The sequence below is a fragment of the Amborella trichopoda genome, chromosome 1 (assembly GCF_054954075.1).
Source record: "Amborella trichopoda isolate Santa Cruz 75 chromosome 1, AtrichopodaSantaCruz75HAP2 v2.0, whole genome shotgun sequence".
Lineage (NCBI taxonomy): Eukaryota > Viridiplantae > Streptophyta > Magnoliopsida > Amborellales > Amborellaceae > Amborella > Amborella trichopoda.
This window is the reverse complement of record NC_142336.1, coordinates 37684605-37747804: the sequence shown is the minus strand read 5'-3', so window position 1 is coordinate 37747804 and position 63200 is coordinate 37684605. Positions and strand designations below refer to the sequence as shown.

Here is a 63200-nt window from a genome sequence, read left to right as displayed (position 1 = left end):
CCTCACAGGCCCTTCAAGCTAATATGTGAACATCCTTCATGTTTAGCTTTGGTGAATTATCGAACCTATGGAATTTGGATGGACATATATCAATGATGTTATGGCATGGAACACTTTTTCACAGATATGCAGTGTTTGCTAATTATGTCTTTAATTTGGTTGTGAAACTTTGTTTCCAAAACATATATTTTATAGCTTTCTAATGGTAATTGTGTAATTCTGATATTAATGCCTTTAGCAAGATAAAATGTCTTGAAATGGAATTTTATCAAACAGTGACTATCCCTGAAGAAGTGTTTTAAAAACTTGCCTATTCCGACTTGGACTTGGCATCCTGTTGATTATGGAAGGCCCCCAACTCGTTGGTGCCAATACTTTAGCAGTACTCGCTAGAGTCATTCCATTAACTGGGGCCAGTCTGAAAAACTTTGCAAAAGTCTGATCCTTTTTTGATGTAATAGAAGAAAAAAGATAATTTTTTTTTTGGGTGGGGGGGTGGGGTGTTTCTTCTATTTGCTTCATTATTCGATCTCGGATCTCTCACTCAAAACTCACTCCTAGGTGTGTTTTCCATCCAAGCATTAAATTGAACAAAAATATCAAAAACCTTGGATTTGCCCTTTTTTTTTTCTAAAATGGGGCTTGATGAAGTTGTTTTCTTGCTCGGTTTTTGCAACCCTAGCTCGATCCTTCCTGAAAGTTTGTCCCTAAGCCTACTTTCAAAATAGCCAACCCCAAGTAGTTGGGATAAGGCTCGAATGCTGATGCTGATGAAAGAAACGCTCAAAACCTCAGATTTGTGAGATTTTGGATATTGAAATGGTGTTTGGCTGAAATCTTCAAGAGCTTGGATCAAGTAGATCCAAACTCAAATCCTAAATCTAGGGGTTTTGATTTTCATCTTGTATATGGCTTTTCTTATTTTTATCATTTTCCTAATTTTTTATTTCCTTTTTTTTTAATATACTTTTCCTTAAATCTCCCAATTTTTGGGATTTTTTAGTCCTGTAGAACTTGGGTAGGACTTGTTGAGTCCACTTGAGACATGCCAAGTGGACTTGCTCTTGGCACTCCCTCAGTCCCTGAATGGATCCTGGTTTTGGAATACTGGTCAAAGAATTTATCATGGATATTATCAGATGATTTTAGCTTTTACATTAAATTAGAAATATTTCCTGGCAACGCACAAAAAAACATTCATAGATCTTGTAATATCCTTGCGAGCATGGCATATTCGTTCTGTGGATGTCTTTGCTAGCTAAGGTCTTGACATACAGAAAAATTTTAGTAGGCAGAGCATTTAAATCTTAGTAGGAGAAACTTTGAAGTAGGCTTCAAGCCATTTTGGATTCCCTCGACGTCATTTATTTGGGGAGTGAAAGACGCGAAAACTGAGGTGTCGAGGGATAGAAGACATTCTTCAAGTTCAGCATTCTTACTTAGCCAAGGCGGTGGTTGGTGGCCGAAGAAAGTGACTTTAGGGGGTTGGATGGGGTGTGTAGAGTAAGGTGCCAACCTTTGGCAAATTCCTGGATGGTTATGTTTTAAAGTGATGGCCAGTGGAGAGAGGTGTATTTGGTAGCAACCTCTGGGCTACCGCAGAGGCATAGGATGTTTTGAGGCGTAGGGCTTCGTTTTTGGAGGATGCAGTAAGTGGGTGTAATTATTGTATACAGGCGGTGGTTGGTGACCTTGGGATACTTGTGCAGGCATTGTGGACAACTTTAGGGAAGGGTAGTAAGAAGATGGCTAGGGTAAATGGGATGAAAGACCTTCCTCTCTATTGGGAGGGGAAGGAGCGGAAGAAGGGGGGCGGTTGCAGACAACAAGGACACGAGAAAGTATGGGTTAGAGGCATGATGAGGACTAGCAAGGCCGCTGGACTGAGCTAGAGGGCAGCTGTTGAGAGACGGTATAATTGTGTGCATGCAACACATTGTTAGTGTAGCTCTTAACATGATATAGTCAATACCAAATTCTCTCATCATTGTTTCTAGTTGCTTCTAATCTAATATGAAGTTCTATTGTACCCCAACTATCAGTTTGTTTTAAGAGTGTCCTGCTCTATATTCATTCTGAGACCCAAATGAAAGTGCTGGCAGAGGAAATTGTCCTGCTGAAGAACTAAAGAGAAAAGGTCCAAATGATTGAATGAATGTACACAACAATGAATTATCCTAAACCAAACTGTCTATAGGGGTAAATTGGACGAATGAACACAACATTGAGTTCTCTGATCTTTTGGGAGATGAATGTGCAAAGTAAGTGAATTTAGGGAGTTCCCTCTCTTATAAGAAAATGTTGCTTATGAGGAGGAAGGATATTGCAGTTTCAGAGTAAAAACTTGCATCGACCTTTGTATGTTGACTTTCTTAAGGGCCTATTTACATATCAGAGAAATTGATCAATTTTTAAAAACAGTGGATGACTTTATCAAAGAGGCCATTTTCTGTAGATGTGCTCCTTTTCTGCTAACATGACCATGACACCTACCGCCCCTTTGGAAGTTGCTGGAATGTCGATACTCTCTATTTACTTTTCTCTCTAGTCTTATCTTAAGGTTTGACCATATCTCCTGATGTTTTTCTGTCAAATTATTTTAAATGAAGGTTAAAAGATTATGGTTGCCACAAGATTTATGACAGTCAATTCAGCTTGGGCATTCCCTAACTCCTTAAACACTAAATCTTGGAAACAGTAGCACAGGTTTCAGTAAGAAGTTTTCTTTTTTTCATTGATCAATAGTAAATGGACAAGGTTATTTAGATCATAATGTTATGACTTGGGACCCTTTTCTCCTTAGTTGAACCAAGGTTTAAAGGTTGTTTCTGAATTGCTAGGGATTTGCTCTGGTGCTTGGCTTAGGTACTTCCGAATTAGCTAAATTGTAAGTATAGGTCAGACTCAGTGTCTAACTAGCTATATCCTAACTTATTTAGCTAGCTGTGTCTTTGAAACAATGGGATGAATGCTGAGTGTTTTTAGTATCTATTGATTGCTGAAAGTCATTTTTCTGATTTTGGCAATCTCTAATGATATCTGAGTTACTGGGGTTCCTAGAGCATTCTCAAAACGCCGCCCCTAAACTTGGGAACATTTCTCATTGGTAGCTGAATACCTAGTTGCCTAATTTGGGTACATGTGACCTACATCTTGAGTAAGAGATGACATATAATAGCTCACTAGACTAGCGATGTTTGTCTTTAATGAAGATCCTTTAATGAAGATCCATACGATCAATGAATAACCCTAAATATTAATCATCAGATAAATATAACACTAAATATTCGTTTTAATTTTTAAGGTGGGTGAATAGCTCAGTTTTTGTTAGATCATTTAGTAATTTGGTTGGTGTGGAGAAGAAGTTCTTATCAAGGTCTTTATCATTTAACCATGAATAAATGTGTTTTTCATTTCATCTTTTTTTCTTAATGTTTTGATTTTGTATTTGGAAAGTGCCTTGTTTCTGTTTTGAATTTTTGAAGTGAAAAAACGAGTATTAACGTCAGCTTGTGGAATCTTTCGATTATTTTGAGGACTAGAATAATCTTAGTGGACTTCTATCTCTCACTAAGTGACCTTCGTGTGGCCAACATTTCTGTTTCTAGTTTGAGGTCATTGTCTTTCGCTTTATTATAAGAAATTCATGGTTGGGAGAGCACAACTCCCTTCGTATAAACATTAAGAGGTAGCCCCTTAACATTAAATGCCTAAGACTTTCTTGTTTTGTTTTGCCAATGCTAGTGTTATTTAAATAGCATATTTTATACTCTTCATTCTTATGTATAGGCATAGCAGAGCAGTTTTTGGTGCACGTTTGACTTTGAAGGCTGTTGCAGTTTACTAGTCTTGTAGTTTCAAAATCTCATCTTATTCGACATTGTTGTTCCTCTTGACACAGGCACTTGACACCTTCAACACTGCCATCGTCTCTCCAATCTACTATGTCATGTTTACCTCTCTTACAATCCTTGCAAGTGTCATCATGTTCAAGGTGTGGAAGGACTTCCTTTTTTGATTGCTGAAAGAACACATAAAAACTCAGGGGAAGTATAACCATAAAGAAAAACCTACAGAAAGTGTATCCTCATCCAATGGACTACAGAGATCTTCACCATCCAATGAAATGGAAAGAGTGGGGATCTACAATAGGGGTTCATGCCTTGTTCTGTTTGGTCCTACTCTCTCCATCACCTTCCATTCATTTAATTGGAGGTGATGACCTCAATGGGATCTTATTTACTGGTGTCCATTGCATTATGATATACCTTCTATAAATATAAGCAATAATGGATAAATGGCTAGCTTTTTAAAAGCAGCTCAATTAAACTTGTGATGTAGGAGAACTTTGAAGAAACATAAAAATTAGAAAGGAACAAGCCAAACACAAGCAATTTTGAAGAAACCCTATGGCTTTCTCCTACCTATGGTTCAAGCCTTAGGCTTTGTTTACAAGACAAAGTCTTTCTTTTCTTAAAGAGGAATGTGTTAATGACTCTCCAGCCCGTCCATGCCCTTATTTATGTTGAAAAATTATTGTTTTAAAAAATATTTATCCATACAATTAACTTTTGACCAAAAGGTCCTAACATAAGTATAATTTAAAACTGCACTCCCTAACTTTAATTAAAATATCTAAAAAGTTCTTAACTGGTCCAACAATAAAATAAACAAATAAAACATCTGAAATAGCCTAAAAAACTTAAAAAACACCCAAACTATTTTTTGCTCTTCTTGTTTTTCTTGGAAGCCCTCCTAGGGTTTTCATCCTCCAAATATGAGCGAAAATTAGGAGGAATCCATCGCTCCCAAAAAAGATACTTGTTGTACAAATGAAAGGATTGCATGAACAAGTATGTGCTAGTTTAAAAGCCAATACAGCCAAATACAAGGAAGTAGTGGACAAGCATTGCCATTTCAAGGAGTTTAATGTGGGAGACTGGGTAATGGTGTATCTCAGGAAGGAACGACATCCAATGGGAAAATACAACAAGCTGAATGATTGCAAGGCTGGACCATTCAAAAGTTTGAAGAAGATGGGCAGCAATGCTTACGAGGTTGCTTTGCCTTTACACATGGAGACTTCATACATCTTTAATATTGCTGATCTGTTAAAGTACCGTGGTATGGAGGTGCATGAAGATGAAGATGTGAACTCGAGGGCAAGTTCTCCTCAACGTGGGGAGAATAATGTGAGATCAGAGCACAACAAGTAGTCATGAGTATCTTCTTTTGGAGAGACATATTCCTTCTAATTTTCGCTCATATTTAGAGGATGAAAACCCTATGAGGGCTTCTAAGAAGAACAAAAAGAGAAAAAAATAGTTTGGGTGTTTTTTTAGTTTTTTTTAGGCTATTTCAGATGCTTTTATTTATTTATTTTCTTGTTGGACCAGTTAGAGACTTTTTAGATTTTTTAATTAAGGAAAAAGTTTATATAAGGTTACAACCTTAAAATGTAGAATTAAAGATGCACCTCAAAAATCCGTTGGGAAAGTTTATTTTAATAATGGTCATTCTTGGAGTTTAAAATTTTATAATTAGATATGAAAAAAGATTTTCAGATAATCCTAAGAACTTTTTACACCAAAATTACAATGTTATGATAAAATTTGGAGGTGCGACTTTAATTGGATTGTTTAAGGTTGCAACCTTATAGAAGTCTCACCCTTTAATTAAAGTTAGGGAGTTTAATTTTAAGTTATACTTAAGTTAGAACCTTTTGGTTAAAAGTTAATTTTATGAACAAATATTGTCCAAAACAATAATTTTTCAATATAAATAATGACACGGATGGGCCGGAGAGTCATTCACGTATTCCTCTTTAAGAAAAGAAATACTTATTTATAAAAGTTAAGGCTTGAGCCATAGGTGGGAGAAAGCATTAGGGTTTCTCTAAAATTGCCTATGTTTGGCTTGTTCCTTGCTAATTCTTATGTTTTTTTAAAGTTCTCCTACATCAACTTGTCTGATTTATATGTGATGAACCAAGATCATAATATTCCTGGTCTTAGCCAAGTTGATATAAACTTAAAAAATATGGATGTTAATCTTGTGCCCAGCGTAAAATCCACCCAAAATGTTTGATTAATGAACCATGTTAAAATTGTATTTTGTATATCAGAAGCTACCAAGGGATTGATAGTAATTTTTGCACATCGTATATTGTCAATAATGTCTCAATATGTTTTGATGTTAAAACTTGTCCGATTTATATCTGATGAACCAAGATCATAATTTACCTGGGCTTATCCAAGTTGTACCCGGGCTTATCCAAGTTGGCATAACCTTTCACAAAGATGAATGATCTTGTGCCACACAAGCTTACAATCAAACCAAACTGTTTAATTAATGTACCACCTCAAATTGTATTTTGTATATCAAAGTTATCAAGGGTTGCCGGTAATTTTAGCACACCTTATATCGTCAGGAATTTCTTGTGTGCACAGATGTGTGCTCTCCATGTTTATGATACTATGTGCAGCGAATATGTCTTCTTGTGTGCATCTTTGCTTTTCAGCCTTACTGAGTTGTCCAAAATGATATATTTCAGGGAGGGTGGGATTTGCTTTTTGGCCTTCTTTGAGTTGCCAGAGTCAAGTTAGCCTAGGGATTCTGTTTTTGCATGCATGTGTCCAGTGGATGTACTTTTGTGAGAGATGTTACTTTTGGGGGCCAACCTGAGTTTAGTAGTAATGCTAAGTCAGGATTTCTACCATCAGAACTGCTCATTTCTGAGTGATACACACATTGCACATATTTGAAATTTTGACCTAAATACTTTTGTTATGACCTGCTCCATATTAATTTGTAGCATAATGATTTTGTAATGTATTTAACTCTGCTGAAGTCACTGCGCCAAACTTTGGCATAACCAACAATGAATAAGGTCTTCTTAATCGCTGTTTTTGGTTTCTTGTATCAGGATTGGGATGGACAGGGTGAAGGGAGCATCATTTCTGAGATCTGTGGCTTTGTTGTTGTCCTCTCGGGTACAATCTTATTGCATGTGACTAAGGACTTCGATAGAAATCTGCCAAGGAGTAGGTCCTGACTTTGATGCGTGATTCACGATTACTAGCCCTGAGAGCATGTTTTATCTCACTATGTCATTGCTGTCATATTATCTACACCTTCCTCAATATTCTAGATATGTCTATGAGTGGACTTATTTTCTTTTATGATGCTAGTGATCCTACAGCTGAAGTCCTAATATCTTGTTTCTTTATCTCCTTTCTTTCTAGATATGTATCCACCATTGTCCCCATCTTTATCGGCCCGACTCTCCCATGGAAATGGAGAGTTACTGAAGCATGCAGAGGAAGACGTGATATCTCCCGAAGAGATCGGCTTGAGAAGACAGGAGCTATATTGAAGACTCTACATCCCCCGTTAAACTTTTCTTCTTGAAGAGTTCTTATCAGAAAATGCTTATTGAGAAGCACGGGTATGTGATACGATGTGGGTGCCTCACTAGTTGTTGCTATTTGCAAGGTGGGTTGCGGCACTAATCGAAAGTTCAGGGGATTTGGCAATTCGATTAATAATTCAGTTCATTTTATACAACTTGGGGCCGCATTGTGGTTTGAAACTGTTTGGGAGTGGATGATGGGCATGGAGATAGTAGTTTGCAAGAAGTAACATTAGGCGTATAGTGTAAATTATTCCGGCTTTATATTTGTCAATTGGTTATTTGAGTGGATGCTGATAATGGAGATAAAGGTAGGTGATGAATTCTGTCACGGTGAATGATGACGACTTGGATCTAGTTTGTTGCCAAGAATCTGAAGGAATTGTTGGATATAGGAAATAGAATTCTTAATGGATGGCGACAATTTCACCACACAAAATATTTTAAAATATATCAAGGTCAATTGCATAGTTCATTTTCTTAGCTTTGACCTGGAGCTTTTCTTGTAAACTTTGTTTTCCTTTCTTCCTAGTGGATAATTTTTTTCGAAATGGTTCTTTGCTGTATGTATTAATTGTATCAATAAGATTGTAGCTAATGACTGGCGTTTAAAAGTTGTATTATGAATGTAATTTATGGATTATTGAAACACTCACTGGGGTTGATATGAAATTCTGATTCAACTCTTGTGCAATGCTATAAGTGAGTGACTTTGCCATAGTTTGATGAAAAACCTAGATATTTCTCTTCTTTAAACTTGTTATGGTTCATTTTCTTTTGCATGGCTTGCCTTTACATTTTACTATAATCGCTTGAGAGAGCCGTAACATAAGAGGTTAAAAAAAATTTAAAAAGAAAGAGCCATAACATGAAAGGCCACATAAGAGATTGAGAAAAAGGCTACATATCATTTAATATCATTGTGCTGATCCCATTTTATTAAATGACACAAGCCATGTCTTTCCATAAAAGTAAGAGAAAGTATAAGATGGAGACTTCTTACTTTTGACGTAAATATATCACACTTATTCTTAGCTATCAAATATGAAATCAAATTTATTCCTAACCATGAAATATGAAATCAAATGGCTAATAAAATGCTCAATGAATTTTTTCTTAAAGTCTCTGATAGTTTTTTTTTTTTTGGACAATGTTAAAAACTTTATTGAATAGCATATTAGGAACTGTTTTTTTTTTTTGGACAATGTTAAAAACTTTATTGAATAGCATATGAGGAACTAAAGGATTCAAAAGAAGCAAAGATGGTAAAGAAATGCCAGATTTTAAATCAAGCTTTGTGCATTGTTCTTAGCCTCTAAATTTTAAATCAAATGGTTAGAGATGATTGTGACCTTTTTGTATCAAAAAATTAATGGTCTCATAATATACATTTTTTAAAAATAAACCAGTAAAAATTCCTACACAAGCAGTGTTGGGCAGGGTCGTACGAGGTAAAGATTGTTGGTTGTTTAAACATAATAGGCCGTTATCTATTATATGGCTACTGTATCCGGTGCAAAATGAGCAATTCAATGGTCGTTATAATGCTTTTTTTTTTATTCCAATATTTAATTTAATTGCTAGTTATATGTGTAATTTTTATTGCTCAATTATCTATTCTACTTAAACTACAGTTAAGGGTAAGTTCACATGGCATTCAATGGAAGCAGAACCTATGGAGAGTGAACTTCAGGTCAGGGTATTAAGGGAGACTACTAAGCAAATTAAGTTTATCTCCTATATTTTTATATCCTCCTCGCATATACTTATATATACTCATCTTTATTCAAACCCAAAAATATATTTTATTGTAAGAGAGGTTCACCTTCGATAATAATTAAAAAATTGTAAACTCAATCCCTAATTCCTAAGTTTTAATAATTTTTCTCTTAGAGAAAAAAATATTCAACTTTTATTCATTTTGGATGGTAATCACAATAATTAAAAGAGCAAATTATGTACGAATACTTTTGGTAAGGGTCAATTAGTAAATAAGGAGTTATTTTCTCGAAACTACAAGCACCGCTCTCATTTTTGGGCATTTTTTTTTCCCTAAGTTGTCATTCTGGTATGCAATGCAAATACTGAATGGGAGGAAGGCTAATTCTTTTTCAAAGTAAAAGAGCTTTTTAGTGTTTGAATTACATTACAGTTCTCTTACTTTTGGTATTTTTAATTGTTTGTTATATGGTCTTCGAAATATAAGACAACTATTTGAATCTTCAAAACTAAGACAACTATTTGAATCTTCAAAACCAACTTTAGATTGCTAGGGTTTTTAAAAGAGAGAGGGTTTATAAAAGAGAGAGAGAATAGAACATTGCACGTTTTCTTTGCCTCGAGAGCTAAGACCGACTTCCACAAATCTCAATATCGTTGGAATGGACAGATGGAGTTACATGGTTTACCTGCAAGATTTTAATGGGCGGCCGACAACAGTTGCCGGAATGGAGCCGGATTTGGATATGATGATAAGCAGAAGTGGCTCGGCACATTTTAATGGGACATGAGTAGGAATCCCCTGTGCTTGAAAATGTTTAATTGTCATCTATGGATTTTTGATAGCCTTCTTTTTCTTTAATTCTAAATAATGGGAAATTAGTTTTCTGGGTCGCCATAATACTTTATGGTATTAGTTATAACTTATAAGTGTTTGGATGTCTAAACAGCTTTCTGGTTAGCATTTACCTTTGGATTCATCCGTCGTGATTTTTATTTTCTAATTTTTTTGCGGTGTTTTATTTTTAGTTTCTCCTCGGTGTTTTTATTTGTTAGAGAAATCCCATGCAAAACTTTATTACTCATCCCTCTTATTTCCACTAAAATTACCTTTTGCTAGGTTTAGGAAAGTTCAGGCTTCGAAGGCAAGAATGGTGCAACTGAATCACACACTCTCTCACTAATTTCCCCCTGCAAGCTGGGGTTTAGCGGCTATTGCCAAGGAAAGTTGAACCTTTTCTAGACGATAGATGTTAAATCTCTTATCCTCCGGCTTTTTGTCCCCCAAGCTAGGGTTAAGCGGCTCTTGCTCTTAGTTCTCGAGGCAAAGAAAACACAAAATTCTCTCTCTCTATTTTAAAAACCCTATCTATCTAAAGTTGGTTTTGGGGGATTCGAAAACCTTTCCAGTATTCTGAACACTAGACAACAAACGATTAAAAAGATGTTAAACGTTGAGAGATGTTCGGTAATTCAAACACTGGACAACTCTTTTACTTTAAAAAATTTAACCTTCCTATTGTTTGGTATTTGCATTGCTGGACATGAAGGCAACTTAAAAAAAAAAAAAAATCTGCAAAAGTGGGGGTGGTGCTCGTAATTTTAAATAAATTACTCCCCATTTGATAATTGCCCCTCCCAAAAGTATTTGTATGTAATTTGCTCTAATTAAAAAGAGCATCCACGTGCCTCTTACCCGTCATTTAACTATGTATTATTAAGCATGTCTATCCATTTAATTAGGGACACATGTTCTACGAGTCCATATAAAAAAATCAATTACCTTTTAAAAAGTTATTTTTGAGATGGAGTTTTTTACTTAATTTTTAAAGACATGTAATTTTTAACATGGAGAACATGAATTTGAATAAATAAATAGATTTTAAAAATGAGAAATAATAACTCTATTAAAAAAACATTTGGACCGTTGGTTTCAATTGTTTTTAGAAGGACCACCTATTTGCATCAACCTTTAAGATGGATGCTTTATACTTTGGGCCTGCACATTGTAAAAATGTGATCCGGCTTCCATGGAATAATTTTCCTTTAGTTAAAGAGCTTTTTATGTATGGACATTTTTTTAACCTATATTATCATATAAATATATTTTTATAAAAATTACGACGACCGCCCTTTTAGTGGGGTTTTTTTCTTCTCATGTAATTGCCGATCCTTTCCGGCAATGACAGGAAGGGGGAAGAAGGCAAGTTCACGCCCTTTTGTAAAAAGATTATATGGTCTAAGGGAGTATATTATATGTTTACTCCATTTGGTAAAAAAAGCCCCCTATTTAGAATTATCTTTTGGACCCAACAATCAGTTATATGACGTACCAAACTAGTTATTAACCTTTAAAAAAGAGAAAAATTATATGTGCTTGAAAACATTGCGTCTTAAAATTGAATATAAATCAACTAATTTTTTATATTTTTATATTCTATTTTAAATATTTAAATTTCTACTTTACTTTTTATCTTTTTTTGGTAAATATTTTCCTAATGTATTTTAGATTTCTCTTCTACTATTATATCATTATATATATATATAGTTTTAATTAAAATCTAAATAAATATTTGTATCTATGAAATACTTCAAAACATAAAATATTATATTATACTAAATTTTATTTCAATTGTACTTTTGAATCAAATATAAATTTGGAGGGAAGTACCGATGTATCTATTTCTGTCCAGTGTTTCTATTTTATTTTTCTGATCTATTTTTACTCAAGGCATGTTCGGTATTTAACACCGGTTGTTCAGTGTTTCTGCTATTGGATAGCTTAACTTGTCCTACATTAGAAATACCGGAGTCATTATAAGTAATTATTATCATTTAAATTTTTATTATTTGATTATTATAACATAATTTATATAATATAATTAGTTTTATTTATTTCTTATTTTATTTATTATTTATATGAAATATTTAATAAACACAATAATTTAATATTATTTTTAATTAAAACTATGATGGAATAGTATAATAGACATCTAAAAGGGAAGTTTATATAAGGTTGCAACCTTAAAATGTAAAATTAAAGTGCAACTCAAAAATCCCTCAAGAAATGTTGTTTTGATGTTGAAAACCCTCTAATTGATCATTTCAACATCAAGGTATATAAATATAAAAAAAACAAAGAGATTTCAAATCCAAAAAATAGTGCATCTTGCAGCACATCATCTGGACTTTCCATTTTCAAGATTTTCATATATTTATAGAACTACTTGATTTGAACCATTGTTTTTGGAGGTTAAAATTTTATAATTAGCGATGAAAATAGATTCTCAGGCCATCTTAAAAAAAATTTATACTAAAATTACATCTTATGATAAATTTTGGAGATGCACCTTAATTTGATTCTTTAAAGTTCAAACCCTATGCAAACCACACCCTATCTAAAATGGATAAGAAAAATAAATAGAAATAAAATAAATTTTTTGAAATAGAATATAAAATATAAAAAATTGGCCGGTCTATATTCATTTTAAAGACGCAATGTTTTTAGGCACATCTATACGTGATATTTTGAGTCCGAAAAATACTTCTAGATAGGGTTTTTAACGAAAGGGATTAAACATACAATATGCTCCTTCGGGGTATAATTCCTTTAAAAAGCCAGCGGGGGATGGTCATCGTAATTTTTACAAAGATTATAGTCATGTGATTTTTTAACCTTGTCATGACATTGTCTTCATCTTTGCAAGTTCAACACGTGCGCCCATGTATACGCCGAGCTAAAAAACGATTTTCTGATTCCTTTGACTCGGTTTACCGAGTAGAAGATGGTTTTCCTTGTGTTTTAAAATCCGGAATATAGTTCTGGATCGCCCACCTGTCGTGCCGATCTATTGGTGTTTTGGATATGTCAAATGGCGGAAAATTTAGGTGAAAATAATAAAATCAAGAGGATTTTAGGGGGTTGAGACTTAGATTCTCTACCCACCTAATTAAGATTAGCAATTCTCAATCCGAATTGCCGAGTTTCAAGTAAAATTTGATAAATTTATTTAAAAATTGGTGCAGTTTTTATAAAGTTGCAACCTTAAACAATCCAATTAAGCCTCTTAATTTTACAATAATATATAATTTTGGTATAATTTCGGTGTAAAAACTTATCAAGATTATCTCAAGGAAAAAGTTTGTATAAGGTTGCAACCTTAAAATATAGAATTACATATGCGCCTAAAAAATCTATCAAAAAATATTGTTTTAATGTTGAAAAACCCTCTAATTGATCATCTCGATATCAAGATGTATGAATATATAAATATAAAAGATTTTGAACTCAAAAAATAGTGCATCTTGCAACACATTATCTAAACCGTCTATTTTCAATATGTTCATATGTTTATAGATCTACTTCATTTGAACCATTTTTGAAGTTTAAAATTTTATAATTAGATATGAAAATAGATTTTAAGATACACCAACATTACATATTATGATAAAATTTGAAGATGCACTTTTATTGGATTGTTTAAGGTTGCAATCATATAAAACCACACCCTTGTCTCAAAATCTATTTTTATATCTAATTATACAATTTGAAACTCTAAAATGGTTAAAATCAAGGAGAACTATAAGTATATGAAAATCCTAAAAATCGACCGTCTAGATAATATGTTACAAAATGCACTATTTTTGTATTCAAAATCTATTCTTTCTTTTTATATTCTTACATCCCGATGTCAAGATCTTAGAGTGTTTTTTAACCTTAAAACTACCTTTTTTTCATGGATGTTTGAGGTGCATTTCTAATCCTACATTATGAGGTTGTAACCTTACATAAACTAATTTTCTTAAAGAGAGGGAGGAAGCTTTTGCATTTTTTTTAGAGAGAGAGAAGAGGGAGGGAAGAGTCCTTTGTCTTTTTTTTAGAGAGAGAGACAGAATAGGCTTTTGAAATTTCTTTTGTGGAGAGAGGCGTTTCATTCCGTTCAAAATTTTTTTTTCGAAAGAAGAGGAGATTCTGTCTCTTAAAGAGTTGTAGTAGTTGGAGTTGAAGAGGGTGAGCTGGGGAGATGGCGGTTCCTATAACAGAGGCGTACACATTAGGGTTTATAGGTGCCGGGAAAATGGCGGAAGCCATTGCCAGGGGCGTGGACAAATCCGGCATTCTTCCTGCCTCCAGAATGCGCACTGCCCATCGCACCCTAGCTCGCCGTCAGGCCTTCTCTTCCTTTGGCGTCCATGTCTACGAATCCAACATCAAGGTCCTATCACTTCTCTCTTTCTGATTCTATGAATCTCTCTCGCCCACTCTGTATGCATCTGTTACAGCTTAGGACGATGTGCATTTCTCAAAGTGCCATTGCATTTTAAATCACTTGTGAACGGTTAGGCTAAGAGATTGCACACCCACATATGGAGATGTCTTTCCAAATCCTCTATGAGAGAGACGACTTGCGAATGTGAAGGATCAAAACTCAGCCTCACAAAGTCACTCATCAATAAATAATGCAGATTTCATGGACACTTCTGATCCATGATTAATTTTTTTAATCAGGGCACTTCTGATCCATGATCAATACTTGCTAGTTGTAATCTATATGCATATGAAGCATATGATTTGTGTAATCTATATGCATATGACAAGGTTAAAAAATCACATTCACTTCGAGCACCACTCTCCCTTCATGTAATTTTTTAACCTTGCCATGACTTCGTCTTCATCTTTGCAAGTTCAACACGTGTGCCCATGTATACGCCGAGCTAAAAAACGCTTTTCTGACTCCCTTGACTCGGTTTACTGAGTAGAAGATGGTTTTTCTTGTGTTTTAAAATCCGGAATATAGTTCTGGATCGCCCACCTGTCGTGCCGATCTACTGGTGTTTTGCTATTGCGAAGAAGTTGTTCTTTGCTCCATAATGTAATTGAGGCTCCTATGTTCTGTACAATGCCGACCAAGGAGGTAGGGATGCTCTCTTGAAACAACGTGAATTATTGCATGCATCTCCTTATCATAAGTGAAGAGAGTGTGTTCCTTCCTATCAATGCTTTGCTTGTGAAGGCCAAGGGATGACCATCTTGCAATACCACCCCTCCCATTCTCGTGTCTGAAGCATCACATTCTGCAATAAATAAGCAAAACTAGGCAACCTAAGGACATGCATGGTGGTCATTGCATTTTTGAGAACCTTGAATGCCCTCTCTGCCTCTTCATCCCATCTAAAGGCATCCTACGAAAATGGAACACCGATCTGAGATTCTGAATGTAATCCTTGACGGATTTTCGGTGGTAGCCCGTCAACCCCAAGGAGCCCCTCATAGGCTTTAGCCAATCTACCTTGCATGAAATCTTTTAAGATTAGCTGTCACTCCCTCCTTTGATATCACACAGCCTAAATACTCAACTTGTTTGCAACCAAAGTAACACTTGGTACCTTTGACATGCAACATCCTTTTTTAAATGTTCCATTACTATAGCTATGTGGCTCAAATGATCAGTCCAAATCTTACTATAGATGAAATTATTGTCAAAGAATAATTAAAGCAAACTTAATTACATCATTCATAAGACTTTGGAAGGTTGAAGGAGCATTTATCATACCAAATGGCATTACTATAAATTCATAGTTGCCATTATGAGTTCGAAAAGTTGTTTTTGGAATGTCTCACTTGTGCACTCGAATTTGATGATATACTGATCGTAGATCAAGCTTTGAGAAGTAAGTTGCACCCGAGAGCTAACACTAGGTCGAGTGATTCCGGCTTCCAATATTTCTTAAGCAACACATTCAATTTCAAGTGATTCCGGCTTCCAATATTTCTTAAGCAACACATTCAATTTCTTTCTTCTGTATCTGTGGGTAGCGATATAGCCTCACATTCATCGGCTTACTACTTGGCATGAGTGGAATTCAGTGGTCATGTGTTTGATACTGTGGCAGACTCTTTGGTTCAATGAAAATGTCTGCAAATCAGGTCAAGAGTTTCTCCTTGTCAGGTGTTTCTATTTTTGCTTTGACCTCTCTTCTTGCACACACAATTGAATGCTTCCATTTTTGGCTCTGTCCTCCCTTCGTGCAGACCTAATTGAACAAAAACCCCAAATCGCTCTTGATGTAGCAACCTCTCAGCAAGTTTTCTCCAGCTGGCCACTCTTTTGGACATAACTTGTCCTGCCTACTTTTTTTTTTTTTGATAATGTTAACTTTGTATTGCCGTTTGAGTGAGTACAAGTGAAGGGGAGAGAGAGCACCTCGAGTACCGACGAGATGGGTATCTCAGTCAAAAAAATAGGTCCTGAGACCCTTTACAAAAAAATTGGCCGTCTCCTGCCAAATACAAAAAATTGTGGTGTAGCAAAAAATGGGGCTTATAAGATTGTCCGAGTACAAGTAAAAAAGAAGGGCTAACTACAGTCCTGAGAGCCCTTCGTGGTCCAAAGCAAAAAAAGAGATGGACCGGTCGGGGTCTTCCACACTTGCCCGTGCTCCGTCTTTAGCAAGAAGATCAGCAAGTTTGTTCGACGTTCGCGTGGTATGCGTCCATAAGGCGTTCATATCCCTGCATATGTGGTGAATTTTGTCAAAAATCCTTGAGAGGTACCAAGGAGGAGGGGAGGTGCTTGCTGCCCGAGAGATGATATTTTGGGTGTCTCCTTCCACCACCAAAAGTTGACCCCATGAGGGGTTGAACCTTTTGAGGGCCAAGAGAGGGGCCAAAGCTTCAGCGAACTGAGAATCTCCTTGTTCCACATTTTCTGAGTAGGTGAGGAGGATATTGCTATTGTGATCACGAAATGCCTCTCCTGCCCCTGAATGCCCAGGGTTCCCTAGCGAACAACCATCAAAGTTGAGTTTGACAGCGTTTTCTGGAGGGGGCTGCCAGTTGTGAGGTCTTTGATTCTTGTGAGGTTGGAGGTGCATGATATTCTCCCACTGACTGAGAAACGTGCTAGAAGGGATCCCTACAAAGTCCCTGTGGGTAGAAGCCCAAAAAGTTACTAGGGAAGTAACCTTATGGAAAAGCACTGGAACTTCGTTTTTGAGGCCTCGGAACACCCTCTCATTCCTTTCTAGCCATATGACCCATAAGGTAGCAGTGATAGCTGCCTTCCACAAAGTTCTGCCGGCCGTAGGCCAATGGTAGTCAGAATAGGAGGAGGTGAGAGCCTTAACCGAGGGTGGGAGTACCCAATGAATATGGAACAGTTGAAGTATTAGGCTCCAAAGCTTGAAAGCTTGGCTGCAATGTAGGAAAAGGTGCAGGTTCGTCTCTTCCTCTTGCAGGCGCATAGCGCATCTTTTAGGAAGCGGAAGGCCTCTTTTATGAAGTTGATCGACTGTGAGAGACCGTTGGTGGCAGGCTATCCAATTGAACATTTGGACTTTTGGAGGGGCTATGGTTGACCAGATTTTGGACAGGACAAAGGTGGGGTTCAGGGGGTAAGTAGGGGGTTGGATAAGTTTGTTATAGAAGGAGGCAACTAAGAATCTTCCGGACGGAGAGTGAGTCCACACCAGAGAATTAGTCCTTGATGGAGATAAGAAGATTGGGTGTAAGGCCGCGGACAGAGAAATGAAGAGTGAAGTCTCTTCTTCGGTTAGGTTTCTCCTGAAAGAGGGATTCCACAACCTACGACTCCCTGAAATAACCATTTCTTCAGCTACGGTGGACTCTTTGTTGGAGAGGTTAAAGAGAAGGGGGAAAAGGTCCCTCAGAGGGGAATGTCCAATCCAAAGGTCGGACCAAAAACGCACTCTCGTGCCTTCTTTAGGATGGAAACAAATAGATTGGTTGAAAAGGGCAAGCGAGGAAGCTAAAGATTTCTAGACTCCTGAAGTCCTACTATGGGAAGTCTTGTCGGGCACCCACTTGTGATCTGGGATCCTGTATTTGTCGAGAATGACCTGTGCCCAGAGAGAGTTAGGTTGGGTGGCCAATCTCCACCACCATTTTCCAAGCAAAGCTAGGTTTTGTTTTCTCAGATCCTTGATACCTAGGCCACCGTGGGGTTTGGGTAGTCTGTCCCAAGAGATAAGGTGATGTCTGGTTTTTTCCCCTTGGCTAGACCAAAGAAAGTTTCTCATGAGCTGGTCCAGCTTGTTAGCAACCGAGGCTGGCATGTGAAAGATGGACATTAGGTAAATCAAGGCATTGGCTAGTGTAGCTTTGACCAGCTTCGAGCAGCCTGCCAAGGAGAGGAACCTTCCTTTCCAGCCAGCCAGAAGCCTATATCCACTCTATCAATAATCTGAACGCATTGTCTTTGTTTGGGCTTCCCTAAACCCAAAGGAAAGCCAAAGTAAGTGGTGGGGAGGTCCTCTACTTTACAATCCCAAGTAGGAATAAGGCCTCTGATCTCTTGTGTTGTCAGACCCACCCCCATCATTTTTGATTTATCCATGTTGACTTTGAAGCCAGTGGCAATCTCAAAACATTTAAGGAAGAGCCTGAGGTTGTCGATTTTGAGTGGGGATGCGTCAAGGAAAACTAAGGTATCATTTGCGTATTGCAGATGTGACACCGAAGGGCCTTGTGAGCTACTTTGGAAGGCTGAAAGAAGACCTTCCTGGTAAAGATGGGAAATAGTCCTGCCGAAAACCTCTGCAACAATAGTGAAGAGAAAGGGGGACAAAGGGTCCCCTTGGCGAAGGCCCCTCAATGAAGGGAAAAACCCTTTTGGGCTCCTGTTTATAAGAATAGAGAAATGGGGGTGGGAAATACATTCTTTCATCCACTTTCTCCAAAGGTGTCCAAACCCATCCTAGCCATCGTTTCATCAAGTAATGACCAATCGACATGGTCATAGGCTTCTTCCCAGTCAATTTTGAAAATTAAGCCCGGTTTCTTTGATAAGTGCCTAGTGTGCAGGCACTCATGAGCTACCACTACCCCATTCAGAATCCACCAATCTTGGTTGAAGACAGATTGGGACGAGGAGATGGTCAGTGGGAGGACATGCTTGAGTCTCAAAGCCAGAGCCTTAACCAGAATCTTGTAAGAAGAGTTTAGCAAGCTAATGGGGCGAAAATCCTTTAGTTCCTCTGAGCCATCGATTTTGGGAACAAGAGCGATAAAAGTTGCTTTTATCGCTTTGTTTAAGATCCCCCTATGGTGGAATTCTTCGAAGAAGCTACAGAGGTCAGGTAAGAAAGTACCCAGGAAGGGTTTAAAGGGGGCCACCGGGAGTCCATCCGGTCTTGGAGCTTTGTCTTTGGCTAGTTGGTCAATGGCACAGGTGCTTTCCTCTACTGAGAAAGGTCGTTCCAGCCACTATGACCAATGAGTAGGAAGGGTTAAGAAGTCTAGAGTGGTCATTCTTGGTCGGTAGTTCAAAGGGGCAGTATAAAGAGACTTGAGATAAGCAATGATGGCGGATTCTATCTCATCGGGCAGAACCAAATAGCGATTATCCACCTTGATAGTGGATATCGAATTGTCTCTTCTACGACAGTTTGCTATGCGGTGGAAGAAGACAGTGTTTTGGTCCCCTGTTTTTAACCATTTGACTTTGGATCTCTGGTACCAAAAAATTTCTTCTTTCTTGAGGGTGGATAGGTAGTCCAACTTGGTTTGGGTTCTAAGGTTAGCTTCTGTTTTTGTGAGGGGTCTGGACTCTTCTATCCCATTTAGATCTTGAATGGATTGTAGCAGAGTTTTTAGTTTGAGAGTAGTTTCCAGGTAGAGATTTGCTCCAAGTAATGAGAGACTTTTTGAGAAGTTGGAGTTTGATTTGAAACTTGAAACCAGCTCCACCCGAGACCTGGGATGAGAAACAAGACCACCAACTAGGGATAAGACCAGAGAGAGAATGCTCTTCTAACCAGGCCAGTTCGAAGCGAAAAGGTTTCGGCCTGCTTGTAATAGCTTGGTATTCAACAGGATGGGGCAATGATTCGAGGTGGGTTTAGGCAGGGTGAGAGCATGGGAGCCAGGGAAGGAGGCTTCCTAGTCCAGAGAGAGTAGGAAACGGTCCAGCTTACCAAGGGAAGGTTGAGCAGAGTGGTTGGACCAAGTATAACTATTCCCTTGGAGAGGGATGTCTTTGAGTTCTTGGCGGGACACAAAGTTAGAAAAATCGAGCGTGCCTTGTGAGATGTTTGGATTGAGATTCCTCTCGTATGACCACCTGGTGCTATTGAAATCCCCACCCAAACACCAGGCTGTGTGGGGTAAAGAAGCAACAAAATCTAACTCAGACCAAAGGTGAGAACGGAGAGAGGCAGAGTTGGGCCCTTAAATAGTAGAGAATTTGAAGGGAAACCTGTCTGAAACCCGAGAGAGGAGGACCGTGACCGAGAAAGAGCCTATGTGAGAGTAATGGAGGTGGTGCTCAGTTGGGTTCCAGAGAACCCAAATTCCCCAAGAGGCCCTTTCTGCTGGTAGGGTAACCCATTGGTAGGGTCTTCTACCCCACACACTGCCGACTAACTGTAGTTCAGGCTCCGACTGTTTGGTCTCAGTTAAGGCTAGGATGGCCAGACAAAGTTTGACAGAGAGGTCCCTAATAGAGTCCCTTTTGGACTTCTGTCCCAACCCTCTAATGTTCCAGGATAGGATCTGCATTGATAGAGGAAGGAATAGCGGGGGAGGCAACCCTGACCGACCGCCTAGAAGAGGGAAGCACCGGGGTGGTGGAAGGAGTTTGGGTACTGTCAGGGTGTTTGTTATAGCTAATAGAGAAAAAGAGATTAGGCAGCTCCCTTTGACCTTTTGCGCTCACCTTGGCATGACTATGGGCATCAACTAGCATGAAGCGGTGCGCCGGGCCTTCAGGTCTGTCGTGTTCGAAGCCCATAACCCGAAAAATCTCCTTCATTCTTTGTGCGACTTTGTTGTCCCCATCCTCGTCGACCCTCTCGGCTTTTGCGGCTGCCACGGGGGGAGAGATGGGAGCAGGAGAGGAGGGGGTGGTAGGGGTTCTAGGCAGATACTGTTAGGCTGAGAACCTAGCGGGGAGAGGGGCCAAGGTGATTCCAAGGGCGGTTCCGAGGGTGGGGGGAATAATTGAGAACTGTAAAGGTCAGGTGGCAAAGGTGGTGAGTCCACTGAAGTAGGAGTGGGAGGTAGGTCAGCGGACGCTGCAGACATAGGGACCTCCGACGTGTCAAAGGCGAGGAGGGATTCAGCGGGAACTACAGGGGAGGGGGCCGGCAGGTAACCCAGGTAGGAAGGGGGAGGGAAAGCACCATAGAAAGGGGATGAAAAAACGGGGGAAAGGGCTATTGCACCATAAGCATTGAGAGGTCTTGGACTGGGGTTGGGTTGTAAAGTGACATGTAGTGGTGGGGGTAAGGGTGGGGGACAGTTGCAAATAGGCAGGGAGAAAAGGTTGGGTAGGGGAAGTGAACGGTAGTGATCCTATCGATATGGACAAGTTGCGAGGATTGGGGAAAGTAAGGGGCGAGGAGAGAGGAGAGGTAGGCCGGGTCGGGGGGGAGGGGTCAAGGGAGTGCACTGCAAGGATGCCATAGGGGAGCAGGGAGGTGTCCACTTCCATTGACAAAAGTGAGGAGAACAGCACAGAGGAGGACGATGAAAAGCCACTCTCAGAAAGAAGGTGTAGTGGCAGGAAGGAAAAAGAAAGCAGTGAGAAGGCCCAAGGGTTGAGAGAAGGGCTGACTTCTCGGCTACCAGAAGGAGAAGGGGAAGCCAGATGAGAAAGCAAGGGAGGGGGCCAGCCAGGGGGAGGTGGCTGAGGGGATGGGGGAGTGGCCGAAAAAGGGGAGGAGGGAGAGGGGACCCCCTGGGAACCAGAAGGGGGAGAGGAGAGATGAGAGGGCATAGTTTGAAAAGGGGGTGGGGAGACCTCACCCAAGGGAGGGGGAGAGGGGACAGGTGGTGGAGATCCAGGCGCAGACGAGACGGAGGTAGGAGAGGAGGGAGAGGAAGGCGGCTGTGAGAAGCCAAGTGTTGAGGCGAGGGGGGAGGGGGAGGGACGGCAAGGCTGTTGACTGCATGTCGAGCATGCGAGGCAACGAGCAGGGGTGAGCAGAGAGAGCGGGGACAGGTGTTGGAGCCTCGACAGAGAATCTTGGGATGAGGGTCAAGTTACTAGGGAAGGAGCCCAAAAGGCCTTTCGAAGGGGAAACCGGGTCACTGGCGCAGCTCGATGGTCTAGGGGGGAAAGGGTGGTCACCATCCACTATTACCTCCTTCCCGGGTCGGTGTGGAGGAGGGGTCGGCAGGCCCGAGGGGGACCCACCGAGTTTTGCTACCCCGCCGGCTTTGGGACAAGAGCCAAAGGGGGTGGGCTCGAGGCTAAGCTGTGGCTCCAACATCCTGGCATAGGGGCGCTGCATGGTTGCCAAGTGGAGAGCTGGGGGCGAGCATGAGGACCGGGCCCAGCGCGGCCCACGACTGGAGCGGGGCCATGGGGTTGGTAGTGGCGGCGCCGTTGGTGGTGGCATGGATTCCGGGAAACAGTGGTCTAGGACGAGAGTGAAGGGCCCTTTGCCATGGGAGACGGCCGGTAGTTGAGAAAATTAGCCGAGGGGGGGGGGGGGGGGGGGGAAGCCTCTGACCAAGAGAGAGATATAGGGTAAACAAGGATATCAGCCTCAATCCACACACAAGGTGGGATGAGCTTTGAATCCAGAACCTCCACCAGAAGACGGATGGACCCAAGCAGAATTGTTTCAATGGACTTCCAGTGAATGGAAATAAAACTGCCATAGGCCTCCGCCACTCTTCGAAAAGTGGACGGAGACCAAACATGATGGGCATGTGGTGAAGAGTGAGCCAGATTTTGCGCTTTCTAAAGGACCCTTCCAAAGGGGTCCAAGCTTGAAGACGGAGGGTAGCCCCCTTGAAGGCTAAACAGTTGGAGTTCTGTAACGCCTGACAAGCATGTTCTGTGGACGAGAAAGAGAAAAGAAAGTCACCACCAGAGAGGCGCCTAGCTGTGATGTTAGGGTCTTGCCAAAAGTTTTGTCACCATTTTTCTATTCCTCTCGCATTGTCTCGTGAGGGCTGGAACGTACCAACCAAGGAGGCAAGATATTTGGATTGAAGAAGGGAGGACTCTCTAGGGGGAATGGAGACAAAGAAAGGGAAAAACGGGGAAGCCTTAAAAGGGGGGGAAGAACACCCCTTTGAGGCCACAGGAGATGCTATGGGAGCAGAGGAAGATGAGGGGCGAGCAGTTACCTGTGAGTAGGAAAAAGGGAAGGAGGAGGTGGGGGCCGTTGCCGCTGAAGCCTCCTGCAAAGAGATGGGTGGAGGGGCCTGTTTCTCCTTCAAGACGGAGAGGCCGAACGCACGAAGAGGGGGCCGCGGCCTGGTAGGGGGAAGGGGAGCACACCGGGATGGCTAGGGGTACAGATCATAGATAAGATTCCAGTTGAAAGGGGAGGGAGAGGGAGGAGGAGGACGACGACGTCTCCGCCTCATGAGGGTAGGACTACTTGTCCTGCCTACTTTGAACTTCATTTTTAACATGATGAAGTTCCAAGTTATGTCATCCACGGTTTATAAGCATTGGACCCCAAGTAGCACATCACATCCAGCCAATGGAAAAAAAAATGGAGTTCAGTCTCAAAGTGAAACCCTTGAATGACAATGGGTACCTTTGAGCAAGGAAGAGTGCTAGGTAGGCGTCTTCATCCAATCATTACCTGGAAATGCTCATCTTCAATCACCTTGTATCCAATTTGTTTGGAAGATTTGGCTCATAAAATTGTGTGCAGTACCTGAATCAATCTAGATGGTGACCTGCTGTTGTTTGATGTGTCCCCTGATCTGCATTGCCTTAGGTGGAGCCACCCAATCATTGTGTGCAACAAAATCTCTGGAATGTCTTTTTCTTACTCCACATCATCTTCCTTCGTTTCCTCCTTGTGCCAATCCCCTTCCATTAGCAAAAGTTGTTGTGACACTTGTAGCATGGCTTAAATTTTTCATCACAATTAAAACACGAGCCTTTCTCCCATTTAGCACTCATCTCTATTGGTGTTAGTTACTTTATAGGAGCATTACTCGGTTTCAATCTGGAATGAGCATTGGAGATGATAGGCTTGCTATCGGTACCCTTGGTTTGTAATCTATGAATTTCTAGTTTTTCTTCTTGGAGACATGCAAGCCCTATAGCTGATGAAATCGTGGTGGGTCTGAACAATTGGTACATCCTACGGTATCCTTTAACCCATAACAAAACAAAGTACCAGCATTGGCTCTGTCTATCCTACAATTCTATTTGGTAGATGTTCAAACTGAGTTTGATACTCCTTGACAGAGGAAGTTTACAACAATTTCATCAATCCACCATTGAAAATCCTCATAGGGTTGCCTCATTTTCTGTAGACCTTTTCTTTATTAATACAAGTGAACATTCTAAAAAAAAAAAAAAAAATCCTCATATGTTGTAGGTCCAAACTGAATGCAAAGGGCTTAAGTGAATTCAGCCATGTAGGAACTTCTTTTCCTTTTTCTCACCATTGGAACCATTGGGTTGCTTCTTTTACTGAGTGAAAGGATGCCAAAGGAAACTTCTGTAGTTATGGTGTCTGCTGAAACCGGAAAACTGCTCTGAGCGATGGATCCACCCTGTAGGATCATCCCCATCAACCAAGGGAAAGGTAATTGTACTAATTGAGTTTGCACCGCACCATTGGCCTCCCTTCATTGGTGAGAACCTTCATTCGTGCCCAATTGGGGGAAATGTGTTTCAGATGACTCCCTCATTCTTTTGGCCATAACTTGATATATTATCAGGTTAATGGCAGTGAGCTTCTCACTTATGTTGGTCATCACTAACTCTAGCTTTCCATCCCTTTCGCCTTGTGAGATTTAGTAGACCCAATGTCCATCCACAAAGAAGTGAACTCTCGGCCACTAAACCAAGGCGTGGCTCTGATACCAAGTAATAAGATCAAATTAAGAGTGAAATAGAAATTCACATTAAATGTGCAAAAAGAAAACAAAGATAGATCCCACTTCAAGGAGAGTCCTCCTGGGCGTTTTCACACACTACGATTTCCTCTCTTCCCTGCTCTTCCCCCCCCCCCCCCCCCCCCCCCCCTACAACATACATGCACAAAAAAGAAAACAAATGTTTTAATTCTCCCTACTACCAACTCCTAAAAACTATCATGCTACTTAGCCCAAATCTAAAATTTAAATCCCTTCTTCAGTTTCAAGTTCATTGTTGTTGATGAATTTTTACAAATGTTAGATGATAGATTTCTGTCAGTATATTTGAAGCGTTCACTGTGAAGAGCCATCATCGTATGCAAACAATGACTTAGCCGTTTCTTTATTGTTTATTTTTATATGTTATACAACAGCGATATCTTCTCTTGCTATTTCTTCATTTCTTGACTTCTTTTGACAGGTTGTTGAAGAAAGTGAAGTTATAATTCTCTCTGTGAAGCCTCAAGTGGGTATGTGAATGTGTACTGGTGCAACTTTTTGCCTTTCAAGTTTATAAGAAATTAAGAGTTATTTCATTAAATAAATGAATGGTGATTTTGTTTACTTCGAATTTTTTAGAAAAGAACCCAAATCTTGATAGATTGATTGCTTTCTTAACTGATATTGCTTCTCTGATGTCCATCAAATGGCAGTTTCATATGTTTCTGTGATGAATTCATTGTTTTAAGGGTTGTATACAATGTGACCATTTACCTTTGATACAAGGAGGTTACAATTATTTATAACCATCCGATGTGAAAGTTGATAGCTTGGGTGTCTTTTGAGGTTTGTGTATGGTCCGTGGAATAAATGCAACAATTCAATTTCACATCCAATGGTCAAATTTTTTGTGACCACCTTGGTAAATGGTCTCGTTTCCTTGTTTTTAAATCATTCATCTTCATAGTGAATCTTGTTATTATTTGTTTTGTAATAAATGTCAATTTCTTTGCCCCTGTCTGGTAGAGAGCACCTTAGAAATGGTATCTTAATGAGCAAGCATGAGGTCTCTGCCTCAACTGCATCACCCTAAGCCTAGAGTTTAGACTTTAGATTATTCATGCCTTTCCAAACCTTTAGAAGATCACAGTAAGGCATTATCCCCATAAGAGGCCTTATTCCACTAATTTTGAATTCTTGTAGTATGCAGTCAATAACGCATAAAGTGCACTAGTAATAGGAGTGGGAATGTTGTGGAATAAAGAATAAACAACTTTAAGATGTATATTAGTCTTGTATTTTAGGCTGTGTAATTTGTTAACTAGTTTTTGGGTAGCTTTGTCATATTCAACCCAACCATCTGTATATATGGATTAATCCTGAACTCTAATTAATAAGAACTTTGCCCAAGTATCTCTGATTCTAACATGATCAAAACCCATGATCTGTCTAAATCTATAGCGAAATAAGTTTTGCACACAAAATCAGATAATACTGTATGGGTCACTAATAATCTGTGGTATGTGATATCAATTGAAATCTTGAATCTGTTTTGGAGTTCAAAACCCTAGAGTGTAGCAGAACTGCAGCGGCATATAGTGATCACTGTAGCTGTTATGTAGTGAACTAGTGATCACTGTGCTGGTAGTATGACAATCACTTTAGCAGTCTGTAGGAGTGTTGGTACAGTTCCATATAATCACTTGAAACCCTAAATTTCTTGGTTATTTTTCTTTTCTTGTTCTCACAATTCCACTGATGTACATATTGACAGTTTTTGAAGCTAAATAAAGAAGTTTGAAGCTTTTCAAGGGGATTTAAGTGGTTTTTCAACTTTTTTCGGAATTGGTGTTCTAAATATTCATTTCAAGTGTTTTGGGGCTTCATTCAAGATTATACCAGTCTCATGGATTTCTCTTAGGAATATTTTCATGGGGTAAAAGTAGTGTGAGCAAAACCAATACTGGCCTGGTTCGACCTTGTCTCAGCTATCTCTGGTTCTAGTTTGACCCAATTCTGATATACGCAGCTTAGTGCCTGCTAACCGAGTATAAAATCTGCTTTAAATTGACTGCTTTGTTTTAATATCAGTTATTTGCTGATTTATCTTGGATATTATAAACTTAATACAAGTTCTCTTCAAGCAATGGAGCCCACTTGAAGAGCATTCTAAGCCACTCCTACTTCCTCCTAAAGTTCTTGCATCATGAGTTATTCAATAGCAAAATCATTTCCAACTCAGGCTGTAGCTACTTCTTATTTAATCCCTCATGGATCTCTTTACAAGGAGGCACCTCAGTAGGTCTTCAACCACTTTCACGCTCTTCGTTGTCAGGTATTCTTAGTGTGTAATCCAGTTCTCACTTTGTCTGGGTAGTGCAGCTAGTCATATGGCTGGGGATACTTAATTACTATTTTCTCTACTTCTCTTTGAAGGAAATAAATCACTCTACACTACTAATGGTTCTAAACTCAGTAATGAGCAAAGTAGGTTCAATGAGGCATTGAGACTTTGTCTGTTTAGTATGTCCAATATATTGTTTGTTCCTCAGGTAATCATGAACTTGCTATTTAATTTAGGGGTGAGGTTTGTTTAAGTTTACCTCTGAATACTGTAGAAGTAAGACGCACCTGTAAAATTTGATAGAGATACCGTTCCGATGTCATAAACCTCATGGTAGCTTGAAAATCTATTTGCATCCCTAGGTATAAAATTTAAAATTTAAATAACGTTACAAATTAAGAATATCAATAAACACATGAAAGTCTTGAAAATAGATGGTCCAGATCACTTGTTACAGGATGCACTATTTTTTGTACTTAAAATTCTTTTTTTCTTCATGTCTATATATTTCGGGTCGAGATGATCAATTGGAGGGTTGTCCAAGACCCAAACACGCTTTTTGTGGGATTTTTGAGGTGCCCCTTACTTCAATGGTGCAAGGTTGCAACCTTATGTAAACTTTTTCCTGTAGTTTAGTCAAATTGCTTGTTAGTTCGTTTGTGATGTTTGCTTGATATAGGGAATATCATAAAGAAAGCTGATTCATAGAGGTCATAAAGTATGACAACTCTTTTGCTTAAATTGCTTTTTGAAGCCTCTTAGTGGCCGTTTATCAGTTATCAGAGTGTCAGATCAGTTTCTCCATACTTGGCAGATCTGGCGTAGGTGTCTAGGTCACTTTGGTTCGAATTATAGTCGGGGGAACCGTGTGGGCGGCCACAGTCCCAGTTTAGAACCGCCATGGGAACGGTTCCATCAGGGGATCTTGATGGGTTCGCGAATTATCGATTTATGGTCCTTGTTTCTTCTACTTTTAAACTGCTATTCCCAAATTTGGGAACCATGTTTCTTTGTACGTGTCATTTCGTTTTTTCATTTCTGTAACTCTCGAATCCTCTACTTTTGAACCACAGTTCCTGAAAATGGGAACCGCGTTTCCAGTAAGTATTGACTGTGATTCTCATAGATAGGATCCTCTTTTACCAACAGTTTTGATCATGGTCCACATAAGTAGCACTCTCGTATAAAGCAAGTTTTAATCATAACATACCATAATTTTTATAAACCTTGAGTCGTATCTAATAAGGATTCTCATTTCTTGTAGGTTTTGAAATAAAGATCATTTTTGTTACAATAGGCGAACCCTAAAGGATGGAAACGATCTATTCATTATTCCATTGGTTCCGTCATCCGTGACTTTCGTCATGCAAATACCATTGGGCACATAGAAGATTCGAGTGCTTCAATGGGCCAAGATGGTATCGTTAAGGTGAGGGATGGTAAATGTAAATTCTCAAGGTGAAACTCAGAATCCCTATTCAATATTTAGACAACGATACCATTCTTCCTGGGACTCTCACTTCTCGTGGTCAACAACATGCACACATTTACCTTGTTGCAATTCCTCTGGTGATCCTCACCTTTCAGACTCAAAGTGTCTCTTTGAACCCAACACCATCACAAGGTGTCCAATCTTTTATGCCCCAGCCATTTGGATGTTTGTTGCCAGCTTGTGCCCAACCCCTTTTGCTCTTGTGTTCTCCACACCCTACTGACCCATGTTGTACTAACCTGTCTTCTTGTCCTGGTGAGTATTCCTTGTACACCTCCAATGAATCCATTCCCTTAACTCCACCACCTCCAGTGCTTCCAATTCCTCCTGGACGTTGATGCGGGCGACTAGCAATTAGGGTTGGTAACTGGGGCAGGCCACAACTTCAATATAACTCCAATAGGGCTTGAGAAGGGCGACAATTGCGTGCCTCCAATTCGTTGGTCCAAGTGCTGGATAGTGTTGGAGGACCGACAAACTTTTCTTCCTTTCTATAGTCTTATAAATTATTTTATTAATGCAGTTGTAATCATTCGAATGTTATAAGGCATTTGTTTCTTTCCGAGCTTAATTTTCAAGTTTATTATGAAGTAGGCTGTCTCTAGGTGATTTGTGCGAACCCACAACTCTGCCTCTAGATACTGTTTTCCACGGTAGCATTCCAAAGGCAGAAATAGGACAAGAATTAACTCCTTAGATTATAGTGATTGGAGGGCTTTAGTGACATGGTGTTTTATATTTTTTATTTTCTCATGAATTACAAACTTATTCAGTAGCAAGATAAATCAGCCCCAAGTGTCAATCTACATTTTCTTTAACAGTTGATAACGAATATGATATGAAGACTGTGCATAAAGTTCTTGATTATATTAGAATCATGATACTATGTCTCCATTAGGATATTGGCATCAATGTATTTTAAATTTTAAACCTACAATTTGTTAAGGTATTGAGCTTTGAAACTATGAACATGGTAAATTATTTTATAATGTAGCGAACTGAAAGAAGTACAGTATACTTTGTTGCAATTTAAGCAATCCTTGTGGAACTGTGGATGATAGTCATAGGAACCTCGGTAGATTGTGTCTGCAATTAGTGGCTCTTTATTCATCCTCTCATGAATCTCCAATTAGTGGCTCTCATTCTCTCATGAGATTCCTCTTTAAGGCATCTACATTTCAGTTTTCCGTAGTGAGAATCCATTATATATTGAACGGATGCCATAGTGATTATAAATGTTCATCACACCAAGTTTGAAGTTTGAAACTTTTACTTACCTGTTTCAATATTATAAAATTGGGTGTAATTGTATAAGGCTGAGGCCCTAAACAATCAAAGTAGGGCCCACCTTCAAATGGTGTCGAAAGATGTTGTTTCAGTACTGGAAATCTTTGGGCCTGAAAATTTATTTTCATATCTAATTATAAAATTTGAAGCTTAAAAAATAGTCTAGATCAAGCAGATCTATGAACACTTGAAAATGTTAAAAATTAACGGTCCAAAAAATGCATTACAAGATGCACTATTTCCAGGGCTCGAAATCCATTTTTTCTATATACATACACGTTTGGAGGTCAAGATGAACGATTTGAGGATTTTGGGCATCAAAACAACCTCTTTTAGTGAATTCTTGAGGTGCACATTAATTTAATTGTTTAGGGCCTCACCCTTATAAACTTTTTCCAATAAAATTTCATAACCGAATGTTGCTTTTGGCCCTTGCAACAATGTACAAACAATAACCTTTGCTTGTGCTTGGCACTACCTGAAAGGTTGATAATTGAACACGCAAAAAGCTTTTACTTTCTGCCTTCCTTTCGAAAATTTAAGTTTCACAATTTTGCATTAGATATTGCACTTCTGGAAATTAAATGCAACTTGAAAGCTTCCGCCAACCCCAGGCATCGTTTGCCATCATCATCTATTACATGAAAGTCCCTTACCTGAGCCATGGCTGGCCATGGTTTGTCATGTGCTATGTCGAACCTTAGGCACTGATATGAAAGGTGATAATAGTTAACCTTAGATACAATATGAAATGTGATAATACTCCGGAACTGGGCAATACCTAAATATTTCAATGTATCAATAGTTCAACACTTCAACTTCAATCATTGTCTTCACTTGGTGAAAGAAGTCGTCCTTGCCTCTTTACAACTTTTTCAATTTTCCATCATAACTGGTGATTACATTATTTCAATTTTAGGGATGGAAGGGTGTATTGGCAGAAAAATACACGTTACACATGATGATTACCTCCCAGTACTCCAGAGAAGTCCAAAAATCCAGAAACCAGAATAGACATATTAGTTCTAACTATTCTGTAATCTTTGCTCAGAGAAGTTCAAAATAGACATATTAGTTCTAAATATCTAATTATCTATGCTCTACAAATTGAACTTGGGCCTATCTAGAGACACCAGATCCCAAAGGACCTAGAATACCTCGCGGGCGTAGAATATATTGCAAAATAACTTAATAATTAATATCTACAACTAATGATACAGACTTCTCAAGGAGGACAAGGGCATTCGCGAGTGGAGGGGCGATGAACGCTGGAGGACCTGCATTGCGCATTAAATTAAGGGTTAGTGGATATGCTCATAAAAAACCGAACTCAACATTAGAACAAACGAAAGGTTTTTAATATTTCACTCAAATTCCAATATTGTTGTGAATCCTGCGACATAGAGTTGAGAATCCCTTCGACTGTGATAGAGGTCTATTGATCTAGGAAATCTTCGGTTCCTAGTAATATAGTTTCGCGATTCTTTAATTCACCTCTTGCAAACCCTAAAATCTCAAACCGAGATTCCATACCACATGGAGTGAGGTCATTGATCTTGGGAATCCTCTCTTCCGAGTAATAAAGTTCACTAATCCTTTTATTCACTTCTTGCGATTCCTACAACAAGGAATCGAGATTCCCTACCACAAGGATAAAGCTCCATTGATTTAGGGAACCTACGGTTCCTAGCAATATAGTTCACGGTTCCTTAAATTTGTTTCCTTCGATTCCTTCTACATGGAATCGAGATTCTCCTAGACAGGGTTCGAGCTCCACCATTTCAGGATCATACGGACTGCGATCCCAATCTCAGGGATCTTCCAGCCGTCCACAGTTCTGTGGACCCGAACCAGCTCCCGCTCCCGGCAACTATGGTTCTAATAGGCTCAAGAAGCTTTTAAGTTGGTAACTATTCCTTCTTCATGTAGTTTTCCTGAAACTCTCCATAATGAAGTAGACTATGATTAATGTCTGTAGGCCAAAATGTCAGCATACCTTCTCTTCTCACTGAAATTAAAAGTAAGAAGATATCTGAACTTGTTCATCTTTATGTGTGGGGCCCTTCCCTTGGTTTGGTCCAAAATTGGTTCCTTGCATTAGCGTTATCTTTGTAGATGATTTTTCTTGTCATACTTAGTTTATCCTTTGAAAACCAAATCTGATGTCTGTGATGTGCTTGCTGCCTTTTACTAACGATTCGAACTCAAAGAAAAGAACATGATGACTCTCTTGACTTAGTTTGGTGGTGAACACTTATTTCAGAATTTCTACAGAAGGTCTTGCTGATGTCTCTCCTGTTGAGTGCCTGACTAGTCAGAAACCAAATTACTCCATATTGCGTGTTTTTTTATGTAATTGCTTTGACATGTTGAGTTGCACTGAAAGAAATAAACTCAATGCTTGATTTGTTCATTATGTTGTTTGGGATATGGCACCACTAAAAAGGTTATCCTTTCTGTGATCTCAAATGTGATAAATTATGTATTTTCAAACATGTTTCTTTCTTTGAAGGGGTTTTTTACTTTAATAATTTGAATTGTCCCAAACCTTTGTAGTGTGCTTATTTACCTTAGTTTCTTATGTATCCCACACCTTTTCAATCTGGTTCTTCTTCTAAATCTCTTCTATACTAGGTTTTGTAAGTCTCTAGTTGTCCATCAGAATGTTACAGGAGATGCAGGTTCTGGTGGCACTCTTCTGGTAGTTGATCATGTTGGGATGACTGAGTAGTATCGGCAAGTATCTATTTCCTCTTCTTCCGACTCTGTTATTTCCAAGTCGGGTAGGCAATCTAGTCCTTCTATTTGGTTTTTTTTTTTTTTGAGATAAAGTTAACATTGTATTGCTGAAATTGTTGTGTACAAGAATTGGTAAGTCTGAGTTCACCCGCTAGGGGTGGATCGGTAAAAAGCAGTCAGCGTATCATATACAAAAAAGGGGGCTTATAGATTCCGCCCGATTTAAAGGATTTACATGAAGCTTTCAAAAATTACAGGAGGCCCCTAAAATTGCCAACTAATACGCTATGTTGAAGAGCTGTGCTAGAGGTCCTGTGCAAAAAAGGAGTCGACCCCGGCTTGAACCTATACTTGCATATTAGCTCCCTCTTTCGCCAAGCGATCTGCGAAGTCGTTGGACATCCTCCATATATGCCTCTAAGAGATGTCCATATCGCTGCAAATATGGTCAATTTCATCAAAGATAGTGGTTAGGTACCATGGCGGAGAGGTAGTCCTACTAGCCCATGAGAGAACATTTTTTGAATCTCCTTCTATGATGAGGTGTAAGCCCCAAGAGCGGTTGAACTTTTTCAGGCCTTGTAGGAGGGCCGAGGCTTCTGCATTATGTGCATCCTTGAAGCCAAGATGCTCTGAGAATGTAAGCAGTACGTTGTCTTGGTGGTCTCTAAAGACCCCCCCAGCCCCAGCCGGGCCAGGATTCTCGAAGGAGCAACCATCAAAATTTAACTTAATGATTCCTTCTGGTGGTGGTTGCTAAACGCTGGATCTTTGTGGCTGTCGTGGGCGGTGATGGAGGATATTTTTCCATTGGGGAAAGAATAGACTCCTTGGTATACCTGAGTCGACCTTGTGGTTCGAGGCCCAGAAAGTAACCATGGAAATTGCCTTGTGCAGGAGTGTTGAAACTTGTAGTTTTGAACCTTGGAAGATTATGTTGTTTCTTTCCACGCAAATGGTCCATAAGTTGCCGCTAAGGTAGCGTTCCAAAGGACTCTGCCAGTCTTCGGCCATTGAGAAAGTAGATCATGAGAGACGAGCGCTTTGATAGTAGTGGGAGTGACCCATTCGATGTCAAAGAGTTGCAATACTTTGCCCCAAAATTCAAAGGAGAAGTCACAATGTATGAATAAGTGGGGATTTGACTCCTCCTCATTTTGGCATAATGCACATTTGTTGGGGATAGGAATCCCACTGAGGTGGGGTTGCCTGGAAAGGTGGGAGGCTGAGAAAGGATTTTATAAAAGGAGGCAACCGAGAACGTCCGATGGAGTGGGTGTCCAGACCATAGCGTCTCGCCCTTGGTTAGGAATAAAGAGAGAGTGAAGGCCTGTTATGAGCAATTGAAAATGGTTGATCTCCTCTTCTGTTAGGTTCCTCCGAAAAGATGGATTCCAAACTCTTCGTTCTTCTGATAAGACCAATTCCTCAGCCACTGTTGATTCTTTGTTTATGGCCAGTGAGTAGAGAGCTGGGAACACTTCCCGTAGAGGTGATGTACCTATCCATAAGTCTGACCAGAATCTCACACGGGAACCTTCTCTAGGTTGAAATATAATGTATTTTTTGAAGTGAGACAAGGCCGAAGAAAAGGATTTCCATGCTCCTGAGACATTATGTCTTTGGGTCTTCTCTGGCATCCAAACTCCTTCAGGTATCCTTTACTTGTTCCTTACGACTTGAGCCCAAAGAGAGTCAGGCTGTGTTGGTAGACGCCACCACCACTTGCCTAAGAGAGCGAGGTTATGTTTTCTAAGTACCCTGATTCCTAGACCTCCTTGGTTTTTTGGAAGACATATGTTATCCCATGCAACGAGATGGAATTTTGTCTTCTCACCCTACCCCGATCATAAGAAATTTCGCATGAGTTGGTCCAAGTGAGTACCGACTTGAGCAGGCATATGAAAGAGGGACATGAGATAGACTGGGGAGTTTGATAAGGTGGCTTTAATCAGGGTCGACCTCCCTGCCATAGAGAGGAGTCCACCTTTCCAAAGCGTCTGTCAACCCTATCTAGGACTTGGGACCATTGTCTTTTTTTTGGGTTTGCCTAGTCCAAGAGGGAGTCCTAAGTAGGTTGTAGGGAGATCCTCCACTTTACATTCCCAGTTTGGAATAAGCGCTCTTTTCTCTGCATTTAAAATTGCTACTCCCATCATTTTTTATTTTTCCATGTTGACTTTGAAACCTATTGCTGCTTGGAAGCATTTGAGGAAGAGATTTAGGGTATCCACTTCACTTGAAGAAGCGTCTAAGAACACTAAAGTGTCATCAGCATATTGCAGATGGGACATTGTTGGGCCGTATCTACTGCTCCTAAAGCCGGAGAGTAGTCCTATCTGGAACACCCGGGAGATAGAACAACTGAAAACTTCTGCAGCAATAGCAAACAGGAAGGGGGAGAGGGGATGCGCAGACCCCTAGAGGATGAGAAGAAACCTTTTGGGGTTCCATTTATTAGGATTGAGAAGTGAGGGTGTGAGTAGCACCCTCTCATCCACATCCTCCAACGGTTTCGGAAGCCCATTCTGGCCATAGTTTCCTCAAGGATTGACCAATCGACGTGGCCATAAGCTTTTTCCCAATCTATTTTGAATATGAGACCAGGCTTTTTATCCAGGTGTCTTGTATGGATGCATTCATGAGCCACTAAAGCTCCTCAAGGATCTGTCTGTCTTTGATGAATGCAGTTTGGGATGAAGAAATGATGGAGAGGGGGACTTGTTGAAGCCTTACGCCAGGACTTTGGCAAGCATTTTGTAGGTTGAGTTCAAAAGGCTGATTGGGCGGAAGTCCTTGATCTCCTCAGCCCTTCCACTTTGGGAACTAGGGTTAGGAATGTGGCATTTATTGCTTTATGAAGTTTTCCTCGAAGAAAGAATTCCTCAAAGAAGTTTTTGAAATCAGGACGAAGAATATCCCAGAAGGCCTTAAAGGGTGCTATTGGGAAACCATCTGGGCCAAGGGTTTTATATTTGGCTAGAGAATTGATAGCTTGCTGGTTCTCTACTTTTGTGAATGGTCGCTCTAACCATGCGGCTCTATCATTAGTGAGGCTCAAAAAGTCGAGGGAAGACATTCTGAGTCTAGGACCAGGAGGAGCTGTATATAGAGATTTGAAGAAATCTACAATGGCTTGTTCGATTTCTTCAAGTTGAGTTAAGTAGCAATTGTTGTTTTTGATCATCGAGATAGAATTGTCTCTCCTTTGACAATTGGCTATCTGATGAAAAAAGGCGGTGTTAAGGTCTCTCGCTTTTAACCACTTGACTCGTGATCTTTGGAACCAATATATCTCTTCTTTTTTGAGAGTAGAAAGGTATTCCTATTTTGTCTTGTTTCTGAGATCAAGCTCTTAGGCGTCCAATAGTCTAGACTCCTCGAGACGATCAAGTGTTTGAATGGTGTCTAGAAGCAAGGATTTTTGTTGGGAGAAGTTGCTAGGGATTGACCTACTCCAAGACTTGAGATAGGCTTTGAGGAGTTGGATTTTAGTATGAAGAATGTAACCAGGTCATCCCAAGACGAGTGAGGAATAAGAGTTCCACCAAATTTGGATGAGAGTGTAAGGATTCCTGTTGCAACTAGAGGAGTTCAAATTTGACGGGTCTTGGGCCCCTCTTAACACCCAATGTGTCTAGAAGAATGGGACAGTGGTAGGAAATGGGTTTGGGTAGAGCCATTGTCAGGGATCTCGGAAAGTGTTTTTCCCAATTCAGAGAGAAAAGGAACCTATCTAGTTTAGAGAGGGTGGGATTGGTTGTGTGGTTGGACCATGTATACCTACTGCCTTGGAGTGGGATGTCCAAGAGTTCATTCCAGTTGATGAAATATGAGAAGTCCCTCATTCCCTGGGAAATGGATGTTGAGGAGTTTCTCTCGTGGGACCATCGGATAACGTTAAAGTCTCCTCCCAAACGCCAAATAGGGTGAGGAAGGGACGCTACTAGTTCCAACTTTGACCAGAGCCTATTTCTTAGAGTTGGTGAGTTTGGACCATAGATTGCCATGAATTTCCATGGTAACCCATCTGAGGTGCTAGCCAAGAGAACAGTGACAGAGAAATCCCCAATGTGCGAGGAATTCAAAATGTGGTCTGAGGGTTTCCAAACAATCCAAATGCCTCCTGAGGCCCCATTCGCTGCTAGGGAGACCCACTGGCTAGGTCTTCTACTCCATACCTGGCGAATGAGTTGGCGGTCAAGCTCAGGTTGTTTAGTTTCAATGAGTGCAAGTACTGCAGGAGAGTGTTTAGATGTTAGGTCCTTGACCGCGTCCTTCTTGGAAGGTTGTCCGAGACCTCTAACATTCCAAACCAGCAACTTCATTGTTTAAGACTGCGCAAAGAGGGGGAGGCTAGTCTGGGGGACCTCCTCAAAGAAGATGAGTTGGAAGTAGGGAAGAGACCCACTGGCTAGGTCTTCTACTCCTTCCATTCGTTGTGGTTTCGAGTATACATTTCTTTGTCATTTGGCTTATGTTACTTATTTATCTTCTGTTTTGAAACATGGTTACAAGGATCTCCCCACCAAGGGGTCAATCTTGCTCTGGAAGCTCTCTCTTGTGCTCTAGGGAGGAGGATCTCGCTCCTTGAGGTTTGGGATCTTGATCCTAGGAAGGATCAAGATCCTTATCTACACGGGATCCATATTCCTTTGCATCATATCTGAGCATTTATAGGTAAATTGAACCAGGGTACCACCATTGTGCGATCAAGATTCCCTTAGTATCAACTTTTCTGTCCCTCTTCCCTCTTTAATTGGTCACGAATTTGAGCCTTGAGCTTCAACTTAATGCTAGGTTAGCTACTTTGCATATTCTGTTAGAACTTTTTGAAGTGTTATATAATATGTTAGTTGCTGTTTTTTTCTCATAATTTCTGATGGTGGTAGACTACACTAGCCCTTTTAGGCTCTTTAACACATCACCATGAGCTTCAACTTAATACTTCTTATTTGACAAGAAGGATGATCATGATTGTTATTATAAAGTCATAAGCTGCATTAATTAACATATTATATAATGATTTGATTATCTTGATTTTTTATGAAGTTTCAATTTCGTGAAAATGTTGTATTACTTAATTACTATTGTAAATAGTAAATGAATTTTCGAATTCCAAATTCTATCAGAAATGTAGGAATCCTATCATTCTGCAAGGAATTAATATTTTGTTACTCCTCATGCGCATAGGTTACATTATTATATGGATTGTGCTCCTAACCTAGGAAACCCTAGTCAGGTACACTCGAGGACCTCGATTTTTAAGCTTGGATCTGTAGAACTTATCGTTTGATCCCCAGAAGTTGGAATCGAGCTCCCCAACATTTGGGATCTCAATCCCTAAATTTTGGGATGTACAGATAGCAATCCTGAATCTAGAGACCTTCTAGCCCTTCATGATCCCTCGTATCTGATCCAATCCCGGAACCGGTCCTGATCCAGACCCCAGTCAACCCAGTAGATATAAAAAACCTGTGAAACATAATTGTTGTCATCATTCTAGGATTGAGGAACTGAGGGCTTTGGAACAATGATACTGGGATCTGGTCCAATACATGGGTTTATAAAGTTAAAGACCTCACTAGATAGTGCATCATTCCTAGCAGGTTTACAAGGTTAAGACCTCACTAGATGGTAGCATCAGTCAGAGTAAGACTCGATTTGTAGCTAAGCAAGAGTATGATCTGAACAATAAGGAAAAATTGCACCAGTTGTCAAACTTACTACAACTCGTTTTGTTTATTAGTTGCAGCTGCGAGACATTGGGTTTTGCATCAAATAAATGCGAATGATGCTTTTCTTCACATATATGCAGCTTCCATCTAGTTATGTGCTCCTCCAAATTTAGTATTTTGGCTTAAAAAAACCATTTGTGGCCTAAAGTAGGCTCCTTGATCTTGGTTTGCTTATTTAGACTAGCCATTGCTCTTGGATGGGTTTACTCAGTGTTCTAGAGCTCCTCCCTTATATGTGAGCTATTTTGGTGGAAGGTAACAATGTCACTTTTCTATGTCGTGGCATTGTTCTCACGTGCAATGGATGATAAAACACTATTCTTACATGAGCCATATTTTATAACAACATTTTCCAATGTACAGGCAACTTTATCCTATCTTCTTGGTTTAGATATTTCGCAGGTTGACAAGGGATAATTGTTGCTTAGCACAAGTTTGGTGTGATCTTGTCTTCTGAGCAAAACTCATTCACTCTAAGATCGTAGATACTTTGTGGAGCTGAATGTTTGATTATCTGCATCTGTTTGTGACCATGTGATCCAATTCCATTTCGGGAATTAGATGGTGGACTAACAAAATATTTCATTGTAACAGGCCATGTATCAATATGCAGTTCGGTCTGTTGGCTAGTTCATGGAGTTTCCTAGCTCAGCTCATTTAGTTGTTGTTCATCATATCATTGACATATTCGGTCCACACTTGGTCGTAGTATCCTTTTCTCAGTGTCATCTGATCTTTGGCTTGTTGCATTTGCTTAGGCTGCGCCAGTTGTCCAGATGCTGCAGATTAGCTCCATAGTGTTGTATTTGTTTTGGTGATTCACTTCTTTTTTCTATTTTCTCCGCTTAGTAAAATCAGCTGAATTTGCAAGGAGAAATACAAAATTTGTTTCTTCTTGGTGGTTCACTTGCAAGGAGAATTACAAAATTTGGTTCAAGAAACAATTTATGTGTTCCAAATATATGGTAGAAGCTGACTATTGTGGTTATTTCTTTTGCCGCTGAGGAGATTCTCTGGATTCACACACGTCTCTCTAGTTTAGGTGTCTCTGCTTCCTCTAGCATGCCTCTCCATTAGGGTAATACCAATGTGATCACGCTTGCCACCAATCTTTTTTTTTGAGAATGTTAACCTTGAATTGAGTGAAAGGAATAGTACAACAACCTAGGCAGACCACAGAGTTGGGTGCTCTAGGGAAGGAGAGCCAAAAATAAAGACCAAAATCCTTCTAGAAGAAGGTTACAGTGCAAACAGCAACTAATAGAAGAAAGTGGTCCAAAATTCCCAGCTAGGGAAACATGTAGATTGCTAAAAGTTCTTCCGTAAAGCCGCTTCTTTTTCTGAGGCGTCTGCTTCCTGGTTGCCCTTCCTCCAGTTGTGCTTCCATGAGACATCCATATCCCCTGCACAGGTAATGAATGTCATCAAAGATGTGCGCTAGGGTCCAGGGTGGAGGTGAAGAGGGTATTCTTGGGCCTACAAAATAGTGTTCTGTGAGTCGCCCTCTATCACAATTGAGTGTGGGCTGAGGTAGCTTTAGTCCTTCCAAGAGGGCGTGGGCCTCAGCTGCCACCGAGTTGGCTGATGTAACTGGAAGACGAAGCTACCGTGTTGCCTAAATAGTATCTGACTATGGCTCCCACTCCCGAAGGACCTGGATTCCCGAGGGAGCATCCATCGAATTTCAGTTTGAAATGGTCTGGCGGTGGGGGAATCCAACAGGAAGCACGGGCTGGTCATTTGCAATTGTGTATTAGGACTGCGGACCAACCCTGAAAGAAAGCCGTGGTGGTGACTTCTTTGAAACTGTGGTGGTTTGTTGCCCAAAAGACAACTGTGGTTTTTAGCTTAGTAAAAATTTTGTTCCACGTGTAGTATTCACCCCTAAACACTCTATTGTTTCTCTCGATCCATAGAGCCCAGATGGTAGCCACCACCATGGATTTCCAAAGGAGAATTCCGGGTTTAAGCCAAGGAAAGGGCTGGACAGATGAGAGAACGGACAGAACATGCTCGGGTGTGACCCATAGAATGTCACTTGCCACCAATCTTGTATTTCATGATTGAGCTAAACATAATTAGGCTGGTTGTTACTTAATTCGTGTAAGATTTGCTCGCTGGTCTTCTTACTCTCTTGTATTCCAGCTGTTGACTTTTTTTACTGAAGCTCTTATTAATGGTGATGTGATTATATTCTGACCGCGATATGATTATCTTGTGAACAAACTGTTGTTCGTTTCTACAGATGCATCAGTTCTAGGGGAGGTGTGAATATGTCTATTGGTCTTGTATTTTAGTCTATGTAATTTGTTTAAATAGTTTGAGGGTAGTCTTGACATATTATTGTACATGGGTATTGGTATCCTTTGTCAACCCAAACCGGTATATATTTGTGATTAATTTGTAATTCTTATTAGGAAGAAGTTTGCCCAAGTTTCAATGATTCTAACACAACAAACCTCATGAGGGCCATCTTGGGAAGGGGAAATGCTTCCTTTTTTTTTTCTTCAACACCCCTGTGTATTTTGAATATATTGTCATGCATTGAAAGAGAATAAGACTACCTTGAGTAGAATTGTGAATTTGGTGTTGGAGCGCCTATAATCAACAATTTCATTAAAAGGATTTTGTGTGGATGGACTGAAATTTCTGTTCCCATATCCCATCTCCAATCTAGAAGTGCAAACCATAACATGTGCAAGCGCATCCCGAGTCCCCCCCCCCCAAATTTTGATCTCTAGGTTAATATTTTTACAAATTTTCCATCAATAGTTTGGCATCTTGTGATTCAAATTTTAACAGTTTTATGGGATTCTGTAACTTCCAATGCTTAGTGAACCTGTACAAAATTAGGAATGTGTAGCATGGAGGGGAAGTCAAATTTTCATATATAGTTCCTTACGAACTTCATTCAAATTTATTTTTTGATATTTAACGTAAATCGTATTTAATGTCGTCATGATTTTACTATCTATCAAACACATTATCCTGAAATTGTACTCGGCATAATTTAAATCTTCTCCCTCCCTTTTTTTGATCACAATGACTTTCATTACTTGCGTACTTTTTCGTTTAGGTTAAAGGTTTGGTTCTTAGTTACTGAGGCCTATGAAAGGTGGCTGCAAAATCTGGAACAAGAAAATGAAAGGTTGCATTTCTCTGTTAGGAGTTGCCTTTATGCTTTTGAAGTATCAGTCTCGAGGTAGAGCCTAGCTTTGCATCTCTTAGTAGATTTCGGGAGCTATTTTGTTAAAGTGATAGATGGCACTTCATGTGAGAAATCTTTTCCTTTTGTTTGTTAGAAAAAATTTGTGTGAAATTCTTTCTGATAGAAAAGGCATGGGCTATAATTTATTGGCACTTCAGTCATCTTATAAACAGAAACTAACAAGATGCCAACAATCTATGAGATTTTAAATGCAATATTGTGGAAAAAATATAAATTTCTGGTACTTGGTTCATTGGTTTCCTTAAACCTGTTCAGGTGCATCTGGTGTCTGAAAGCTAATGCTAACACTTTTCCATCAACATGTCATCACTTTTTGCTTCTAGAATAATGGTGTATTTGTTGTATGCATTCAGGTCATATTTACTCCCATCGTAAAGTTTTCTAACCTCAAGTTTCAATTGCCAATGAGTTTTTATGGAGTGCAGTTAAAGAGGTACTTTCAGAATTGAAGCCATTTTTATCAAAAGAAAAGCTTTTGGTGTCGATTGCTGCAGGAATTCGGTTGAATGATTTGCAGGTTTTTGTTTGCCAGCATTTGTTTTTCATTCGCCTATTTCTTAGAGATGTATTATTATTCATATTTTAGAAACTAGTGATATGAAATATACTTTCTTTTGGCAGAAATTGATTTTATATATGTGAATTTTGTTTTGCTATTCTGATTCTCTATTTTCCTCAACCAAATTTGTATTTGTTTTGCAAAAGAGGATGGCAAGAGATTGGGATTTGGAGATTTTTATTTTGTTCACGGAGGCGAATGCCATTCTCAGGAACATGGTGAAAGTGGATACAAAGACTAAAGCAAATTTTCAAGCCGAAAAACAAGGCAAAATGGACACCTTAAACGGGCCACTTGCTAAAAACCAAGCTAAGTGAATAAGTTACAATCTTTTTATATAACAATTACAACAATTTCTAGCCTTGTATAACCACTGTAAATAAACTTAAATACCAACCCCTTATAGGGCAATTACATATAAAGCAAGCCTAGCTTATGAATTATACTTTCATAGCACAAATTATATAACCTATGTCCCAAAGCTTAAATACATCATGCAACTAATCTAAACAAAATTCTAAAGAATAAAATCAACTAAACAGGGAATTAGAATGCCAAATTAAAATAGGGAAGCCATGTTTCTAACCCCTTGTGCCGGGGCCACGCAATCGGGCCCTATAAGGACTTAATTTTGTCCCTTCGGATTGTACAAAAGTGGTTCAATCTCACAAGAGTGTCTAATCCAAATAGGAAGAAATTACACACCTTAAAATCACTTCTTAAGATCTCAAAACACTGACATTATCATCTAAAACAGAATGAAAAATGTTTAAATTGAATCGGATAAAGAACAAGAGAGTGATGGCCAAACTACACATGGTGGTCCCTCGAACCACCAAAACAGTCTTGTATGGAAAGATTAGGAACCCCCATAGGTAAAAACATGATGAAAAAGTTCTGAAAATGGAGTGACACTCTGAGACTAAATTATTTGATGGGTTTGAAGCAAAGTAATTAATGGATATTATGCAGGATCATGGATTCTCATGCATATAGGCTATTACTCATGATCAAATGGGGATTCTAAGATCAATGAAACTTTTTTAAATTCAAAACTCCAGCAATTATAGATGTCAAGGATATGATCTTATGAAAAAAGAAAATTCAATGGAGTTTACCTTGATAAATGCATACTATGAACTTAAGCATAATAAAGGAGGACTACCATCAAGATCACCTAATGGAACTTTAAAAGCTCTCTATCTTCCATTTTCTCTCACAAAACCTTAGAAGGAGGGCAACACCTATTTTTCAAAATGGTTCAAGAGTTGAGATAGTTAGGGTTTGAGATCTCATGATGTGCTTTTATAATATGGGTGTAACTTTGGATTCAATTAACACCCTTGATGCACTAATCCAAAGGCACATGAGAGGCTAATGTACCTAGTCACCCATCCCCAACCAACCACTAGGATGAAGGGATGGGATTTCACACCATTATCACTCACCCTAACCTTAAGTTATGCCACTTTATCATTTTGTCCTTGGCCCATGTTTTTGTTCCAATTGTATCCAATATGGCCTTACAAAAATATCCTTAGTTTTTTTTAATAATGTATTAGAGTAGATAACCACAAAGGCTAAAGGGCAAAGAAGTAATTGGCAAAGCTCACACATGTGGAGATATTCTACTTTATCAAAGCCAATCACTTTGTAGATCTAAAATTTCGAACCAATCAATTTAAAGATAATGTCCCCTTCACACGAGTGTGAAGATACTTTTCAACTCAAATTTGAAAATGCAATTTCTCATTGATAGCAAATAAATAAATTAATTAAACTTCACACATGCCATGCATGACCCATGTGTGAGTTAATTAAGACATGTGATAGAAAGGGGGCTTTAATTTATAATAAAATATAACAATATATAACAAGGCACCATAACACAACCCCTTATAAAATAAGCAACCAAATGCCAATCTAGTCCCCCGCCTAAGGATCAGTGCCCAGCTGGGTGGTGATCCTAGAGTGAGGTGTGGGGTGCCATGTGGCAGCCCTATAGCCACTCAGATGCCACATGGTACTACCAGGTCAAGACTAAAGTGGAATGTGAGCTAAACAATATGAAAACCCTAATTTTTTTAGCAAATAAAATTCCAAAAAATTCGCTAAAATTCACAATAAATATTTAAAGTATTTTTGAGCAATTATTAGGTTTTTCTCATCATTATAAAATCGGACAAAAAGTATAGTGAGATCTCATGCTAATAACTATAGGTATCGGATTACTCCATTGGGCTAGTCCCGAATGATGTTCCACCGAGTCTCAGATCAACCCAATAGACCTATGTTCCACAGTCTAAAGCAGAGACACATAATTGGCCATATTAAAGCCGTTGAGTGGGAACATCCGATCATTCGGCTCTTAATGGATTACAGGTGTACCCCTGTGGGACATGATCCAACTCAATTATAGGGGTCCTCGCAAAGTACATGTGCACTGGCTCTACCAAACTCGGATAATGCATTTGGAAGAGTGGCTTCCCGTACGAAATGAAAATGCACATGCCATGCAATGATCTCGTGTGAGGATTCGGACTTATGTCCCATAAGTCTTGACCGTTCCATACAGGGCGAATACTCAATAACTACTCGAGTTCTATTTTTGTCATTTGGATTCTCCAAGTCCTAGCCGATTGCAGCTAAACATGAGGCTAACCTATAAAATTCTGACTAGGAGGTGACCCTCACACCTCCTTGAGAAATTGCTTTCTCAACAAATGAACTCTCGATGCCTCATACGTACTCGGGGTAAAAGAATCTAGTCTCTCAATAGCTCCCACTGAATGAGAGACTACTAGAATTTAGACCTTGATAGGCCATATTTCCAACACATGGCAGGATAAAACTTACGTAAAGGAACATTGTTGTTTCCTTAGTGCATATTTTCTTTCCTTAAAACCTTAATGTTTTGAAATACATGCCTTTACTACACTGACAATACAATGAAAAATGTATTGTAGCCATGGAAATACAAATCTCCAGTCAGGCACTTAGGCTCAAATTATAAAGTGCAATCAAGCAACATTGGATAAATCAGAAGATGCTAGAAGTTGGTATATTATAAAATAGTAGAAGTTATTATGAACAAAAAGAAAATTGACTTCCCTGTGGAAGCAATGGGATCACAAGGTAAATGAAAAATCTGACGTTGGTTATTATGATCTGATAATGGCCATCATGCACTGAACATAGGAACTGAGAGAAAATGAGCATCATTTAGTTGGTGTGAATATTGTATTTCTTGCCAACTAGTTATCTCAGGTTTTCATTCCTCTCATTTGTCCATGTTATCTAAGTTATGGTAGTGCTATATTTTTTTAAATATCAGTATGGTAGTGCTATATTCATAGACAATGTAGGATTTTAAGCATCTTGAATAAAAATTTCTTGGAAATATAATATAGAACTTGCATGATTATTGCTTGTGAGATGTAACCTCAAACCTATTCAGGGGAATCATATTCATGAATCATATGTTTTCGTGAATCAAGTGACACTTGATTCTCCACCAGAACCAGAAGTTCTTTTTTTGGTGGATTTCCCAACACACAGACATACGTCTGAATTTTAGTAACTCTTGTAACCTACACTTTTGGCAGTTCATTCTGTTGTGAACTTATTCTAGTATTTGTTTCCCGCCTGCAATGGAAGCATTGAGAAACAAAGTCTATGATGTCCCAATTCTGTGATATCATGGAGCAAATAACTGTGGAACACAAACTACTGTGAAGCATTAGTGTGTTTATCGAATGTCATGTATTTTCAACTTTTTAAGTTCTTTGTTTAATCATGTCAAAGTCAATCATCTGAGGACAGAAGAATATTATCTGCAGTGGCAGTTATCCATATTGGTGATTTGGATACACGAATGTTCATTTCCTCTGTCCCATTTTGTGCTGTGATAACCATGCTATTCTATTTTTATTGGCAAAGTCTTCAGTAAGTTTAAAGAGAAGTAGATTTATTCTTTCTCAAATTGTTTAGTTTATGCATCTTTGGGCTTTCCTTCCTTCGGGTCCTTGAGCATATTTGTCAATGGTTCAATTTCAATTTTTTTTCCTTTTCTTGTTATTTTTATTTTTTCAAATAATGCATTCTACGTCTTAATTATTCATATGCTCTTTTCCCTTCTTCTATGAGTGCTTGTTATGTAGCCTGTGTATGACTTTGGGTTTTTTCATGTAGGAATGGACTGGTCATGGGCGGCTAATTAGAGTAATGACTAATACTCCATCCCTAGTTGGCATGGCAGCATCAGGTATTGTTTTGCGTGATGAATAATCATATTTGTTTCCTTTATCTTTGCAATATTTGAATTTAAAATACTGTTTCAATAATAACAAATATCATCCTGTTCTTATGACCTGTCTCATGGGGTTAACTAGTCTGGCCAATTTATTAAGTCCATTAGTTGTCAATGAATTTTTTGTACAACCGATTCCTGTTTGGTAATAGTTTGACATGGTGTGATCAAAACTTCTATTGATTTTACATATAACCATTTAATTAGAGTGACTTGCATTCCTCATATTCTGAGTTATCTGATTAGGTAGTTGGGCATGGTTTCCCAACTAAATTCTTTCTAGTGGTCAAATTGTAGGTATTCTTTCTAGGGGCAAGTTTTATAACTCATGCTAAAACCCCTTGCTTTACTGCTTGCGAATAACATTTTGAAGATTTTCCTAACTTTTATCTCTCTGGAGTATGGGTCTTCTAACATAACTGGTGCTTATCTAGTTATATGCTTGGGTGAATTGGCAACAACTGAAGATGAGAAGTTTGTATCCAATTTGTTTGGAGCAGTTGGCAAGGCATGGACTGCTAAAGAAAAACTTCTTGATGCAGTCACTGGCTTAAGGTAAATTTCATATTCGTGAAAGTTTTTTTATAATGGCTGATATTTTGAGCTACCCTCCAGTTTATTTATTGCATATGTTATATGCATCATTTACTTCTTTTTGATCTTTTAGGAATGCTACTTTGAATGACAAGCCAATCAGACATTAACTAAAATAAGTTATAGATAATAACTTACTTTTATTTGATCCTATGTCCACTATTAGTAGCCTGACATTACTGTCCTAAATTTCCAGTGGTAGTGGTCCAGCATATGTATATCTGGCAATAGAAGCTATGGCTGATGGAGGAGTAGCAGCTGGCCTTCCTCGGGATCTAGCATTATGTCTGGCTTCTCAAACAGTAAGTGAAAATCGTTCTTTACTATGTCCCAGATAGGTTCTGAGTTCCTCCAGTAAGCAAATAAATGCGCAAGCTGGTAAAAAGAACAGAGTCGTCTATTAAAGTTGGGAACCATTTGATGATATATTTGATTTTATGGATCTTACTTGGATGGACCTACCTTATTTCATTATCCCAAATGCCCCTCCTCATTGATTAAATGATCGTAGAAAGGTGTTTCACACTTATTACATGGGAGATAAAATATTAGAAATAAGAATTTGGTCACGACATAAATGGAAATAATATGGGAAGAACAAGCTTCTGAGAACATTTCTTGAACATGAATATTATGTTCCAAGAGTTGCAGAAGCTCGAATATTGCCTATTCATGGTTCCCTTTGTTATGTCAATCATGGTTGCATCAAAATGTTAATGTACTGCTTTGGACTCAACCGTTCAACCATTCGTGATTCTAGCAGATTTTCTCCTAGGAAAACTGAGCATATTAGGAGCCATAATTGCATCAAACACTCAAAATTTTGGAATTTCGTTTTTCCCAATTGTTGACAAAAGTTGAAGCATTTCATACAGCAGCTTATAATGGTGTGTAGCCACAAAGCACATTTGTACATAATCTGCAATTCTTTGTGCAACCAGGGAAGCTTTATAAGCTTCCTCTAGTGGTTGTTGCACAAGTTTTTCAATGGTCTAAAACAAATGTGGTACTTGGGTTGCTAGACCAAGTGGGTCACGGGAAATATGTCAAATTGTTTCAAGCAAATGCCTTTTCTCTCTGTTTTCCATAGGAGCTATTGAGTCAACTGGCATGAATGGTAGCCAGTTTCTTAAAATTATATTGAATGTGCTTTTGCTATCTGCAGATATGAGGAAATTCATAAACAAAAATAGAAAAATGGAATTATGCTTCTAATATCATGGGCATTTCAGTGTCAATATAGAAACTATATTCAGAAAAATGCAAAGAAAGAAATCGTTGGAGTGAATTGGCCGTCAAATACTGCTTTTCTCAAATTATGTTGCAGTCTGCTATAATATTTGAGTTCGTTTTATCAGGTCCTTGGGGCAGCGGCCATGACCATTGAGTCTGGGAAGCATCCTGGTCAGCTCAAAGATGAGGTGACATCACCAGCAGGGACAACCATTGCAGGCATTCATGTGTTAGAGAAAAATGGGTTTCGTGGAACTATCATGGGTGCCGTCATGGCTGCATCCAAAAGAAGTGAAGAGCTTTCAAAACATGTCAGCTAGATCTTGCTATGCATTAAGGGTTTGAGTACATCAAGATCTTCTTGACTTTTATTTAAAGGAGACGATTGACTTATCCCTACATTTTGAGTCCTGTAGTTCATTACAGATAAAAGTTGTTTTTAGTACTCATTACTTAATCAATTTTGAGCTTTCATGTAAGCTTTCATGTAAATGTTATATACAAGTATGGTTTCTACTTAATTTTTTATTGGTATGTTGGCTGGGTTTGAATCCGCAGCCTCAAGGGTGCAGCATCATGCGACAGCTGGTTGAGCGGTGGGCTTTAACCAGCAGTCCAAAACTCGGCTAATTTGACTGGGACTTGGCCGAGTTACTTGTCCTCAGCGCCCTGCGGAGGTGAGCGCTGGTCGCAAACTCAAGTTTATTAAAAGGTCTTAGAAAATTAGAAACCTTTTGTTTACTCACTAATAAATGATGCATTTTCTATATAATTTCCATTGTTGCAAAAGATATTCTACTCCTTTTGGGAGTATACTGTCCATTTACACCCTTGGGTAAAACCCCACCTAGGAGTAGTTTTAGGACCACCAGAATTTGGGGATATAATTTTTTGAACACATAGAGCAACCTCAATAAATAAATAAAAATTCCTAACTGCACCCTTTAAGCACTTGAAAAAAAATATTTTCTCAAGATTGAATAGAAACTGTCAAATTTTTACAAGGGCGAGATCTTAGAAAATTCAAATTTCAATTTTGTTTTTTAAGAATAATCATCTAGTGATTCTAGGTGGTTATCAAAATTCCAGATTGAAGAAATCCTCCAAAAGTAGGTCATTTGATCGAGAGAGTAGAAGTAGACTCATAATAGGTCATTTGATAGAGGGAATAGAAGTAAACTCATAATAGGTCATTTGGTCGAGGGAGTAGAAGTAAACTCGTAATATACATGCTCTTTGGTTTTTTTTGTGATTAGTGAGTTTTTCTTATTATATACTCTATTTTTTTTGGATTTACTGAATTATTTCAAGTTATAAATCAATTTTTTTTTTTCATATTTCATCTTCCCTATACTTTTTTCTTTTTCTTTTTTTTATATAATTTTAATGCATTTTATAACTTCTCTCTCTCATTTCTTTTCTTTTCTTCTTTTTTTTCTCTTCTTTTTTCTTTTTTTTTTTTTTTTTTTTGTAGCAATTTTGTGCTCATGCATGACTTGGTGAGGTCCACTCATGCTCACCCGAGTTATTCCGCTTTGGCTCGGGCCGAGACTCGAGCCGGAGGCGAGTAATTGAACATTTAAATCAACTCTTTACTGGATTTGCTGACATTTTAGTAGGGCTTGGCTTTCGGGTTCCCCTCTATGGGTCAGATTTTACGTCTCCAAGATAATGATTGCAAGAAAAAGTATTTTGACCCAATCGCAGGGCAGAATTATGTCCAATTGGCAGAGCTAATTGTAGGGCGGAACAGCGTCCACTGGAGTTCGGACAAGTTTCATTACTGTGAGAAATGGGTTTTCTGCACGTGTCTCCCTTTTTTTTTTTTTTCAAAACAATATTCAAATCTTTTGATTAAGGAAAAAGTTTATATAAGGTTGCAACCTTATAATAGCTACGGATGCATCTAAAAAATCCAGTGAAAAAGGTAATTTTAATATTGAAAAACCCTTTGATTGATCATTTTGACATCGAGATGTATGACCATGAAAAATAAAAAGATTTTAAATCTCAAAAATAGTGCATTTTACGACATTATTTACAGTGTCCATTTTTAAGATTTTCATATGTTTATAGATCTAATTGATTTTAACTATTTTTTAAATTTAAAATTTTATAATTAAATATAAAAATAGACTTTGAGATAATCCTAAGAACATTTTACATCAAATTTATCTACCATGATAAAATTTGAAGGCGCATCTTACCTCTACAGCTACAGATGCATCTGTATGCCAACTAATCGATCAACAAATTACAACAAATTTATAACACTCCACGAACATCATCAGCACTGACTAACTCGGGAAGAGAAGCCCCCTTCTTAGCTAACTCATCTGTCAAAGCATTAGCTTCTCGATAGAAATGATAAAATGAGACTCTCAAGACTCCACCTAAATCTAGAATCTGCAACTAGTATTGCCTCATTGTCGAGGAACTGTTTGCTCTTTTTTCACCATAGTATGGTGTTTAATGAATCCCCTTCCACCATGCATAAAGGTGCTAACTGTTCATCCTTTAGAATCTTAAACCTTGCAACAATGCAGTCGTTTTAGCCCCATTAGCAAACATGATCCCACAAGCGCCCGCATAGCAAAAAATAACATTCCCACACCAATGTCTCACTATTCCTCCAATTAGGGGTGGCAAGGTATGGGTTATGTCCGTCTGCACCCGGACTCAAACTTGAACAGCATTTGGGTTTAGATTTTGTGCTGGGATCCAACTCAAAAAGTTGGACCCATACCTGTACCCGTCGGGTCTTGGGTGTAGTTGGGTCCATTGCCACCATCACTATGAGCTTCTTTTCTTTCTCTTTTTATTTGCCCTTTTTTACTATCATATACCCATATTGATTGGCAACAAGGTCACAATCACCCACCATTAGATTTCAAGTTGTTTGATTTGTCATTTAATAGCTAAATATGACTATGAGTTTTTTATTGTATACGATCCTTAATACACTAAAATGAGTAGGGTATTGGTCGGGTCTAACCGGACTCAAGCCAAGACCCGAATAGTGTTCAGGTCCAAGTTTTGGATCCGGACTCGACCTCACCGGATCCAAATGTTGAACCCATACCCAGACCCATGTTATGTATAACCGGCAGTTCCCATGTCGAGTCTGGGTCCATTGCCACCCCCACCTCCACCTCCAATACCCACTACTCCAGGATTACCCAAAGAATTGCCATCAAAGTTCAATTTATAACAATCGTGTATTGGTAGAGTCCATTTCACTTTCGGTCTACCCTTAACTTTCCCCATCTTGGACTAGTTTGGAAGATTAGCCAAAACATCAACTTCAAAAACCCCCCAAACCCTCTTTCAAAATCGATAACCAACTCCACATAAAGTGCTTAATATTGAACAAAACTCTCTCAAAAGGAAGCATGAGAACAACAGAAGTACTTGGATTTCTCTCCTTCCATATTTTCCACATCAAAACCCCTTTAAGAATCATCCAGAACTTATTCCCACCCTCATAAAGTCGAACTGCAAAAAATTGGGAAATTACACATCTTAAAGAGAAAGGCATAACCCATGCAAAACCCAATTGCTGAAAACACCATACCCATATTCTTGAGGCAAATGCACAATAGTGGAAGATGTACAGTCTCGACTCCCCATCAGTTTTCACATTAAGCATACATTTGGCAACACCTTTCCCCTTTTAATAAGATTATCAACTGTCAAAATCTTTTTCTATAATGCTAACCAAACAAAGGCTTGCACTTTGTGATGAATAGGTCATTTCCAAACTCTAAAAAAAACTTGATCTGACCATCTCCACCGATCATGACACCAACCTATAAACAGATTTCACATAAAACTGACCATCATTCTCCAATTCCCCTATAATTTCATCCTTCTCATAAGGTAAACTATATATTTCGTCCAACATAGACATCAAGGTCAGAACTTATTCACAATGATATCTGTTACCTTATTATAATGAAAGTTGACGTTCCAAACCACTTTTCCATCATTTAGAGTGAATAAATCAGCCACTTTAGAATGGGAATTGGACATCCAATTCAATAACTTAGGGAAAATAACTTTTAGGGAACCATCTCCAAGCCATTTGAAATGCAAATACTCTCCCCTCTACCAATCGCCCCTTCCCAATCCAGCATCTATATCTATCCAAACCATAATTCGCCACCAAAATTCTAAACTACAACTGATATCTAAGGAGTAGACTTCATCACCATCATTCACATAGTAAAGCAGTATTAACCAAAGTCACCCTCCTAATACAAAAGCCAGCCACAGTTTTTGGCATTTAAAAGATGAAACTTCCTTTTCTCTCCAAAAGAGCCCCACAAAAGATTGTGCATCATAGCTTCAATCTTCTTAGCAATCACACAAGACAATTGAAACAAAGATATTTGATAAATAGGAAGATTAGCCAAATATGATTTAATGAGAGTGATCCTTTCTCTCAAAGATCAGGATCCCATAACACCCAAAGGCCCCCCTTAGAACCCATAACATCCTCACCAACTAAATCAACAGACCTATTCCCTCAAGTATCCCCAGCTCCAAAAAGATTAGGTACAGGCATTTTAGTTTCCTAAAGAATCAAAACAACAGAGCTCAAGTTTTTCACCAAAAGCAAAACATCCATTATTCTCCTCTTATCCTCCAAACCCCTTATATTCCAACTAATAATGTTTAAATTCATCAAGGATGGGATGAAGAACCTGGACCTTTTGCACCTGGTCCAAACCAGCCATGGTCCACTGAATATAGGTCTGATGATGAAGAGCAGGAGAAGCTACTATCTTGAATAGTAATATGAACTAGATCCGCACCCATTATTATCCTCTCAACAATTGTGGCAGATGACCTCGATGGAGCTTTAGCAAACTTCAGTTTGCTTTTTCCTTTCACTCCTGAACTGGCTCGAAGTATCCCCTCTTTTTCTAATGAGTTTGCTTCTTTTGTTGAACTCTGTCTTGTTTTGTAGCCTTCACCCTCTCCCTTATTTATTGGTAAACAGTCATGATGGTAAAGTTAAGATCAAGGCCCATATCATCAAGCATATCCGAATAAACCTGCTCCTCATTCTCCTCACAATGATGCTCTGGATCCATCAAAAGTAAGTGCTTATATACTCCAGCCGGAATGATGTTTATGGGTGGTACAACCTCAGGTTCTACCACTGCCAAAGCACTCACCTGCACTTCATCAGCCATTTCTACATTCTCATGCTCAGACAGATCATCCTCTTGATGATTCTCCATTGACACGGTAAACTCCTCTTCATCCGAGTCAACAACAACAGTGGCCAAATGGTTTATCAGTACAGGAGGAGTAGCCCTGACCCTATCCTTCTTAGCTGATTGGCGGAAAGGAAGAAATCTCGACATTATACTATGAAGGATCGAGTATAGAAGTTTGCAAATAGAATCCTCTTCCAAAAGACCAGAACCAGCTGCCGAAAAACTAATAATCCTCTTCTTCACTCGCCTAAGGTCAAATAAATCTCCGTCTATCCGTTTTCTTTGAACTGGCCGGTATACCTATTGCAGCCAGAGCTCCCAAAATTTGTTCCAGTTGGAAAAATCAAATTGGAACGGTTAACTGTGCGGTTCAACCGGCCTAACAGGTAAACGGCCGATGCAACCGGGCACGTCCCAAATAGTCAAAAAGTTGATAAAAAAATAAAAAATACAAATATATCTTATTAAAGTATATAAAAAATAATTATAACAAAACACATTCAAATAAAATTGAAAATTAATGAAAAAATAAATTAAAAAAAAATCGATATTTGGAGATATTTTTAAATTTTTTTGAAAAAGATAAAAAAATATAAAAAGTTATTATTAATGACTAAATTAATTTCTAATCTTTATCATAAAAATATTAAAAAATATATTAAAAACTAAATTTCTTATTTTTAAAACTTTATATATATTTTTTTAAAAATTTTATTTCTAAAATACGTGTCGATAATCGTAACCGATCTATGATCAATTCAGACCAAACTAAATCGTTACCGGTTAAATCGCCCAATCTTTCCAACATGGATTTGCTCAACCTTCGTATTCTCCTCATGCACCAATCACGTGGCCTCTCCTCCTAGCTCCCCATACAAAACCTTCTTGTCACTAATGATATCAAATCCCCTTACCAAATATTTTAAAGTACGACCTTTTTAAAAAATGCAATTTGTGGTGCCCCCCATAGTCTAGAAATACCCTTCGGTGCAGGACTATTTGGACTTGATAGATCTGGTATTTCAGGACTACTAACGCAAATATAATTACAAACATTTAAAATTTTAGAAAATGCCAAATCCATTAGGTCAAAGTTGATGAACTTAGTAACGTCCAACCTATCCACACTGCCCACCAGAATCCTCATCTGTTTGAATTTCAATTTAGTAATTACCCCAGGTATGTGATTAAAATGTGCCACTTTTCCACTTGTCCCACTAGTCCTAGACTTACGGGCATCTCCATGGGAGACCTGCATTTGAGAGGATGCCGAACCAGGCCAGAAGCTTTGGTCCCTCTTACCCTTCCTATTACGCACTTCCACCCATCCCTCATCACCATCTACAGACTACATCAATGGAGCACTACTCACCACAGAGTCACTTTTCTTGTTTTTTACCGAACCACCTTGAGTTGTGATGCTAATAAGAAAAGAGTCCGGCCCCACCTTAAGCCTGATCTTTTTGGGAATGGGTAAAAGACACAGCCCTCCTATTCTAAACACGAACAAAATTAGAATTAGAACTTTTTATAATCAACCAATCAACAATAAGCCCCACAAAGATTAGCTAAACATTGGTGTATATCTCATTTTGAAAACCGACAAATTCAATAATTTTCTAAACCTTAGACAGCTTTAAGACCACATTATCCCAATAAACCTCCGGACTATAGACCACCATAGTTCATACTGCCTACCTTGTGATCCAAAATCTTACACTCACTATTTTTTTAATAAATTATGTAAAAAGAGAAAAACTGTGTAGTTTTATCTAATTTTCTACATGCAGTATCATATAAGCTCATAGATCACCTCAGAATCATAATTTACCAATTCTAAACAGATTTGGTCTAGGCGACTCACCTAGTGTTACTGGGCGATACATCTGGTGTTGACCAGCTCAGATTGACCCAAATCATGTGATTTTTTGCAGGTGATCTCTCAAAAACATTTAGATCACCATGGAATCGGAATCTATCGATTTTGGGCATATTTGGTCTAGGTTACATACTACACTAAGTGTATCACCCAGCCTAGATTGGCTCAAATCATGTGATTTTTTACAGGTGATATCATATAAGCCTATAGATCACCCCGAAATTGGAATCTAGCGATTCTTGATAGATTTATGTTATTTTATGGAATGTATAATATTGAAATAAGATTCAATTTATTTAAATATATTGATGGAAAATTGGTTTAAAGAAAGCGGGATAATGGTACAAGCACCTTCTATAATGTTGATGGCCCATCTATGAAATGGATGACTCAGATCTCTCACCCTACTAGTCATCTTGATCAACGATCTATATTCAATCTCAAGAAAGATGCAAACTATAAAAAACCTAAACCTAATTTTTCTTTATAAATATAGGTGCACCATCTCCCTATTATCTATACTTTTCTCTCTCCCACAACTCTCTCTCACCTCTCTCCCATAGGGGCACGCCCCACTCTCTCTCCTCGGGGTCTCTCTCTCTAACTTTCTCTCTTTAACCTTCTCTCTCCTAAGCCTCTAAAGGGGCACGCCCCAACCTTAGGTCTCCCATTTTTTCTCTCATGCTTTAAAAATACTAAAGGTTGGAAAATTTAGGGTAAGGTAAAAAAATTTTGGGGGTTAAAGTTTGTAGAGATTTAAAGGTGAATACTCAATTTGGCCAAAATTTGATTTCCCGGTTCGAGATTGAAGTTAAATCTTCGATCCCGCGTCATCGGATGTTGGTGACTCGGTGTGGGGTATAATAAGTTCGGTTGAGGTAATCTTCAGCACTCTCTATTTTTTGTTTCTTGCTATATTTAATTATATTGGTTTTATATTATCAAGTATAAGAATTGTGGATATTTTCTTTGTTTAAAAAAAAATGGTTTAATGGCATTCAGGTTTTTAAGATCTTGGATTTGTTAGTTTTATTTTTTTTGAAGCAAGAATTATTGTAATAAGACTACTTGTAAATGATCTTTGCCAGAAAAAAAGAAAAGGGGTGAAAAGAAGAAAAATAAAAAATATAAATTCCCTGGCAATGTCGCATTAGTCTTTCTTTCATAACCTTCTAGTCTCTATATTGATATTGAATAATCTTTAGCCCTTCTCTTAAGAAAGATCTAGAAACCGTCTAGACCTTCCATGAACCCACAATAATCCACTAGATTTCTCTACAATGCTTCAAATCCGTATCATAAAAAAAAGGTTTATGCACAAAATTTACAAGCCTTGTAAGAACGAAGTGTCACTTAACTCTGGAGTGTGCCATAAATCTCATATACCTAACATTCACATACGCTTAGATCTACCCTAACACTATTTAATCCAATTTAAATAGCTTCTATGCTAGGAAACCTTTTTCTTTAGTGAGGTGTGAAAAAATAAAGGACCTTCCAATTGATCATCCCAACGTCATTTGAGTATAAACGTTGAAGTTGCTTTTATGCTAGAAAACTTTTCAACTAATCATCCCAACCTCAATATGTGTAGAAATGGAAGATTTTAATACATGAAAATAATATATCTCATGATAGATTATTTGGACAGCCCATTTTCAAAATTTTCAAATATCTATATATTTGTTTCATCTGCACCACTTTGAATTTCATAATTAAGGATAGAAAAAGATGTGCAGAACATCTCATGGCTTTTTGTTGCCTCTACGATACCTTTTGGCATGATTTAAATGTGCGTTTTGTTTTAATTGTTTAAGATTACCACCTTTGTACAAATTTCGCCTTCTTGGGAATGCATGGTCTCTCTCTTTCTCTACAATAACAAAAGACAATATTCATCATAACTCATAAAAAGTCACTCTTAATATGATCTTTAAGATGTAGAATTAATATGCCCCTAAAGAATCCCTCGAAAAAGAATATTTTGAAGTTGGAAAAACATCTAATTGATCACCTCGACATCGAGATATATGGATTTAGAGTAAACAAAAATTTTAAGTCCCAAAAATAATACATTTTCTAAACTGTCAATTTTCAAAAAAAATATACATTTATATATTGTTTGATTTGAACCATTTTTAGAGTTTAAAATTTTATAATTAAATATAAAAATATATTCTTGCACTATCTTAGAATTTTATCGTATCACAAAATTTAGGGATGCTCTTACTTTGATTGTTTAAGGTTGCAACTTCATGCAATCCATACCTAAAAGAAAAATGTTCTCTCTCTCTCTTGCAAATGAGAGAAAGCGGACAACTAAACAACATAAAAACGGGTGTGTGGCAATCCCACAAAACAAGCTATCTCTATAAAATAGTATATCCATCCAAAACGCCTCTTGACAAAAATTATCTCCCTAAAACATACAAAAGTCTCTCTCTCAAATAAAAAAATCAAAATGGTATTTTAATTGAGGGATTATATATTATGGGACCACTTATCTTTGTTATAAGGAGGTCAAAGTTACTCCTAAGTCCTAACTATTAGAAGTCAAATTTGATGGCTTGTGAAGTGTCACCGAAGTTTGAAAAAACAAATTTGAACTTTGAGTTTAATCAATGCACTCTTACGACCACTAGATTTTAAATTTGATGTATAAGAGTAATTGTGACCTCTATACACCAAAAGTAAATGGTCTCTTTGTATCAGTGTTCAAAAAACCGGTCGGGTAGCTCGCTACCGGTAGGGTGGCTATTCCGGTTATGTCCGGTTTTAGTGTACTAGTAAAAAAACACATCGTTTGGAAAAAAAAGCGGCTCAAAAAACAGGCCGGTTTGGCTTTAAACCGGGGAATTTTTTACCAAAACCGGTCCGGTTTGGTGATATAACATAATAACGGCGCCACAACAAATAACAACCATTATTTGTAACAATGCCTGTTATTTGTGAAGAACCTGTGATCCGCCATTTTTTGCAGCTTTTTTATGCTTTTTCTGCCATTTTTTGTTTTTTTTTGCTCAATTATTGTAGTATACCTTCAAATCTTCTATAAATCGATCAAATATTGAATAAAAAACTCTAATATTAGATCGATTTTGGCGAATTTTTTGTGCGTTTTTTTGTGTTCTTTATTTTTTTTTCCCCAAAATCCGCCATTCCTTTGATTTTGGCCTGGATTTTAAGTTTTTTTTTATAAAAGTTGGGGATTTTGATGATCACAGAAATACATATATTTGAAGACTCCTGATTTCATTGAAATAGAGAGATTTGTGGCTCGATTTTGAAATTGAAGCAAACAAGGTAAGCTCGAACCCAAATTTTTTTAATTTTTTTCTTAATTTTGCAGCTTTTTTAGGATTTTTTAGACAATATTTGACTGTATTATTTATTGCAATAAATAAAAGAACAATTTTTTAACAACAAAAACAAATTTTGGTGCTCGATTTTAGGAATTTGGAGTTTTTTTGTTTTTAATGTTATATAATATATATATTTATTAAAGTATATTTTTTGTGATGAATATGAGAATATATATACACAATATTTGTGTGAGATTATTGATTGCATAAAATAAATAAACAAATTTTAGAACAAAAACAAAATTTTGGAGGTCAATTTTGGGGATTTTGAGGATTTTAGGGTTTATTGAATGAAAAATAAATTGATATTTTTTTTGTGAGGATTGTTTTTAATGGTATATAATATATATATTTATAAAAATATGCTTTTTGTGATGAATATGAGAATATATATAAACAATATTTGTGTGAGATTATTGATTGCATAAAATAAATGAATGAATTTTAGAACAAAAATAAAATTTTGGAGGTCGATTTTGAGGATTTTAGGGATTTTCGGGATTTTAGGGTTTTATTGAATGAAAAATAAAATTGATATTTTTTTTGTGAGGATTGTTTTTAATGTTATACAATATAAATATTTATAAAAATATGTTTTTTGTGATAAATATGAGAATATATATATATATATATATATATATATATATATATATATATATATATATTCAATAAAAAGATTTTGTATTCCCAGTATTCTTTAAATTTTAGGGAGACATTTTTTATGAATGATTTGATTTTGTGGAGCCATTTTGATTCAAAAAACACTAAGTATTCCAAGTATTCTTTAAGTATCGGACTACTTGTTGGCTATACTTCATTATGCAATTGTGTCATAAAGCCTTAAGATTTTATATGTTTATGTATGCAGCAATTAAGATTTTATATCTTTATGTATGCAGCAATGTTATGAAAAATGTATATATTTAGTTGTTCAACTTTAACTGTGTTTAAAGCCCATTTTTATAGAGGTTGCAGTTTTGGCAGCATATCTTATCAGATCTTCAGTTTTGATCAACATACAGAATTGATCTATTGTACTAGCTTGTAGAACTCCTTGGAGCAATGCATGCTTTATAGTTTAAACTTATAGCAAGGAGTGTATTAAATTCCACTTTTGGAAAGTGGATGTATTTTTCCCTTCTGATGCATCCATTTAGAACTTTTTGAGAAATACTTTTAACCTTGAATATATATTCATGGCAATGATCACTATCACATGAAATACAAACCGCTCATCAGGAATTGAGGTATCTTTATATGGATTACGTCTTGTTTAATAGGTTGTTGCTGTTATTCAATTTCATGATGTACCATGTGCTTTAGGAAAGGTTTGGGCACTTATTTTTGTTCATATTCCCCATTGAAGGATTTACTTGACCTTAGGCCTCTAGAAAACATATTTCACCACATTTCTTAATGCATTCCTCTCATGCATGGCTTTTTCAGCTTCATAGTCTAGAGGCACACATGCATGTTTTTTATTGAGAAATATTAATTGAATGGCATGGTGATTCATAGTAATCTTAATTATAATTTTTTTTCTATTGGATGTTATTGTAACTTGTTCATTTTCATGAGAAAGTAGGGCTTAAATATCCATGCTTATAAGCTTCCCTTGGTAGAGTAGATTGGACGTAGTTTCTCTAGTCGCCCATCTTCTTACAGTCGGTCATCTACTACTCAATGACATGAACCCATAGATGTGCCATCAATGACCCGCGAACCCTCTGGACTTGATCCCCACAAGTCACAATATCATAAAAACAATTAAAATTTCCGTCAGCAGGTATATTAATAGAAAAGCGATAAAGATGATTAGCATGTTCTGGTATGTTAATGCACTGCCATTTAAGTCTGCAAGCTCATATTTCTACCCACAAATTGTAACTCTATAGCTGAGGCAGAGTCAGGTGTTAGAGGTCCAACTGCGAAAGAGCTTGCAAGGCCATGTTTAGAAGTTGTTGTTCATGATGTTGATAAGCATTGCACAGTTCAAGGTCTGCTGGCCAGGTACAGGAGTGACCATCATGACTGACGGTTGGAAGGACAAATCCCATAGGTATCCTGTCAATTTTTTAATAGCTTACCCTAGGGGCATTGTTTACCACTCTAGCATTGATTTATCAGGAAAGAGACATATTGGGAGACTGATATGTGCACACCTAGACAAAATTGTAGATGAGATTGGGCCTGAAAATATGGTCTAAGTAGTGACTGATAATGTCGCGAATTACAGAAAAGCAGGCTTGTTGCTAATAGAAAGAAGACTCAATCTTTATTGAACTCCTTGTGCTACCCATTGTATTAATTTGATGCTCAAGGATATAGGGAAGCTGAAGAGGGTTAAATATTGTATTTTGAAGAACAAGTTGATTACAAGGTTTATATACAACCACACGTATCTTCATGTTTTGATGAGGGAGCATTGCATGCGAGAGATTATCAGGGAGTCCACTATCAGATTCGCTATAGCGTTCCTTACGATATAATCGATATTGGTAAACAAGGTAGGATTGAGGTCAATGATACGTTATAATGAATGGCAAACTGATAAGGCAGCAATGAGTCAACTTGGAAGGCAGGTTGAAACTACCTTTCTCGATCGGAGGTTATGGGCTGGATGTAACCATGTTGTTTATGTAACTGAACCTTTAGTACGGGTGTTGAGGTTAAGTGACTCTGATGATAAACCCGTAATGGGATTTCTGTTCGATGCAATGAGACGTGCAAAGGAAGCTATATTTGAGAATAACATATGGAATGAAGAGATATTGGAGATTGTTGATCGTAGGTGGAGAGACCAACTGCACCATGATATCCATGCAGCAGGTAATTTATGATTCACTGTCGCAATTCATGACTCTTTCTCAACTCCGAGAAAAGTTACCATAATTAATAATATAACAAATCATGTGCAGGATTCTTTCTTAATCCACAAAACTTGTACTCCATGCCACTTTAGAAGATGCAGATATCATGGAGGGGGTAAGAAACTGCATCTACAGGCCTGAACCTGATCTTGAAACTCAGATGGAGTGTACGCAACAGGTAAACCTTAATCAAAACGTGTATGTAATAAAAGTTCAATTTACAATAATGAATTGCATTTCTATGTAGTATTAATTTCTTGTATATGCATCTTGTTATTTCTAGCTTATCATGTACATGGAAAAAATGGGGCATTTGCATACAACAATGCCAAAAAAGCAACTGCAAAATTGCACCCATGTTAGTTTTAAGTTAAAACTTGCAATAGTTTAGTACACTACTATTTGTGGTTTTTTTTAAATCAATTTTTTTCTTTTATTAAGTATTTCTATGTTTGTCTGTGTCAACAAAATGGTGGACGATACGCGGAATTCAAATAAAGCAATTACAAAAGATTGCCGTTAGAATTTGAATCAAACCTGTGCTGCCTCGGGCTTTGAGAGAAACTGAGTACATTTCAGTGGATGCACGCCCTGATGCGAAATAGGTTAAAGACACAGATGCTGCACAACTTGGTGTACGTTTATTATAATTTGAAATTGAGAGAGAAACATACAAGGAGGACCCCCACAGACTACATGCCGCTCAACCTTGATTACATCTTCTGGAGGGACCTCGCCAATGAGTAGGTGTCACTAAGGACCTCACCACTAGACCAAGATTTTCTTAGTGGGGCAGTTACCGATATGATGATAATGTGAATGTTGCAGAATCCAATGAAGGAGACATGACAATGGACATGGATGACGATAAGACACAGGATGATGAAACAGATGGGACAATAGAAAACAATTGGCAAGAACTAGTCATCTAGGAATGTGAAGGGGCGTAATATGATGCGATGCTTGATGAATTTAATGAAATTGGCTCGAGAGGAAGTCCAGGCATTGAGGCATAGGAGTTACTCAATAAGGGAGAGACGAGGCCGTAGCCGTCACCGTAACCTGGTCATTCATGATGATGACAATATTGAAGATGTTGAGGGCCATAACACAGAACAGGGTGGGGGTAACACAGAACAGGTGGGGGAGAGCATGAAGGCTGGACGAGTCTAGGAGACTTTGGCCAAAGGGGTACCATAAGAAATATTCCTGACTGGCGAGGGGGCACAACTGCGGCATTACAGACTCCACCAAGCCTTACTCAGATTTTTCGCCCCGTAGATTCTGATAGTGAAACACAACAATATCATGATCCCCCTTGCCACTTTCATTACTATTAGCATTGTTAGTTGGACTTTGTAACTTCATTTATTAATGTCAAATTCTAAATTGTCTTGCATATCTT

At 38.3% G+C, this 63200-nt stretch overlaps 2 protein-coding genes across 7 annotated transcripts in view; both read left to right on the top strand.

Moving 5' to 3' along the window:
* The window catches only part of LOC18433194 (putative magnesium transporter NIPA6), a 10559-nt gene extending 2476 nt beyond the window's left edge, over window positions 1-8083 (top strand). For 2 of the 4 annotated variants that reach the window (XM_088864140.1, XM_006843289.4), the window contains exons 7-9: window positions 3902-3994; window positions 6926-7043; window positions 7245-8083. In XM_088864140.1, coding sequence (XP_088720266.1) covers window positions 3902-3994; window positions 6926-7043; window positions 7245-7375 — 342 coding nt within the window. In that variant the 3' untranslated portion in view covers window positions 7376-8083. Of the gene's footprint in view, window positions 1-3901; window positions 4216-6925; window positions 7044-7244 lie in introns of all 4 variants that reach the window. The other 2 variants (XR_016053618.1, XM_011624649.3) reach the window with 2 other exon arrangements.
* Window positions 8084-14120: 6037 nt separating this feature from the next.
* P5CR (pyrroline-5- carboxylate (P5C) reductase) lies at window positions 14121-48977 on the top strand. Of its 3 annotated transcripts, none has more exons than XM_006843290.4 (7): window positions 14121-14346; window positions 25414-25462; window positions 42187-42278; window positions 46512-46584; window positions 47064-47184; window positions 47420-47525; window positions 48582-48977. In XM_006843290.4, exons 1-7 carry the CDS (start codon window positions 14155-14157, stop codon window positions 48774-48776), a joined length of 828 nt encoding a protein of 275 aa, XP_006843353.1. In that variant the 5' UTR covers window positions 14121-14154; the 3' UTR covers window positions 48777-48977. The 3 variants fall into 3 exon arrangements, with proteins under 3 accessions (XP_006843353.1, XP_088720276.1, XP_088720280.1); XM_088864150.1 differs by having other exon boundaries at window positions 42115-42278; XM_088864154.1 differs by lacking the exon at window positions 42187-42278.
* The last annotated feature ends 14223 nt before the right edge of the window (window positions 48978-63200 follow it).

What these genes read in the sequence shown, in the direction of transcription:
- P5CR (XM_006843290.4), top strand. Translation starts at nt 14,155, where the DNA reads ATGGCGGTTCCTATAACAGAGGCGTACACATTAGGGTTTATAGGTGCC. An exon ending in TCTACGAATCCAACATCAAG is followed by an intron (nt 14,347 to 25,413) that starts GTCCTATCACTT and finishes TTCTTTTGACAG; the next exon opens with GTTGTTGAAGAAAGTGAAGT. An exon ending in TATGTCTGGCTTCTCAAACA is followed by an intron (nt 47,526 to 48,581) that starts GTAAGTGAAAAT and finishes TCGTTTTATCAG; the next exon opens with GTCCTTGGGGCAGCGGCCAT.